General features: G+C 35.6%; 4 protein-coding genes across 4 annotated transcripts in view; 2 read left to right on the top strand and 2 right to left on the bottom strand.

The window, feature by feature from the left end:
• Positions 1-12,937, top strand: part of LOC121384061 (cilia- and flagella-associated protein 206-like) — a 21,433-nt gene extending 8,496 nt beyond the window's left edge. Inside the window, exons 9-17 of the mRNA XM_041514272.1 lie at positions 1,296-1,415; positions 2,100-2,204; positions 2,741-2,827; positions 3,645-3,755; positions 4,482-4,624; positions 6,148-6,247; positions 7,154-7,297; positions 11,400-11,488; positions 12,388-12,937. Of these exons, the coding sequence (XP_041370206.1) occupies positions 1,296-1,415; positions 2,100-2,204; positions 2,741-2,827; positions 3,645-3,755; positions 4,482-4,624; positions 6,148-6,247; positions 7,154-7,297; positions 11,400-11,488; positions 12,388-12,532 (1,044 nt within the window). The 3' untranslated portion in view covers positions 12,533-12,937. The remainder of the gene's footprint in view (positions 1-1,295; positions 1,416-2,099; positions 2,205-2,740; positions 2,828-3,644; positions 3,756-4,481; positions 4,625-6,147; positions 6,248-7,153; positions 7,298-11,399; positions 11,489-12,387) is intronic.
• A 4,219-nt stretch (positions 12,938-17,156) lies between these two features.
• LOC121383124 (solute carrier family 2, facilitated glucose transporter member 8-like) lies at positions 17,157-22,254 on the bottom strand. Its single transcript, XM_041512922.1, has 2 exons — positions 20,788-22,254; positions 17,157-19,210 (listed from the first exon to the last, which is right to left on the bottom strand). Exon 1 carries the CDS (start codon positions 22,196-22,198, stop codon positions 20,807-20,809), a length of 1,392 nt encoding a protein of 463 aa, XP_041368856.1. The 5' UTR covers positions 22,199-22,254; the 3' UTR covers positions 17,157-19,210; positions 20,788-20,806.
• Positions 22,255-27,277: 5,023 nt separating this feature from the next.
• Positions 27,278-30,941, top strand: LOC121383979. The gene is made up of 4 exons (XM_041514110.1): positions 27,278-27,382; positions 28,719-28,799; positions 29,551-30,012; positions 30,660-30,941. Exons 2-4 carry the CDS (start codon positions 28,781-28,783, stop codon positions 30,725-30,727), a joined length of 549 nt encoding a protein of 182 aa, XP_041370044.1. The 5' UTR covers positions 27,278-27,382; positions 28,719-28,780; the 3' UTR covers positions 30,728-30,941.
• Positions 30,942-38,482: 7,541 nt separating this feature from the next.
• On the bottom strand, positions 38,483-64,047 carry LOC121384820 (glycerol-3-phosphate acyltransferase 1, mitochondrial-like). Its single transcript, XM_041515410.1, has 20 exons — positions 63,854-64,047; positions 62,745-62,858; positions 59,511-59,689; positions 58,871-58,920; positions 57,380-57,482; positions 55,544-55,640; positions 54,652-54,788; positions 53,601-53,697; positions 52,411-52,540; positions 51,733-51,815; positions 51,214-51,327; positions 50,238-50,421; positions 49,185-49,255; positions 48,456-48,604; positions 46,916-47,028; positions 46,054-46,199; positions 43,244-43,450; positions 41,015-41,141; positions 40,181-40,240; positions 38,483-39,620 (listed from the first exon to the last, which is right to left on the bottom strand). The coding sequence occupies exons 1-20, from the start codon at positions 63,959-63,961 to the stop codon at positions 39,448-39,450; spliced, it is 2,442 nt and encodes an 813-aa protein (XP_041371344.1). The 5' UTR covers positions 63,962-64,047; the 3' UTR covers positions 38,483-39,447.
• Between the last annotated feature and the right edge of the window lie 8,042 nt (positions 64,048-72,089).

Raw genomic sequence — 72,089 nt, 5'->3', positions numbered from 1 at the left:
CAATAAACATTCTAATTTAGGTCCTTCTGTTGAAGTTTCAGTGTTGAATACCTTTGTGATCTAAGTGATAACAATAAACATTCTAATTTAGGTCCTTCTGTTGAAGTTTCAGTGTTGAATACCTTTGTGATCTAAGTGATAACAATAAACATTCTAATTTAGGTCCTTCTGTTGAAGTTTCAGTGTTGAATACCTTTGTGATCTAAGTGATAACAATAAACATTCTAATTTAGGTCCTTCTGTTGAAGTTTCAGTGTTGAATACCTTTGTGATCTAAGTGATAACAATAAACATTCTAATTTAGGTCCTTCTGTTGACGTTTCAGTGTTGTATACCTTTGTGATCTAAGTGATAACAATAAACATTCTAATTTAGGTCCTTCTGTTGAAGTTTCAGTGTTGAATACCTTTGTGATCTAAGTGATAACAATAAACATTCTAATTTAGGTCCTTCTGTTGAAGTTTCAGTGTTGTATACCTTTGTGATCTAAGTGATAACAATAAACATTCTAATTTAGGTCCTTCTGTTGAAGTTTCAGTGTTGAATACCTTTGTGATCTAAGTGATAACAATAAACATTCTAATTTAGGTCCTTCTGTTGAAGTTTCAGTGTTGAATACCTTTGTGATCTAAGTGATAACAATAAACATTCTAATTTAGGTCCTTCTGTTGAAGTTTCAGTGTTGTATACCTTTGTGATCTAAGTGATAACAATAAACATTCTAATTTAGGTCCTTCTGTTGAAGTTTCAGTGTTGAATACCTTTGTGATCTAAGTGATAACAATAAACATTCTAATTTAGGTCCTTCTGTTGAAGTTTCAGTGTTGAATACCTTTGTGATCTAAGTGATAACAATAAACATTCTAATTTAGGTCGTTCTGTTGAAGTTTCAGTGTTGAATACCTTTGTGATCTAAGTGATAACAATAAACATTCTAATTTAGGTCCTTCTGTTGAAGTTTCAGTGTTGAATACCTTTGTGATCTAAGTGATAACAATAAACATGTTCTAATTTACTGTTGACATTTAGCTAGCGTTGTGTAAGATTGTAACCTGTTATTTCCAGATCTTCAAGTGATTAAACATGTTCTAATTTACTGTTGACGTTTAGCTAGCGTTGTGTAAGATTGTAACCTGTTATTTCCAGATCTTCAAGTGATAACAATGCAGTTTGTTTTGTTTAACAACACCACTGGGGCGCATTGATTAATTAATCATCGGCCATTGGATGTCAAAATTTTTTGAAATCTGACAGTAGTTGATAACAATGAATAAACCAGTTTGTTGTGATTGCAGAATGATGTGATCAGCTGTGCTCAGAATGTGGAGTCCCTGGAGAACCAGTTGGCGACGAGGCTGGAGCAGCTACAGGCCACGGTCCAGTCAAAGACGGCAGTCCCCACGGCACAAGTCTATGTAGGTCATCATATACAGAGCCGGTTTATCCTAGTAGCACATGTAGCACATGCTATGGGCCCTGCACTTCAGGGGGCCCAGTGGTGATGTGTACATTTAGTTTCCCCAGGTCATTTTTCCCCTCTCCCCGAGGGGGTTGCAAAATATATATCCTGGGAAGTGGGCGCCACAGTTATTTATGCAATAGGCCCCGCAGATCCTTAAACCAACACTGTTCATATAACCATCAATTTTAATTCAGTTTTTAAAAAAAAGAAACAAAACATCCATGAGTATGAAGTGTGAATCATGTACTGGGTAGGGCCTACATATGGTGGTTCACATTCTAGGTAAATACACTGAGATCTGACAGACTTTCATTGGACACAGGTTTACATGTGAAGAGAAACAGAATGAAACAATTTATTAAGCAAACCAGCGACACTATATTCATGGTGACTTCTGCTAGTTTTCTTCTTTTTATAAAAAAAAAAGAAGTTATCCTCGGCTATTTTCATTACACATTATGAACATGTTGGAGGGTGGAGTGGAGGAAGTAATATAAAATCATGCATATTTTCATGTCATTATTCTTTTTCTTTAAATATCTGTCATAGATAATTGTTTTATTCTTATAGTTTTTATTATCACAGTATTATATGATGTTGCTTGATAATTCTAGAGTGGCTTGTTTTTCTGTTTCAGCCACAGTTTATCCATCTGTCACAGCTGTGGAGTGGCTTCCAAGATGAAATGGTACTTCTCAGTGTTCTCAGCAACATCCTGGCTAGTTTGGAACCATTTTCTCGGGTGGGTAACCATCAGGAGCCTAATTCATTAAACTCTCGCAACTTTGCGATCTCGCAGTGCAATGTTAAAAGACTTACAAAGAGGATGCTTTGTCGTCTAGCAGAGCGTTAAGAGACCTTTGTGAATTAGGCCCCAGACTAGCACAATTTTCACACATTTAAACAATTTAGAGCATCTAATAGCTACTCATTAAAACAATGTTTAAAAATGGAATACATTTATCTCTTCCATCTTCAATATAGTTAATTATACATCTTAATATCAAAATCATTAAACTGATACCATATATTTTTTGGTTTTGGCTTTTGGTTCCAACAAACATCTAGAACATATCAGTTTGTTTTTTAACCTAGTCATACAAGGATGTGCTGTTGTGGGTTTTTTTTTTATGGGGGTGAGCAAAGGGGTATTTATTTGGGTTGTTTGGGGGTGGGGGTGTGTTTGTTTTTGTTTTTTTTACTACATATGTACTTAAGTGGGTTTAACTAATGTACAAATTTGTGAACGTGAAGATTTATGAACTTTCGTCTTCTCAGGGTCATAAAGAAATGTTCACAGAAGATATCCTTTCTCCACATCTGGAAGGGGAAGTTACTAAAACAGATGAACAAAGAATAAATGAGGTAATTTATGTGCTTGATTTATATAAATGTGAACACAATAGCTGTGTATATACACAATTGCACCGAGTCTCCCCTGGGTTGTCATGCCACAATCAGAAGAGATCAGGCTCTTTCTAAGGGCCCCATGGGCAACCTAGGGAGACACCCCAGCATCAACGAGGTCTTAATAACGAACTACTCTCATCCTACTAAGTTCCAAACCTATATGTAGCTCCCTACCTTTTATATTTAGAACGACCATCAAAATTGTGCCAAACTTCATTCATCAAAATGCGCACCATTTCCCTTTGGCTTAATCCTATGGGACATTCCAAATTACACAGCACCATACCAGCCCCTGCCTGTTACCGACTACGGTTGGACTGCTGGTGCTCCCTTGAACCTGCCAGTGCAGGCGGTCCCTCCTTCACCCACCCCAACCCTTTTCCTGTCCTGGACGCAACAGTTTGAGGCCAGTACCTGTGCCCAGGACAGGCGTGCGCTACAACAACTTGCTCTGAACGTACACGTTAAACAATTTCCCAATTCCCCAATAAATGTGAACAGATGCTGTATGGCAACTACACAGGCTACATGTATAACTGTATTGATGGTTTATCACAAATATTTTAAGATGAGATCAGAAAAGATTTTACTAGTGTCTTATGTAAACGTTTTACAAAAATATGTTTTAAAAAAGTACTTAATGACATTTTTAGAAAATTTGCAAAGACATTGTTTATTAATTTGTTTTAAATCTATTGAATTAGGGCTACAATACTAAGGTTAACATATAATTTTTATATATATGTTGCTGTCTCTTGTTATGTTCTTTTAGACAAGTGGGGAAGAAAATCGCGTGAAACCTGAAATGCTCAGACTGGAACATCTTAGTTGGCTTTTTCCTGAAACCACAAAAAATTTCCATAAACTTCCTTTGCAATACAGAGTGAGTATCTTTACTTTAGCCTCCTTTAAAAAGAAGTTGGCTTGCCAATGGTTAGGTATTTTCTGGCAAAAAAGTCCTTTATTTACTGTAAAATGTTCAACCAATGCAATAATTTAAATTTATTTTATAATATACAGGTAGGTATATATTTATCCCACAATCACTGTATACATTGGCATGATATGATGACTAGATAAATCTCTATTAATATAGATCACGTGACATAAGCCCGACTCGACTTGAGCGTTTCAGACTAGATTTTTAATAAACATACTCTTTAAATCATTTGTTTAATGAAGTACAGTAAATACAAATAACTTTTATTTTTGCAATAATAATACAAAATTTGTATATTTATTATGAATTAGAGTTTAGAAACACTTTTTGAATGTGTCAGAATGTAGCTAGTGTCTTACAAAAAATAACGTTATGTACCTTGTATGACGTCATCTGGCAAAAAGCCTTGCTAGGTTGACGATACTCCATTTGCTTACACAAAAATGGAATAAATAATGATTTTCCAACTATTCCCGTAGGATTGCAGGATAAAAGAAATAACTGGTTACTGTCTTAAGATATCGGCTTTATCCTGCTCAGGTCGAATGGTCGCCAATTCTAACCTTCACAGGATAAAGCCGATATCGTAAAACAGTAATCAGTTATTCCCTATATATACTATTATATATATATTTGTGTTTCTATAATGTTTCCATGTTCAACCCATAGGGATACTGTGCTCTAACAGTAGGCAAATATGATCGACTGTTGCTCCCATCAAATCCTGAAATAGGTGTGTTGAGGTTTCGAGACAAACATTATGCATTTTCAAACAAAGACGCAGCAGTTGAGTTTGCTCAGAACCCTGAAATGTAAGTACGGGTAACATACCTGTTTGTATAATTAACCTAATCAGGGGCCATTCAACAAATATGTAACACTCTGGGAGGGGGGGGGGGGGGGGTGTGTGTATCATTGGATGTGTTATGAAACATTTATGAGGGAGGGGGGTGTATCATTGGATGTGTTATGAAACATTTATGAGGGAGGGGGTGTATCATTGGATGTGTTATGAAACATTTATGAGGGAGGGGTGTGTGTGTATCATTGGATGTGTTATGAAACATTTATGAGGGAGGGGGTGTATCATTGGATGTGTTATGAAACATTTATGAGGGAGGGGGTGTATCATTGGATGTGTTATGAAACATTTATGAGGGAGGGGGGTGTATCATTGGATGTGTTATGAAATATTTATAGGGGGTGTATCATTGGATGTGTTATGAAACATTTATGGGGGGGGGGTGTATCATTGGATGTGTTATGAAACATTTATGAGGGAGGGGGTGTATCATTGGATGTGTTATGAAACATTTATGAGGGAGGGGGGTGTATCATTGGATGTGTTATGAAACATTTATGAGGGGGGGTGTATCATTGGATGTGTTATGAAACATTTATGAGGGAGGGGGGTGTCATTCAAAACAATTGTCTTATTTTATTAACCCTTTGACGGGGAGAATGACATTTACGTCGTTCACCGCTTTAAGGGGAAAGTGACATCCGTGTCGTTTAGCAGTGTTGTGAATCATACATGGGTTTTTTTCACTATGCATTGCATGCGAGTGCAGGTTTTTTCTGTTATTAATTTAACAGGAAATATAATTTAATTAATAAGAAAGGTAACTCTTACTTACTGCAATAATTTGTTAACTTTACGACACTTAGTTAACGTTAATTGGCAATAACGTAAACAAAATGGTGGCACCCATGAAATTTGCATGTGATTTGTTGGCTGTTTTTATGTACAAAGCAACTGTTATAATAAACTGTACATAAATGCTTTTAAATTCTACATAGTTAAATAATATATCTATTTTTACTACTTTACAGTTATTCTTTTTGTTATTTTATGAATTAAAGTTGAATTTGATCGACTATTTTTTTATATTTCTATTTTGTACTTAACCAAAGATTTCCCCCAATAATTATTATGTCATAATGACAGGCAAAGTTGGGGGAGAATATTGATAAACATTATTTAATTTTAGAGGGTCGAGTGGTCTTAGCAATACAAAATGTTACAAGGGAGGAGGTATAAAAAGGCGAAATTGTTGAATAACACTGGTGCATTTTCATTTCATTTACATTTTTAAATAAATGTTCACATTTCAATTCAATATGCTACTAAATAAAGTCCAAGTTTTTATGTTTCATTTGACATAGATAACACATTAAATGAAGAAAAATATAGTTTTAACATTAACTAAAACTATTCCCACTTGTATTTGTTTTAAATTTTGGGGCGATTTTTTGTGTGTGGTTTTTGGTGTTTTTTCAAATAATAGTGTAATTGTATGTGCCTTGCATTAACTCCTATTACTGGTATTGGCAGGTATATACAGCTTGCAGCAGAAGGTGCCAAGAAAAGTCCTGAACTGATACAGCTGCTTGAATTACATACTCAGTTCTCAGCTATTACTCCATATTCACAGGTTTGTATATTTTAATAACAGAAAGCCCATATTTGCCTACACTTTTCTTTGCATTCAGTCATCTGTTAGAAGTAAGTAATCCATTTTGTATGGTAAACAATTTCTAATTTTGTTAATAATTTGTAAACAACTTCTGAACTGTGTTTTACAGTTATAATTATATAAATTGTTTTAAAACTTAAATGCATCTTTTAATATACTATTGCATTCATAGCACATTTTTCTACTAAAACATCTCCCCATCCCTTTGTTTGGTATTCTGTCTTGTTTTTTCTGTCAGTTTTAACAATATTTGAAATTCCCTATATAAATCTGTCATCATTTTGCTGTCCAAATCTACATGCAGGTCCCCGTCTGTTAAAACAATAGGTACCTGTCTTGTGGCCAGGAAATTATGGAAGGAAATAAAGATATATAGACACATATTTATGTGGAGAAATGTTTAGTTTTATTATGGTTTTGTTGAATACAATTAGCTCATTTAAGTAAGCTTGGATACTTCTTTTTAAGTCTGTTGATAACTCTCCTTGCCGTATTTACTTTTAAAAACACATATTATGTAAATTCATTGTGTGTACTATGAAAAAGTGCATATAAAAGATATCTTGATGATACCTGACTGTATATAATAAATATGAATATTAATTTTTTTAAATGTCTTAGCCGATTCTTTAGACCAAGAATCCTATTTGCCATATTTTAAACACCTTATTGCTATCGACTAGCAATGTTCAAGGGTATCTTTAAATAAACTTTTTGTCTTTTTTTTCTTCACACAAATTCTGATCATGTGGAATACTAGTATATAACAGACAGTTAATTAGTTATTTGTGATTCAGTCATTGCCGATAACATTAGTTGAATGATATTTTGGTATTTTATTTAGTATATTATGGTTTTATACAGGGACGTGACACGGGGAAGATGATAGAAAAGCCTATAACAAAGTGTGACACCGCTTCACAGACAGACACTCACATACTGGAGTCCAACATTGTCAAATCATATGAATGGAATGAATGGGAACTCAGGCGGAAAGCCATAAAACTGGTGAGACCATGCATTTTAAACAGACTTATAATTAGTATAAATGAAATTTTATATACATATATATATTTTTTGTTGTTGTTACAGTTATGATGTGATTCTAATTCAACACATTTGTAAGAACGAATCTGATTGGATCTCTGCTAAAAATTTCAGGTGGTAAAATCACCGATATACCGGTCGCAAAATTTCTGGCAGAAATACGTCACAGGTTAAGTGAAGAACAGGGTTGTTTTGTAATGACGTCATAAAGACAATTTCTGTAGCGTTCATGTTACGTACAGAAGTCGTTAAATACTGAGAAGTTTTTATGTCAAAAATGAACATAATTATTCTTTATTAGTCATTATCTAATCACGAGCGCTGATTAAATATGTCAAATTATACAACTATGTTCGAACCGCTAACTGTCCGACCACCCATCGTCTGTTAATGGGCTGCCTAATGACGTCACCAGCTGGTGACGTTTATAGGCTTATTCTTACTACAAATGTGACAATTTCCTATTCAAAATCAACCAGCAAACAGTTTAATTAGAATAGGGATAACCCTACTATGTTTTCCGATTTGCAGACGTATATCGGTGGTTTTACAGTCGCAAATTTACCATTTTATTTATAAAACCACCGATATACGTCCGCAAATCGTAAAAGACAGTAGGGTTATCCCCTAATTATGAGTATTGCTGCGATTGGCCACCTCAGATACCTGGATTAGGGCTAGCTCTAGATGAGTAAAACATTTTGCCAAATTATTTTATACAATGCTGAAATCACAGTTATTTTCCAACAAAATACCATTTATTACATGAAATTTGTTCACCAATTTAAAATAAAATTCGCCAATTATTCATCAGTTGGCAAATTTGGCAAGTGGCAGAGCTAGCCTTGCTGGATTGGTATCCAAAGTGTTAACCCATATGCCACACTGAGGCTAAGCAATTAGACTTTAGAAGGGGATAATCGTATATTAGAATGAATGAATGAATGAATGTTTAACGACACTCCAGCACGAAAAATACATCGGCTATTGGGTGTCAAACTATGGTAATGCAAACAAATAAGGTAATGATCAACATCAATATAAAAATTCAAGATTTAAACAAAAACAGTGTAAAGAACTGTGCAAAGATACAAATATCACAGATAGATACCGACTTTTACTAAAAATTTCAATTTGTGATGTATTGGCCATTCTCAAAGAGAATGTTACACCCCTGCACCACGGTGAGGTTACAGCACGTGCAGGGGTCGTATATTAGAATGCAGGAAAACCTACTGAAGTGAACATCAATTGTAAAAAACAAAAAGATATATATATTCTCAGGATGACAGCATATACCACGATTCTTTTGCAATAGCTTCAGCCTTCTGCAGCCAAGTGTGAGGGTTTTTGTTGTCATACATCCATTACACCTTGCATCCACTTGTCATAGCACAAATTATTTTGAGTGGAGTGGTTTAGCATGTAATTTATTTGGTTTAATCAATATTTATTAGCAAATCAAATTTGGGATTGGCCAACAGGCAAGTGCCTATATTAAGGCCTCTCCCTACATTTAACAAATATACATGTTATACATCAAGATGGCTAGAACAATATTACAAAAAAGATAACACGGATAGTTGGGGGAATAGAAGAGAGTAGTGTGTAGAAGAAACAAAGAATAAATAGCAAACAATTAGAATGGTTAAATGATCTCGAAATGCTTACTATTAATAAGAAAATTCTGAACAGATTTAAATATAGAGATATTTTCTTGGACACTTAAATTTGAATCTCCAAATAGCAAAGTATGACACTTGAGATTATAATAGTTCAGTAAATGGGTATTGCGAGCTGCAACATATATTGGGCAAAAACATAAAAAATGTTCTGCATCTTCAACTGGATGGCCACAAATACAAGATGGGGTATCTGTCACATGTCGTACAAATTTGTGACCATTCAAATCACTGGTACCCAAACGGAGTCGGCTATGTAGAATCTGTTGCCATCTATCACCTTCATAAAAATAAGATGGAACAGCAGGGTCGTGTTTGTTCATTTGTATTTTAAACAATTTTAATGAAGAAGAATTTCTAGTATCAGGCAACAGATTATTCCATAATTTTACTGCTGAAGGAAAGAAGGAGTTCGAAAACAATTTTGTTCGCCAAAAATATGTTTGTAGATTCTCCACATTACCCATATAGTATTCATTACGTTCTGCAGCAGTGAGGTAGTTGTAAGGTTAAAAAAGTTGGTAACATGTTGTTTGAAAGTTTATATATCATACAGAGTTTATGTCGCTTCCTCCTTTCTAGTAAAGGTATGAAACCGGTTTCTCTATATAACAACTGGTGAGATGTTCCTCTAACAGCACCACAAATTGTACGAAGAGCATCTAATTGGAGATTTTCAAGGGTGTTTGCCTGATATATAGTACAGTTGTCCCAAATTATATCTGCATAGTCAAATATGGGAAGAATAAACGATCTATATATTTTTTCTAATGCCTTTCTAGATAATCTGAATTTGAATGAACGAAGACAATTTATCATTTTACTGGCCTTATCCACAATATCTTTCATATGACAGTCCCATTCTCTAGATTTTTGAAACGTTAAACCCAAATGTTTATGAACCTCAACCTTAGATATCTGAACATTGTCTAGGTTATTTGTCTAAGAATAACCTAGGATTATCAGTGTTTACATTTTTACGACTAAAAGCCATTGTTTCAGTTTTATTAAGACTAAATTTTACTAACAATTTTTTTGCCCATCTATTAAGACACACTAAGTCTGTGTTTAAAATTTTATAACATGCATTAGGATTTTCAACAGTTATATATAGCAAAGTATCATCAGCAAACAGTCGTATATTTGAAGTGATATCACTTACAATATCATTTATATATATCAAAAACAGAATAGGACCAAGGACGGAACCTTGGGGGACACCTGCAGGGACAGTCTTGATATGAGAAAAATGGTTATGCAATACTACACGCTGTTAACGATGGAATAGATAACTTTCAAACCATGCTAATAATTTTCCTTTTATACCAACATTTTCCAATTTGTGAATTAAACCCTTGTGCCAAACTCTATCAAAAGCTTTACTTATATCACAAAATACTGCTCTAACTTCATGTAATGTAATGTAAATGTAATTTATTTGTTGTATTGTCAATTTACTACAGAGGCATAAACAGTCTCCATTGTTACCTGTGTCTTCGCTTATAAAAGTTTTCTCTGAACTTGAAGCTGCAGGCTTAAAATGTAAACTAAAAACACAGTACAGTTTGCAACTCCCAAGTTAGGTTAGTGTTGAGACATTAAAGATTTTCTAAGCACCATTCAGACTGATGTCAAATCAATTGAAAACTGATTCACAAACTATAGTAAAAACAAAATCTAGCTAAGCCAATATTTAAGCCATTTTACTCATCATGATAGCTGATTGATTAGTGTTCAATCTCTGAAAACTTAAGAATTTAGACATGTGACAAACTGCAGGATCAATCCCCAATGAAATGCAACTTAAAGTCCGAATCAAATTGTTAACAACTATGATAAATTGCTCTCCTACCTTTAATTATCGTTAAGATTTTCTCCACTTTTTGTTCAAACATAAATCTTGAAAAAACCTTTACAAATTTTTTATCCAAAATATTATTAGGTCTGTTTATTGGTTTAAACAATATTTATTTCTGTTTATGTTAACAGATGGGATTGATCAACAGGCATAGCCTATATAAAGACCTTTTCCTACATTATACAACTCAAATATTAACTGGTCAACAGAAAGTACAAAATATGCATTTAGTGTTGAAGAATATAAAACAAATATATATTTAACCTGTCAAAATATAAATATTCGTATATAGATTAGAACAGAGAGACAAGAATAAAGGAAGTGAAATTGTGAATTGCTTTGCAGATGAGACTGTTTTCTTGTAGTGTTAAGTTGGGATCGCCATATATTAATGTGTTGATATTTAAATTTAAATGATTTAGCCTGGATAAGTAGGACTGGAACTCTCTAGTATATAGAGGGCAAAATAACAGGAAATGTTAAACAACAGTCAGATGTCTGATGAAAACCATTTTCTTTTCAGACAAACTTAAGGACAAGGATAACACATTCAATGCAAACGAACTTGAGCAACCTACGAAGAGATAATGTTACACAAGTTTATTTACCAAAGTAAGTTAATAATAATAGGCAGGCATGTACATGTACTTGTTTGTTTCCCGGTTTAGAAACAAACACAATTATACTGAAAAAGGATAATGTCTTTTTTAAAGCAGATTTTCTTTTTCACATGCACATGTAATCAGTTGCATATTGGGTGGAGTACATGGGGAGGTATTTGCCCCATGGTGCTAAATTGAAACTTAGGGCAAATTAACAACCAGTTTTAAGATATTTGCCCCTGGGTGCTAAATTGATTTAAGATGGGTACAAATTAACAACCAGCTTACTTATTTGACCGTGCAGGACTCATCTTTCAGAGACCTGATTTTAGGATCAAGTATTATCGTAGAGTGGATTACCATGTAGGTTACAATTAAGTTATAGAATGTGCAACTTGAAGAGGGGGTGAAAATTGAATATTTGTGGGTGGCAAGTAAAATTTTGCCATTGTAATTATCTTTTCATACATATATAGCCCAATGGGCCCACTGACGGGGATCAATCCTAGATTGACTGTGCATCAAGCGAGTGCTTTACCACTGGACTACATCCCACCCATATACAATGAAACCTCTTAAAACCGGAACCTCTATAAACCAGAATTCCCACAAAACCAGATGTTTTTCATGGTCCCTTTTTAAATATCTGTGCAAGAGAGAACCTCTCTAAACCAGATAACTCTTAAAACTGGACTTTTTACTTGGTCCGGAGGGTGTCCGGTTTAGAGGAGTTTCACTGCATAATTATCTCTGCATATAGTACGCAGATGTAATTATTTCTGCATATAGTACGCAGATGTAATTATCTCTGCATATAGTACGCAGATGTAATTATATCTGCAAATATTACACAGTAGAACAAATTGTGTGGATTTCTTTCTTTTTCATAATCCATTATTTGTCTTGCAGAGAAAATGCCACCCAGACAAAAGAAGACTCCTACAGCAACGTGCCAAAACCACAAGTTTTCCTTGCGGGCCTGCGTGGTGGAGGAATGAGTGTACAAACCGACATGATTAAAGTTGACCTCACAATAGACGTAGATCAGACCTAAGTTTTGTTATGGAACCATTACACTCCAATCAATATGACTGGTCCTAATTATGTCTGTTTTCACAACCCCATATTGGATATATATTTGAAAGAAACGTTGTGGTTTTTTTTGTTAAACTTGTTTGAATGATAGATTGTGTTTTTCCATCCAGATATCATTGATAGACATTGTGGTGTGGATTCCATTAATGAAGACGGCTACTATCTAGTACATCAAACCTAGGACGTATTTATTTTAATTATGTGTACAAACACACCTTGCCAAATTAATGAAGTAATGCACTTTAACAGAAGGAAACTTGACAATATTGAGTATTTCACAAAATGTTTTTAGCCCAATTTTTCAACTCTTATCCATGTGTTATTGTTACAGTACATGTAATGTGCATTAAATTTTCAGAATGTTCAATTGTTTCGTTATTGAAGTATACAGCACAGTTACGTACAATGTATGTCCATGACATGTCGACTCTACAGATAAACCTACCCACCTTATGGATTTATCAATAAAACAATTTTCACATCCTTATGGGTTGGATTACTTCACATTAACTATTAATGGAATCATAGGAATTATTTCCAGCATTAAAATTCACTATAGGTTTCCTGGGTTTCTTAACAATACAATCACGTGAATGTGTTTATTATCCTGGTAAATTCATAATGAAGTTGTAACATATGGCAGCTGGAATTACACAGAAGAATTGATCCATTTATATTGATCAACAACAGCCAATGAAACTCCTATTATATCTCGATGAACATAATTCATTATGAAGTTGTAACATATGAGATATGGTAGCTGGAATTACACAGAAGAATTGATCCATTTATATTGATCAACAACAGCCAATCAAACTCCTATTATATCTCGATGAACATAATTCATTATAAAGTTGTAACATATGAGATATGGTAGCTGGAATTACACAGAAGAATTGATCCATTTATATTGATCAACAACAGCCAAACTCCTATTATATCTCAGTGAACATGACAACTGACTAGCTTGGAATTTTACTATTTAGGTTATTAGTAATGATACAGAATGAGACTACAGCACACAAGTGTTGCCAGTGTTAAAGGTGCAGACCCTAGTTTTAACCCGTGAAAATGAACACCAAGTTTAGTTAATCAACAAACCTGTAACACATCTGGATAAAGTTACAATAGAGTGAAACTAAAGTCTGTGAGGTCTAAATGGGGATATATAACGTCTAAAAATATATTAGAGTTTGGCTCGATAACTGTTACTTCTCAGACGAATGTGTATTTTTAGGATTATAAAAAAATTATTTAGGGGTATTACAAAATCTTGGATTACCAGAAATGCTAAAATGAATAATCTAAACAAAATATCATTAATTTCTAATTTTAATTATCAAAATGGCTCTTAGACTAATAGTGAAAAATACATCGTAGTGTTTAAAAACCAGGGTCTGCATGTCACTTTAGGGAGACTGGAATTCATTACCACAGTGATACAAGATTTTGCTACCTTTCCCAAAAGAAAGATACGTTTTGATGTCATTTCACTGTTGAAGTGCTGTCACCTCATGATATGCAAGAAAACCCCAAACTATTTTTTATTTAATATTGTTAAAAGTTTGTTTGGTTAACACTACTAGAGCATATTGATTAATTAATCATCAGCTATTGGCTGTCAAACATTTGTCAATTGTGACAGAGTCATCAGAGGAAACCTGTTACATTTTCTTATATGCACTTTCCCACAGCCTCTAACTAGTTGTGGTTCAATGGTTAGAACGAGAGAAAAAACCCAATCAGTTGAATGGATCCACTGAGGTGGTTTGATCCTGCGACACAAGCACCTCAAGCGAGCACTCAACTGACCGAGCTAAATCCCACCCCACATTCAGTATTGTGGGGATGGTGTTCGTATACTCATGTCATGTCAAATAATGCACCAGACATCATGCTAGCACATTCGCTGGCGTGGTAAATGTTGATCTATCTAAGGCTCAAAACAAGTTGTAGAAACAAAACATAGATGGAATTGAATTTGTAGGTGTGTGTTGGGGGTGAGGGGTGGGTGGGGGGCAGTTTCTTATGTCGTCAGCAGTGCATCATAACAATGGGGTTTCACTGTCTCTTGCTCTGTTTTGCAAACTTGAACATTTTAATATAATTGTTTTAAAAAAATGTTAATATGATATCAGAATGACAATGGGTAATAAGTAGAATACCCAACTCACTATAGGTCTATAGCAATACCTTTTCACTTATGAATTGATGTTATCAATGATGTTATCAATGATGTTATCATTCCCTTGCCACAGGCTCACTAAGGACATCATTTCACGTGTACAAGATATATATACAGTATTGCCTCAGATGTCATCCAGTATTCTCAAAATCATTATCTCCCTACTCAGTACATTTAATTACATATACATGCAGCTCTATTATATATATATATATAATATATATATATATATATATATATATATATATATATATATATATATCCTCTAACTTACGTATGATATCCATGTCATAAACTCATGTGATAATTTAGGGTATTATAACCTGGTTAATAATGGTATGCATTTTTGCAAGGTCTCTAGGTAATGTGTTGCTGTGTATGGGTCATTTGCTTACAAGCCAACAAGACCTGTGTACCCGAGCGTAACGTTTTCAAAGATTTAGTTAGAATGCGTGATGTCAAACTAATTTGTACTAATCATGATGATGTCACATTACCAATGGCAGTTACTTTAGTACTGTGAATTACTAAAAATTTAATTAAATGTTATTTTAGAAGTGTTATAGGATAAATAGAATTCGCTACTCATGTTTTTTAATATGTAAAATAGCAACCTCCCTGTCAACATTTGGTCTCAAATACCATGTGTTCCCTTATTTCTTTCCATTAGTATATAACATAAATTCTATATGTCATAACAGCTCACTGTTTGAAATGTGTTGCTCACAACTTCAAATTATGCTCCTAAAAACGTAGAAACATAATAGTAATTGTTCACAAAAACTATTGGCTAGCATATGCTGATGTATGTGTGTGTGTGTCTGTCTCTCTCTCTCTCTCTCTCTCTCTCTCTCTCGTCTCTCTCTCTCGCTATATATATATATATATATACACACGTATATATATATATACATGTATATATGATGATGATCAAGTGTCTCGAAATACCAAATGTTTGACATCCAATAGCCGATGAGTAATTAATCAATGTGCTTTAATGGTGGTGTTAAACAAAACAAACTTTAACTATATTATATATGTACTGCAAATGAATGTAATTATTTTGGTTATGTACATGTTTTTAAGGGTTTCCAACAGTAAAGTTAGTAATTGTAGGAATTGTTATAATGGGAAAAGCCCAATGGGTCATCTCTCAAGACAAAGTGAGCAATTCACAACCAAGTTAAATCTCATTCCTAAACTGTGAAAACCATTCAAATCACATACTTTCACTGGCCATGACTTTTATTACAATGCAGGATTTATTAGTAGGCAGTAGGTTATGATTTTTATGCGGCAACAGCTGCCACCAACATTTTACTACACTCGGTAGGTACAGCTGACTACTTAACTACCACTTTCCTACTACATGTATTCGAGATAACAAACATCTGTTCAATATTACAGTGGTCACAGCTGATACTGTCAAATAATATTTTCAGATTTCACTATTTTCCTCATTTATTTAAGTAACACAAATATATTCGGTATGACCTGAAAGTTCACCTGATATGGGAGTGGGGTACAGGGCAGAGAATGTTTAATGGCACCAAATGATGCAAATGCCACAAATCAAACAATTAATTAGTGCATCCAAACACACGTGCAAGGATGTGAAAAGTCAAATGACAGATCTACACTTTTTTCAAAAGGATGATCCTGAGTTTCTCACTATTGTAACAAGTTTTCGGTCAATTATATTTAGCCCTCAGCCATTATAAGATGTGTTCAATAACTAGCACCTTTTTAATGATTAAACTTACATATTAAATGCATTTTCTGGTTTACAATACCATTGTCTGTATTATCCAATGTGCTAAATATGTTTATTCCTTAAAAAAAGGTTCTAGTACTCAGGGGGAAATCTTTATTAAAATTATAATATATAGTCAAAATTTATCATCTCGATGTTGAAGGGATTGAATCAAATACATGTAGCTCAAATAAAATTTATAATAATTGGGTCAAAGGGAAGCTCAATGTATTTATCTAATGCAGGGTTCATACACTTTAAATGGTTTCAAAGTGACTTTATTTTGGTTAATATTTCAGGGCTTTTATCCTTTTCCCAGAGTCTGAATACATCATCTGAATAGGGATACAGTATTTATCACAAATACAGGAGCTACACCCAATCTAAATAGATCATTTGGATGCTAAAGTTGTACAATTCTACCAAAATCTCTCTATCTCTTCCCCCCCCCCCCCCTCTCTCTCTCTCTCTCTCTCTCTCTCTCTCTCTCTCTCTCTCTCTCTCTCTCTCTCTCTCTCTCTCTCTCTCTCTCTCTCTCTCTCTCTCTTATTATATATGAAAGGTTTTATTTAACCAGATGTATTACATCAATACATGTGGATATATTAATGCACTGTTTATTTTACTGTCTACAAACTCAGGAGACTCTTTTAATAGTTTATTTCCCAAACAAATAGCAACACCATAAAACAATAACAATTTGTAAACGCACATTAAAAAATATATATTGTGAAAACTAGTAATACCAATAGTAAATATGTTACAATAACATAGGTTCCCATTATTTCTGTACACAATTATATACATATAAAATGTCAAATAATTTCCCTCACAATATTAAAGTATTAGTATAAACTGGCATGAATGTTATATGTAGCCCTGTCCTGCATGGACATCTTTATGTCACAATTTGCTAAAGAAAATTACCATGTCAGATTTCAATATGCCACCAATGGCGTAGCCAGCATGAGGCAGACGACGTGCTTGCTTCGTCTGGAATTTCCCCAGATTTATTTTATTATTCCTTTCCTTTTCCTCTTGGCCATACCTATCACTGTTGACCAATAGCCCTTACATTTGCATACATGTAGTTGTTTAATAGTTCTAAGTGTTTCCCCTTTTTGCATATAAACATTACTGAAAACCCTTCAGTCATTTATCCCCATATGTACATGTAAAGACTCAGTTCTTAATTTACAAAAAACACCCATGCCACTGGTTTCATGGTATTACTATTATCGATCTAGTATACTAAACACACACAGTAATAATATTCACCTTTAATAAACCTATGTACATAAGGCCAGTATTTTTAAATTTTTAGGTTTACGAACAAGAACTTTTGTGCACAAAGGTAGGAGGAAGGGGGAAAAAAACCCAAAAAAACCTGTTTGGGGTGTATCAGTAGGGGTGAGCGAAATAGCGAATCGGACCGAAAGAGAGCGACCAAAGACGAATTAACAATTCGTATCTACAACGGTATATTTATTGACGAAATAAGTGTTATTTCTCATTGTTACCTTACGAAATGCACCACAATAGACTAGAATGGTAACTTTTTTTTTCTTTAGAGCTATTTGTGGAAGTCGGTGGCAATTTTTTTTTAAATAAAAGTGAAAAATACGACTTTTTAAAATTTTTATTCGAGCAAAATTTACGTCGGCGGGTTCGTAAACCGAATAATAAAAAAATACTGGCCTAAGGAACCATACACAAAGTATGTATATAATAATTAGCATATGGTTGAGTTGCATATAATAGGGGGAGACAGGGGTGCAAAAGTGAAGATTGTTTTGTGTACATACTTTGTGTATTACTCCCCAACTTGTATATACATACCAGTATATGTATCACTAAGTTTATTTACACTACTAACAACAATAATAAAACATAAACAGCTTGAAGATGTACCTGAACAAAAATAGCACAAACATCTTGGTTGTAAGGTGCTGACGCCATTTACAAACAACCTTCTAACTTGCCACCAATTTGGTTGTATTTTTCATTTAGCGACCAGAACATTTTATGCTATCTATAAAAAAAATTAAGTAGGCACCATTGGACTCCTAGACAGAAACGTTAACATAGAGGGCAGTTTTTGAGGCTGCACTGCTATCCAAGATGTCTACACAGACATGTCAGCTAGAAGCAGATGGAGTCAGTAGCTGGTTGCAATCACCAATGATATTTGGTAAACTAATTTACATATTTTGGCAAATTGTTATACTAACAGTAATACTGCACTGTTGAATTAATAGTAAAATATTACCAAAATGAGATTACCATTTCCCTTGAGTAATAACTGATTTACTTCCACTGCTTGCTTAGTGCATACTGATGTAAAGATTGTTTTAGGCCCCCTTTCCATTAATTAATGCGATTCTGCGTACGTTTTATTGTGCGTGTTTTCACTGGCGGATTAATTTACTATACAAAATTTTAAGTGGTCAAATTGTACTTTAAGCCAAAAGAAAATGCTTGAATACATTATAATGTCACCACACTGAAAAACTTGCATGCAGAAAAATTGCTCATTGATAAGACTTTTTTCAGGGCGCTAAATGCCCACAGATGAAATAACATCTATGGAAAAGGTACTTTGTAAATGCCCTGTATCAATTAACCTGAACATGGAAATCACCCCGAAAGCCAAACAGTATAATATAAGTAATAAAAACATTTATATACAAGAGGTAATTTAGTAATTACTTACTTTTATGCATGAGATATATAAGTAAATTATTTTTTTTTGTTAAAACAACTTACACTGCATAAATAGGGGGCGGGATGTAGCTCAGTGGTACAGCGCTTGCCTGATGCAGGATCAATCCCTGTCTGCGAGTCCATTGGGCTATTTCTCGTTCCAGCCAGTACTCCACAACTGGTGTAACAAAGGTTGTGGTATGTACTATCCTGTCTGTGGGATGGTGTAACATTTTGTTAACTTGGACTTCAACACAAATATATTTGTAGGTATATTCAATTCAGGGATGGGGCATAGATTACTGGTGACCATATATTCATTAGTGAACTGTGAAAGGAAATCAAAAGTATTGACTTTTAGATCCTTTTTTCTTTTTTACATATGATCGATGTTGGTTGAATTTTTTCGTTTGATCATCATGATGATGGTTTATTTGTTTTCCCCTCACTGGCCATCGGGCTTTAACAATATACATATTTGGGGAATACTAGTATATTTATGACTACTACTAGTCTAGCATTTGGCATTTTTTTTAAAATATATAATATCGGTAAATTAATCACGAAGATGAGTCCCTTTTTTTTAATGGTTACAATTTTTACGCTCCTAGAAAAGAAGGAAGGAAATGTTTTATTTAACAACGCACTCAACACATTTTATTTACAGTTATATGGCGTCGGACCTATGGTTAAGGACCACATAGATAATGAGAGAGGAAACCTGCTTTCCCTACTTCATGGGCTACTCTTTTCAATTAGCAGCAAGGGATCTTTTATATGCACCATCCTATAGACAGGATAGCACATACCATGGCCTTTGATGTACCAGTCGTGGAGCACTGGATGGAGAGCAAAACAGCCTAATGGGCATACTGACGGGCAGGGCTAGGTCTGGGTGTATAGACATTTTCGCCAAATTATCTAATGAACGCCAAAAATTGCAGAAACCCACCATTATTTTCAACAAACAATCAATTATTACATGAAATTCTTTCACCAAATTAAAATAAAATTCGCCAGTTGTGTTTAAAATTTAAAACATTTGGTGAGTGAATGAGCTAGCCCTGGACGGGGATTGATCCCAAACCGACCGCACATCAAGAGAACGCTTTACCACTTCAGTAAAGAAATTCACAGGGTCGGTGCAAGGTCATTCCGGTCCCTAGGGAAAACACTGGTATATAAAAGGTCCCGGCCTTGCTGCTAATGGAAAAGAAATAAAAAACCAATAAATAAATTTTAAAAATTACATTGTAAATGGATTTCATCTCTTTTATCATCAGTATTTGTTCTTTAGTTTTTCATTTAATTTAACAAGCGACCACTACAGCGGAGTCAAGACAATGATTTAACCAGGGTTATCAGAGCTAAAGTTTACCCAGGTCAAAACAGTCTGACCCTGGTAAAACTGCAGAGTTTTATGTATTATAACCTGGGTTAAATATTAATTCTGCACTTTAACTCCACTTTCTTCCACCATACATATATAACATATATATATAATAACCAGTTTAAAATCTGGTTTAAAAAAACCTTGATGTAGATGGGCCTTTTTTTTACTGTCATAAAAAACTTCATGCACATAAATACATTTAAACTTTAATTATGCTTTTGCCAAGGAAATAGAGTTCTATATCCTCCAATGATTTGCCTTTAGTTTCGGGAACGTAACGCCACACAAATATTACAGAAAGCAAACAGCTAAAACCAAACATATTGAAAGTGCCCGATGCACCAAACATATTTTGCATTGTCATAAACTCATTTGTAACAAAAAAGGACGTAAGCCAACTTACAAACATTGCAATGGCACTCGCAGCACCCCTGGCACGGGATGGAAAAATTTCTGACATTAAAAGCATTGGAATCGGTCCCCAACCCAAAGAAAAACCAATCATGTAAAATGTAAGACAGATCACTGGGAACCATGTTTTCAGGGAACTAGTGAGAGATTCAGAAGCAAGAAGTCTATAATACTGTCCAAACAACAGAAGTGTTATTGTCATAACAATTCCTGCCCCAATCAACAGCTTTCGCCTGCCAGCTCTGTCCATCAAGAAACAGGCAACTACTGTCGCTACAACTTGAACACCACCTATAATAACAGTTGCAATGTGAGCGTGGTTAGGAATTGCAGTTTGAAAGATGGACACCGTATAAAACATGACTGCATTAATGCCACTGAACTGTTGAAATGCCAGAACTGCAGAGCAAATAATAAGAGGTTGCATCAATTCAGATTTGCGAAATTCGCTCCATGAGAATTCTTCATTATGATCAAAGCCTTCATCAATGTCTCTGCATTCTTCTTGTACGTCCTGGTGTGGATCGCGTATTGCTTTCAGTGCTTTAAGAGCATCAGCTTTTCTACCTTTTGATAGCAGCCACTGTGGAGTTTCTGGTAAGAAGTATACTGCAACAAACTGAAGAACTGCAGGAATAATGGCTACGGATGCCATACTTTGCCATTCCAATTTAAGGCCTGCTGTATAAACCCAAAATATTCCAACAGTAATACACAGCTGCATACATGAGCCTAAAACTCCACGCATTGACTTTGTCGAGATTTCTGCCAGATAAATTGGAATGCAGACAGTTACCATGCCACTAGCAAACCCAGTAGCAAAGCGGCCTTGAAACAGCAACTTGGAGTCTGTAGCATACACAATAGCTAACCAACCAAAAATAAATGGCAGTGACGACAGTAGGATGGATTTCCTCCTTCCGAACTTTTCAATACACCATCCTCCAAAGGGACCCCCTGCCAATGCACCGATTGTCATCAAAGATCCAAACCAACCAACGTCCTTTTCTTCCAAAACTCGTGCCTTCAGCATGCTTGGTATTGCAGGCGAGCTGTATCCGATGGTATATCCAAAGGACAAAGCACCGATACATGCAAAAAATGTTGCACAAACCATTCGTTTAGAAGAACCCTCATATTTTGATTGTATTAGTCGAACTCCCTCTGTCAGAGTCGCCATTATTTTTGGGTTTGTTGTAGTATCGGTAACTAGAATCGTTTATTGAGTGTCAATGTGTACAATCGAGGCAACATACTACCAGTATTATACTGGCCTAAGTTCAGCCAACCGTTTTTCCCTAAACGTTTGCAAAACAATTTGACTGGTTCCCGCAGTGGTCATTCGGTTTAACATGTAGCGTAAAGACCAAGCTCGCAAGCGTTGGTGACAAAACGGCTGGCTGAACATACACTTAAAAGTACAACGTGGCGTACGCAGCTATTAAGGGGAGATAATTTGTATGATAAATTTGAGTGAATGCTCGAGGTCCAATGCGTCAAATCCTATACTATTGCCGACATTGTTAACGTTTATTAATATAACTGATTTAACAACAGCGTATCAACACACACATGCAGTACACCACTAAAATGTGTGGCACCACACATGACAGTAATCTACCTGCAACAAAATGGGGAGGGTGAGGCAGGTGGGGTCACATACCATTTAAAGTTACATTCTCTGGTTACCATATTATAACATCATGTACAAATGTGAAATACAAGCTCAAATGCACTTTTTAAAAAGTCGTGTGTGTTCGCTATGAACGGATATCGTCAAACGTATACGCTTGATTCGTCACCTGTGCCGCCATAGCTCGGCAAAGCACAAACGACAGCCTGTTGTCAGTTTCAGTTAACACGTGCGTTTGCCGATTTCAAATTGTAGGGTTCGTCTCAAAAAATTAAAAGAGAAATCTTGCGCTGTACGAAGAACGTTCGATTGAGGATACGGTACTAGAGTCTTTAGTTAAAACCGGTTTTATCTTGACAACGTATTATCGACAGTCGTACCTTCCTATTTCAGCATTGATATTTTATAAAATGTTAGTAGAACTTTCAAAGTTTAGTTTGTATACTAGTAACACATTAATCATGTATATATTTTTAAAATAAAATATACTAAAGTAGACAATGAACGTTTTCACTTCTTAATTTTACGTGTTAAAATCGACAAATTCAAATAAATATTATTTCGTTTGGAAAGGGTAAAGTTGGGGGGTGGAGGGTGGGGGGTTGTTTAACGACATCAAAGATAAAACATATTGATTTAATAATCATCCGACCCCATACAACCGTGAATAAAATGTGTTGAGTGCGTCGTTAAATAAAACATATCCTATTCTTCCTTCCATCTGCTGTTGGACGTCTAACATTTGGTAATTTTGACATATAATCTTAGAGAGGAATCGGATGCATGTGTAGGGGGAGGGTATTGGAGGTCGAAACCCTTACTTGCCCAAGCTTAAAAAAAATTGAAATGTATTTTTGGGGGAGCATGGCCCCATATAAACTTCGCTTAACACAGTCTATAACCCCAACCCCGCTGAACTCCCTGCACACGCGCCTTGGAAACCCGCTAAAAAATTTTTTAGCAAGGGATTGTTTATATGTACCATCCCACAGACAGGATATCACATACCATGGTCTTTTTGTATACCCGCCGATGGGGATCGATCCTAGACTGACCGCACATTTCCAAAAAACACCTTTTTAGGTCTAAGTAATGAATAAAAATAACATATAGTCTTGAAAAATGTTACGTAAATCGAACACAGTACCCTCTTCCTCTACCCCTAGAGCGTTACGTAATTAGTAACACCTCCTTACATGTAACGCGTATGCCAACAGCTGGCCACTGTCAAAATTTCAAGGCAAATCCCCCACTCACCGACCCCTGGAAAGGCGTTGTACCATACCTCTATGGATATAAATATGTTTTGGAGATATGAGACGACCCCTCAATCAAGACAGTTAAATTTGTTCAAAAATTGCCAAATCTCACGTGATCTCTTGTTGGGGAATTCTATACTTGTGATAAGCCAATGAAAACTGAGATCGGTACGAGCCCGTCAAAAGTGTTCCACTTTCAAAATCATGGCTTTGTCTTTGACCTGGATAAGCCAGCGTAGTGAAAGCAATGTGGAGTGCGGCGTCATATATGCACCAAACGTAATTGGATTTTCTGTTCTATATGCTTAAATAATAAAAATACTCCAGGGAATGTAGTTTTAAGGGATTTGATGGATGTTTTTATAAGAAAATTACAGTTCCATTTTGGTGGTATCCTGCATTGGTTTAAACCTGTTTATACTGCATAATAACTGTATAACAAAGAAAACTGTATTAATGTATTGGCAATGGGCTGTACGTAGGTAACGTATATGTTACAAGCAATGTGTGAAATCGGGCAATCGTGTAGAATGCCTGAATATTTTAGAATATCTGTAAAGTGCCTGATTCACTCAGACAATCTGTATATTGCTTAAATATTTCAGGAAATCTACACATTGTCTGATTTTTCGAGGTAATTTCTCGACACATTGCCTGAAATTAAAGTTCCATCATTTAGTGAGCAATGTGTCGAGAAATTACCTCGAAAAGTCAGACAAATGTGTAGATTTCCTGAAATATTTAGGCAATATACAGATTGTCCGAGTGAATCAGGCACTTTACAGATTGCCTGAATATTTCAGGCATTCTACAGAATGCCTGCTTTTACACATTGAATGTAACATATATACAGGTTACGGAGAAATGAAATTTGCCCTTCAGGCCTATAGGCCTACATTGGCTTACTTTGAAATTACTGTTAAGTGTAATTTTTATTTAGTGTAATAAAATATGTATTTATTCGAATCATATATACATGCGTTAAAAGATGTCAGCAACTGAAAGGGTGTGTGTGTGTGTATATATTTTAAAGCTGGAGTAATAGAGTAACGCATATTGTGACCATATTTTCTACTTCAGAGTTGAGATGCAATGCTACCTCCCCCTCCCCCCAACCCCCGCTTCCGACATCGTGGTAATATAGGCCTAGCATTATTTTTTTTTAAATCGTTTATATGTTCATCGAAATGAAAGTCTTTTTCTGAAAACAAAATTGACAATATGAATGAATCTATAGGCCTACTCACCCGCAAAATCCCTAGGCAATATAATGAAATCCCAGGTCTGGATCCAGGGAGGTGGGGGGTGGGTCACAGGGGGTGTCGTGACCCCTACTTTGGAGAAAGTTATGGGTCACTTGTAAGCCTGTTATGAACCCTAAATATGTTTCATTCATGTTGCACAGTAGCTACATACTATATTATATCGTTATTCAAAGCTCAACACACTGAGCAGACACCTACATTAGTAATACCCTTAAAAGTATGATAAATCTACTTTTGTTTTCTTGTATATTAAACAAATAATAGACTCTCCCCGATATAGGCGAAAATCATGGTATATCATAAATGGTTAAATAATACACACAGACCCCGAGATTGCAGCTTTACGATACATTCACTTCGAGTTGCATAATGACCACAATATTAATTTTTCTTGTGAAATGTAACGACTTTACCTTGAATTGAATGACCCTATTCCACCCACACAATAAAATACATACTACAATATGTTCCAGTAAGAATGACCGACAGGTTAAGACGTGACATTACATTTTGAATTTGTCAAAGAACTGACTGCTAGTTTAGTCCACGAATATTTTTATGTAGGCGTACTTATTATTTTTGCAACATCAATCCTGCCGGTGTCAGACAATGGATTATTACTGTATATAGTTCTACGCTACTATTATTCCCTATCAGGCGCGGATCCAGTGGGTGAGTGCTGGAGTGCTGAGAGAGAGAGAGAGAGAGACGAGAGAGAGAGAAGAGAGAGAGAGAGGAGAGAGAGAGAGAGAGAGAGAGAGGGAGAGAGAGAGAGAGAGAGAGAGAGAGAGAGAGAGGAGAGGAGAGAGAGAGAGGCGCGGAGGAGAGTGGAGTGAGTGCTGGAGAGAGAGAGGAGAGAGAGAGAGAGAGAGAGAGAGAGAGAGAAGAACACAGAGATAGGCGCGGATGAGAGCAGGAGAGACAGAGAGAGAGAGAGAGGAGAGGAGAGAGAGAGAGAGAGACAGATAGAGAGATAGAGAGAGGAGAGAGACACACAGGCGGCGGAAGTGGGTGAGTGCAGAGACAGGATAAGATAGAGACGCAGAGAGAGAGAGAAAAGGAGAAAAAAGAGAGAGACAGAGACAGAGAGAGAGACACACACACAGAGAAGCAGAGAGAGAGAGAGAGAGACAGACAGAGAGAGACAGACAAACAGACAGACAGACATACATACAGAGATAGACAGACAGAGACACAGAGAGAGTGTGTATTTAGAAATATAAAACATATAAGTGCATGGATCTGCCTAATGATAACATCTAACTACTGTGCTGTTCTGTTCCAATATTTCCTGCAAATGATGGATAGATATATCAATAGAGGTAAATTATTGATTTGCTATTCGTTCGTTCGTCCGTTCATTAGGTTAATTGTTTCTTTATAAGGACCAAGTGAAGATGGAGGTAGTGCTGGAGAAAATCATCAAATTCGGGCAAAAAGAGCTGGGTTGAACCCTTACCATATTTTTTTTACATCATTCTACCCACAATATTGATTAAAATCCATGTAAAATTGCATACTGATTCGTTTGCAAACTTATTTAGTCGAGCATTTTCATCGAATTCGGGTAAAAATCGGCCGGAGAAAACAAAAATGGGAGCCCGTACGTCTATGGACGGACGTACGGATGAATGGATGAATTGACATGACATCAACTAATGAAAAATACTATTCATAGTACTCAATAAAATACTCCACGTACCAACGCTTTTGTTATTTAAACAAAGCTGTCATATGTGAATAAACGTCATTTGATGTGTTTATATTTCACCCGCGCGCAATCTAAGTTCCATACTTGTGCTTTGTACACAGCACTGTGCAGAGAATAGTCCACTGGACACTTGAAACGATCTCCCACTGGCGTGCTTTGTATACCAACTCTGTTTGTATTGTCCCGCAAATATTCTGGCTGTCATAACAAACATAATATTAGGGACCGAACCATTGCTATGAATGATCGATCATATGGAGTAGAGTAGGCCTACAGCAAAACGCTTTCTGCAATCTGTAAACGAATTGAAATGCTTTTTAGTGCGTGAATAATTTGTTTGACAATTAATTGTAGTAGTGTTCGTGGTTTTTCCAATGTGAAACCTTTACTGGTACAGTACAAGGCCATACATTTCTCAAAAGACGCTCGATCTACTTTTAACCTTTATTTACTTTTTAACGTAGGCTACACTGGCTCTTCCAGTCTGAAAATATTCGTAAGTAATTTAACACATTTTTATGAACTGATCTTTATGTATGTCAGTCAATTCTTGGATATAATACCGTACATGGATACTTAAAAAACCTAACAACTTGTGCAAGTTTAAAGAGAATTTAAATGCCAGCTATATTACACTTGGTACAAAACTGAGTTATGTTCAATGTAAATATAACTTCTTCTAGCTTGTGATATATATTAATGATTATTAAAAAAACCCACCTACTACACGTAATTATTGCAAATTTCACAGAGGATCCCGGTTCGCAGGAACGACATCTGTGGCGGTGGGGTTGGGTGGGTGGAAACAATGTCAAGTTAAGGGGCACAGTCTACTATTGTATGAGGTGTGTGTGTGTGGGGGGGGGGGGGGGAGTCAGATTTTTTATCTTTATTTATACAGAGTAGGACCAAAAAAAAGTATATTTTCGTCAGTAGTGTGTGTAGGGGAGCGGGCTGAGCTATCTTTTAGGTACATGTGTGTGTATATATATATATATATATATATATATATATATATATATATACTCAGATGTATGCTGTTTTACGTCTGTTATTGTTATGATAATTATGTAGCCACTTAGTATAACTAATAGTATATGATATATATATATATATGTCTCATTCGTGTAAGTAGACATAATAACTAAGTGCAAATAAGGACATATATGCTATTGCTGTAAGCTAGTTCAGCCCTATTTAATACACTGATAAACTCAAGGTAAATACATTGATAATTATGTAGCCACTTAGTATAACTAGTAGTATACGTCTCATTCGTGAAAGTAGACATAATAACTAAGTGTAAATAAGGACAAATATGCTATTGCTGTAAAGCTAATTCAACGCCATTTAATACACTGATAAACTCAAAGTAAATACATTTATAATAAGTAGATATACTCACTACATAGACCTACTAATATAATATATATGTTGGTGCAGTGCGTGCAGTTGGCCATCGTCTAGTACATTTAGCTGTTTTACATGTGTTTGTAAAATAAAAGTGAACAGTTGTAAAGTGTGTACATTTAAGATTTTAAAAATGCTTGGAAATGTTGAAAGTCTTACAAAAGGCATACGAGGCGAACATTTAAGGATAGTTAACAATAATGTAATTATGTACAATAAATTAACAACAACAAAGAAAAAACAACAACAACAAAAACGAAATGAATAAATTGTAAATAATGTATTTATTGATTAAAATTAACTTTCACGAATTATTAAGAAAATGAACCGTTAGTCTTAATCATTCAAGCAAAAAGTGAAACATGGTTAAAAACTATTATTACCATAGACCGAGATTGTTTAATCATGTCATATTTTTGTAGAGAGAGTAGCCTTACATTTGCTGACAAGAACACCGCATACATGCGTATACATAGAAGTCACCATGGGATCAGCCTTTTCAAGTAAGTTAAAATTACATTGAAACAAGTGACTGACGAGGCAAAGACAACCTTGCATTTTTAACTAAAACTTTAAATCCAGCGAAAAAGTGTCCTTTTTGGTTGCCATTCTTACCATTCCGCCAATTCGTCTGATACGACCAAGAGGCAACTAATGCCACTCCAGATGCAATGCAGTCTCTAAGACAGCCAGAACATCCACTAGAAGGAAGGCCTTTCTATGGATAAATCAAACAAAAGTTGCATTTTTATTAAAGGGTAAATCAGTGTCCTTTATGATTTGTGGGTGTGCTTACTTAATTTGTCTGCGACTATAAGTATATCTTATTGATGTAAAATGAGTCACGTGCACTTTCGAACCAAATGTATCATCTTGTATTACTGTAATTTAAGTTGCACGTACACCTATGTTTTACACTGAAGCAGGTCAATTGATATTGGACGCAAATGCACCTTTCAACTGCATTTATATTGATTTAATTTGACACGTATGTACTCTTTTGAACCCCTTGTATTACTCAGTAGATGTTGACGCATTTTGATACAAATGTGAGGTTTTTTTATTCTGAACTACTACGTTGGAATAAATTAATTCATTATCACTGGCGTAGGAAGCGGGGTGAGGGCAAGGGGAGCATATGTCCCCCTCCCATCTGTGTGTGTGTGTGTGTGTGTGTGTCCCCCTCCACTTTTTGGCACCTTCCTACGCCCGTGCATTATGTACTGAACTGATCTCTACTGTTTGTGTCCATAGGCAAAAAGAAATGGGTTGGTCGAATAGGAGGCGCTTTAGAATTTGGTGCGTGTGACAACCAGATTGTGATTAGTAACAAAAAAAAGACGGCTTCTTGGCATATTGACCAGTCTCACATCCACGGACGATGTTATTCAAGTCGGACTGTCAAAATAAACGAAACTGTCACCCTCACGGCTCACGGTTCCGGTTTCTTAGACATAGGACTCACAGACATACATCCACTGCAGATGATGAAAAACAAAAACATGTTCTTCAAGCACGTAACAGCTAGGGTTTTGTACTTCGAACCATACACTGTGACATTCAGGATCAATCCAAATGGAGAAGTTATAACAATGGAAGCCCACGGGAGTAAAGAAAAGCAGGTGATGGATTTAGGACCAAAACCAAAGTCTCACTGGCTGGTGGTGAAGATGGGATGTGGTGACCTTTCGGTAACTACAGAAACGCCTTCAACAGGTTGGCAACTTATTCAGTATTTTCACTATTTCTAAAGACATTCGAAGTAGTTTTCTCTGAAAAAGACAAGTGTCCAAAAGATGTTTTCGACAATTTTGCAACGGTATGCTACGAGTCACGGCCAGGTGCCTTTGTCTGGTATATGGAGTTAACCTATTGGCATTTTGATTATCTGTCAATATATAGATAGGCGTAATGAAACAATTTCTATGTTCGCCTTTGATGTCTACCTTCTGAAACCCATTGCTGGTGTCATCCAAATAACATCTCTCCTTGTCCGACAATTTGTGGCTGTTGGTCATTGGTGTTAACAAGAACTTGGCGTGTATGTGCATCTATCTGCACTACCCTACCTAAATAGTTATGTTATTACAACTTACTTTTATTATAGATATAGAGCTTTCTTACCATTCTGACATGGGTTTAAAATGTTCTCTCCACATTTACCAATAGTTTTCAACACTTTATATATTTGTCTTTGTCGACTTTGTGATCCATCCGATTGATGTTACATATTAAAACACCTCATATCTTTGTTATATTTTTATAATGTCCAATATTGTATACATGTTGGTTTAAATATCATAACATATGCATTAGCAAAATGCATGAGAAATAAACAATATTAATATTTTTAAATTTTGCAGAATCGACACCAGCTAAGAACAACCAGAAATCGATGGCAACTGTTGCAAAAAAAGTAACAAAGAAGTGAAAACGTCAAAGATGGATGTATAATTCAAAAATGTGCAAGGGAAAAATCCTATAAAGTGTGCTTATGTGGATGTTTTCAATGATATTTCCATTGTATATGACCTAAATATTCAAAATGGCTCCCACCCAAGACTTATCCAAATATTTTAAGTGTGCTTATATGGATGTTTTCAACGATTATTTGTGAACATTAAATGTGACCTAAATATTTAAAATGGCCTTTCCCATCATTTATCCAAATTTCTGTGGTTAAAACATATTCACTTTTGTATCAAAGCTTATGGACTCTACAGCAGGTGCCATCTTTATGCTTAAGGAGTATTAGCCTATTGCTAGGCTTTATGACCCCTCTCCCTGTTTTGACCGTTTTAAAGCTGTAGTCCATGGAATCGAAAGCAGTTAAGTCTCCACAGCTTTTAAAAAATATCCTTTGGACCACCCTTTAAAATGTTATCTAAAACATGATACTTTAAAAATCAACTCGATAAACAAAAATAATTAATTCTAGCAGTAATTGCTGATCAGTGTAATACATGTATATGGTTACCAATTATAAAATTACTATAATAGTGGGTCTTGTTGCTGGCCCGTAGGAACCTGGGGTGGGGAGAAAGGAGAGGTGTCACTCGAGAACGAAAATTTATATTTTAATGTACTACTCTTTATAACGTAACTGTGGAGGCTGTGGACCTCCTCGGGCCTGTTTTGTTACAGCTAACCAGACCTTTCCCAAGGATGGCCTTGGGTTGTTTAGATAATTATACTAAACTATATATAATTCTTCCAAAACAAACCAAAAGCACAAAATCCTAATTCTAATTGCCAATGACCACCACTTGTATTAACAAAAAAGCAACAACTCCAGATCATATTATAAACATTTTTTTCAATTTAATACGGAGCAATAGATACAATCAATGAAAAGCACACATACACATCTCACAAAGCACACATACACATCTCACAAAATTAAATATATCACAAAACAATAACTTAACTTTCAAACCAAACATGCTATGCATAATTAAGACGATTTTCTCTAAAAATGGCACTTCCAGGAATTAACTACAGAGTTCACAGCATTGAAACAAGACACTGTACTAAAAGAATCACATATGCAACAAACCACTACTTTGTTATATGAACAAGTAATCATTTTCAAAGATATTAATTTAAAACAAGAATTCAGCAGAATTATATGTCTGTCTTACCACATACGTATTCAATGTTGAATCCAGAGATTTAGGTATTCATTTCAATGCATGTTAAAAACAATCAAAAGAATAATTAAATTATATTTAAAAACAAAACAAAAAAACCTTTCAATTAATTTTTATTATTACTTTTTTTTTCCACATGCACTGTGATAAACATCCATAGAATCAACTATAAACCAAGTTTCACTGATCTAGGAGTTATAGTTTGTGAGCAATGGAGTTAAACACAAAACTTTAAGGTTGAGCTAAAGACAGAAGTAGGTGTTATTGCCGTAAGAAAAGTAAAACCTATATACTAGTATCTTGCTTGTTTAGTTTGTAAATGCGAGACCTAGTACTATGGATTAAAAGGTTTGTTTTTTGAATAATATTAGATTATAAAATTCAACTTTGTTTTGTCTAACAACACCACTAGAGCACATTGATTTATTAATCATCAGCTACTGGATGTCAAATATTTGGTAATTTTGACATATAATCTTAGAGAGGCAGCAAAGGATTTTTTTATATGCACAATACCACAGACAGAACAGCACACACCACGGCCTTTGATATACCAGTCGTGGTGCACTGGCTGGAACTGGAAATAGCCCAAAGGGCCCACCGATTGGGATCAATCCCAAAGCGACTGCACATCAAGTGAGTGCTTTACCACTGGGCTACATCCCGCCCCTACTGGATTATAAAGAAAGAAAGAAATGTTTTATTTAACGATGCACTCAACACATTTTATTTACGGTTATATGGCGTCAGACATATGGTTAAGGACCACACAGATTTTGAGAGGAAACCTGCTGTCGCCACTTCATGGGCTACTCTTTCTGATTAGCAGAAAGGGATCTTTTATTTGCGCTTCCCATAGGCAGGATAGCACAAACCATGGCCTTTGTTGAACCAGTTATGGATCACTGGTCAGTGCAAGTGGTTTACACCTACCCATTGAGCCTTGCGGAGCACTCACTCAGGGTTTGGAGTCGGCATCTGGATTAAAAATCCCATGCCCCGACTGGGATCCGAACTCAGTACCTACCAGCCTGTTGACTGATGGCCTAACCACAATGCCATCGAGGCTGGTACTACTGGATTATAAATGAAAATTATGTTTACTTAAAGCTGAGATGCTAGACACCACTACTTGTTTCTTGATCTACATATATAGGTTGGACTATACCAAATAAAATCCCATAGGCGACCATGTTAACGTTCGTGTTTAAAAACACTATATGCAATATATCAACCAAACTATGACCTATAAAATATCAGTACTACAACCCCTACCTCAAAATATTAACTGCAGAAAATGATACCTTTCATGACTCATTTTCGGTATAACCAGATGTTTCTATAACACCCCTAGTTTCGCACACAATTTGAGTACTTTTTTTTTTTACAGGTACCCCATACATGTTCCAAGCACAAGGCTACTTGACACAGTGGTACTAGATCAAATAAAATTGCACAAATTCTTAGCCCAGATGAAACTTTTTTTTTTTTACAACTAACACGCTCACATTTATAACCAATCACAGGCCTTGTGGTGTTAAATTCTCTATCAAAAGTTCGGTGGACCTCGAACTTTGACCCAGCCGGAAATTACTTGGTTTAGTGCTACCTATAGTACCGAAAATTCTACATCGACACCCTCTGTGATTGACTTGAAGTATACAGGATGTATGTTTATCCAGCTAATTTCAGCACAGAAACATTTTAAACCAATGAATTTGAACTAAAAATTAACAAATAATTTTTTTCTTTAATTTATGTCTACCTAGCTGTAATTAAATTTTATATCAATACACCGGTAATATGTGGAGTATAACAAACACTGAATATAGTAATTTTGGGACAAATTAAATTTTACATATTATTTAGGTAATACACCTATATTCATGTAATACATGTACATCAATGTTTTTTTCATGGGTGTCCAGAACATGATTAGTTGGAAATGTCGAGAGTATTTAAATACATTCAGGAATAAATGCTTCAAAGTGACATTGGAAAAAAATCACTATCAATGTTTATTTATGTAATACACAAATTGACTTTTTTTCTTTCTTTCTTTTTTGACTTAATAAATGTTTCTGAATGCTGTATATGTTGCTTTCAAATACACATAATCTGATAATATAAATGTACAACGTGTAAACAATAAACAAAGAAAAACTGATGTAACCGACTTCATCATATTTTTAATAATTAAAAAACAGCTTCAAAAAGTGGGTACATATTTTTTAAATCATCAAATACAAATAGAAATTAAATTTGCCAAACGATTATACTGAGAATTAGTAGGAATTAATGAGCCTTTATGCTGTTCATTTTATTTAGTAAATTTATTTAAACATCCGCAAACAACATTTGACCAACTGCCAAAACATTTGGTCCCAAGATGAATGGACGTTTGTTCCCCATAAGTTACTTGCATCATCATATAGACAATGTATCAGCATAAAAATGTATGCACAATACTATTTTTGCAATAAATCTCATGATCGATCAAATCAAGACTGTTTACATGTACGTGTCCTGTATACTGAAGGTTCAAAAATGTTTGCTTCTGTCCATGTTGTATCCTTTGATTACATATTTAATTTCAGTGGCCGGATGGTTACTCAATATGAATTCATGCATGATAAACAAAGCACACAATATTTTAGTAAGAAAATAGCTATTATATCAACGCTCTATAAAGTCACTAGCCCAACTTCCAATGCTAATGCTTTTTCAAGTTGGGCAAGTGATAAATGTTAACCTACTAGCCCAATGGACTAGTGCTTAAAAAATTAAATAAAACAAAAACAAAGGTTTGAGAGCTTGACTATTGAATATTTATTCAACAGAAATTTGTGATTAATTTTTAAAATTAATCTACCTACCACAATACATTTATTTAAGATTAAGTTAAACACTTAATAAAAATATTATTTTCACCAAACCATGTGCTTCCACTTAACTGGTATCCCATACATTCTTTATTTTAAACAATGTAAGCATAATGCAACTGGTCACCGGTCTATTAAGGTTTCACAACACTGATTTGTTTTCTTTAAACTACAAAGTATGGTACTTTAAAAATATGTGTAATCTGTTTTGGTATTTAAAAAGTATTACAGATGCAGATAAAAATAATATATATATTTTTAAAATCTTCAGGGGCTGAAAAAAGCTCCCCTGAATTATTTTTGCGAGAGTCACTGCTCTCCTCAGAAATTAGCATACCTTAATTGTTAAAATGTAAATGTCACCAAACTGATAATAATATTCAACAATAAAATTAACATCTGTTAATGTTTCAATGTCATTTACAATTATACTAACCATCCTTACTTTTCATTTTAGTCCTATTAACAAGTTTACCACTAATAATCATCAAACAAATATTAATTTAATCACTGTCATTTTGAAGTTTTAACTGCTCATTAATAATTAATTACTAACCATTCTCACTGATTAACTTTATGACTATCACTACATAACCACTACTGTCAAATAGTTAATTATTAATCACTGTTCTTTTGAAGTTTTCACCGACATCAAAAACTTTTCAAGGGTGCAGAAATGGAAAATATTTCACTAGCTCGCCGGACCAGAACCAACTAAAATGTACTAGCCCGCCAGAATTTCTACTAGTCCGCCAGCCTAGAAAATATACTTTTGTTTAGCAATATTTTAATATATATTTATATATTTAATGACAAAAACATTAAGGACAGTTGGTAAGTTATCAACATCATGTGGCAAAAGAACAAAATCAAACGCCAAACCTTGATTGACAAATCAATACATGTTGAAATATTCTGATCAAGACTACGTTATTCACATTTCTTTCATATAGATTTAAAACATTCACATATCGCTAACATACTTTCAACGTAAACAAATCAACATCACGTAGCAAAAGAACAAAATCAAACTCCAAACCTTGATAGACAAATCAATACATGCCGAAATATTCTGATCAAGATTACGTTATTCACATTTCTTTCATATAGATTTAAAACATTCACATATCGCCAACATACTTTCAACGTAAACAAATCATTTTTAGGAACTATTGACCTTTGACAAGCCCAGTTTCCTGGGAATTGGGCTAAATTGGAACCACTATCAAAACGGAACCATTTTTGTAGGCGAAAACAAAACCGATTTGGCTACAACAGCACCTCAATGTAATAGTGAGAATGATACCTTTTTTTTTTACTATTTTTTTTTTTTTTTTTTTAGCTGTAACAGCATTTCAATGTATTGGTGAAATTGATTACATTTCACAGATATCTAGCTAACTGCTAATACTTCTATCTCCGCTATATAGACAAAATAAAATGATTAATATACCTGTTGTTTTATTGAAGATATTATCATTTGTATAATAATAGTTTTGGGGGGTTTTCCGTTTTAGCCATAGATTGTGGTGCCATAGTTAGGTTCCGTTTTGTCCAATTTGGTTCCATTTTCGTTTGGGCATGGTTCCGTTTTCACTATAACCCATTCCCAAAGTCGTCTATTGGCAATGAGGTGCATATATGACATCCTTCTGAACCGTTTGTTTCAATGATTTGGAACTCTTGCATGGCTGATGTGAAGACGCGGATTCAATGCAAAATAAATAAACCTATAAATAAAATTATAATACAATCAATCAGAAAAAGACAGATCGCCCATCGAACTGGAAGTTGCATTTTTTAACTCATCTGTCTGAATACTCACATTTGGAGAGCGGGCAAGCTAGTACTTTCTGCACCCCTGTAAAACCGATAATTAAATATAACAGGGAGTTACTAGTAAGTAAACAAGTAAATAAACATAGCAATATCGTTTTATTTTGACATTGGTTACAATTAATTTGCCAGATTGCTACAAAAGCAACACACCTCGCCTGCCTGTTCTGCACATTCGTGATAATTCGGAACACCTCAGCTGATTATGAATAGGAATAGGCCGAAGTGTTCCGAATGATTGAAATATTCCGATACACAGTACGACTTCCGCTTACATACATCCAATTAGAGCAGTTGACACATGTTATATTATTATATTAAGGAAGACACCACTGTTTTCTTTTTCTGAACGTAAACTTTTGGTTTCAGTTTCAATTAAATTTTTTTTTACATAAGTTAACAGTATAAAATTTTCTCCTTGCAAATTTTTTAAGGGAAGCGTTTTTGTTTTGCGTGTCGAGATATGATTTATGGGCGCTAAACAGGCGCGTGTGCAACTGCACCTGTCAAACGGCAGTCAATGCTGTGAGTTAGTTTTGAGCATATATTTGTTTCAATGTATATTTGGTCAAGATTATGGGCTGGTGGCATATAAATTCATATCTAGTAACTTTGTAACCATTCTAGAGCTTCTGTTCAGGATGAAGAACTTCTTCTAACATGCAGTAATCCAGCAACAAGATAGGTACATGACTTCAAGCATGTTACCCCTCAAACAAAACCCCCAAAACAATAACATGATGCATCTCATCTTCTAAATGTTCACAACTTGTAATCTCTTAAAAGCTAAAAATGCCCAGAATAGATGTCTATAATTGGTATTATACAACAGTTCATAATGTCTGATACTTGGTATTGTATGGTTCATAAATGTCTAATACTTGGTATTACATAATGGTTCATAATGTCAAATACTTGGTATTACATAATGGTTCATGTCAAATACTTGGTATTACATACTGGTTCATAAATGTCTAATACTTGGTATTATATAATGTTTTCAACACATTGTGTCATGCTAACTTCTCTAAAAGGTCTGTCCTTGACAGATATCTTCTGCAAATTGAATCTCCAATAACAAGATGGCAACATGATTCCACGTGAGGCAATGCTGACATTTTTACCACATCTTGCCACACATCCGGTCTAGGATACGTCTTCACGGTACTCCAGGAACAAGATGCAGAGGACATTTTGTTCTGTTTGCTAGGCAAGTTTCAGAAATTGCTACACAATTCTAAAATGTTAAATAGTAGTTACTAAAAGTGACCTCTGTGGTCTAGTGGATAAGCTGCTGGACACTCAAGCTGACGACAGTGGTTCAAATCCCATCAAAGCTGGCTCACACATTCATTAGTCTTTCTCATCTATCACCCTCTGCCCATCATTCTCATTATCAAAATGGTACGACTTTACAGCATTTTAAAGTGTATTCATTGCAGCACTTTCCAATTTCTCCCATGATTTCAATCTGTTTCAGCCTTTCTGTCAGTTTCCTCCGACTCTGTCTTCTGAGTTGTCCACACCATCACCTACCTGTCTCAATTTCCTCCACTGGTGCAGTCTCTGTGTATTTCCCTGCACCCACCTGGCATCCTTGTCCTCTGCCACTAATAAAGCTGGTCTAACCCATAGCACTAACGAACGACCACCGGTAATAGGGGTGCATAGTAGGTGGTTACAAGTGCCTCTTAACAATGCCAGAAGTAACTAATAAACACTCCCCGAAGTGTTCAGACTAAGCCCACAGCTAAAAGCTGATAGGGAATGGCAAGTGTGTGGCACAGATATCCACAAGAGACAAGCACCTGTCGCGGTTGGAGAGACAAGGACTGGGATGTGGAGGTGGACAGCGAAAGAAGTTAAAAGATAGGAGTGGCCAGATCGGGAAGAAATGAGAAAGGATATAAAAAAACAAAACAACTTGGTATTACACATTTTGTCATGCTAACTTCTCTAAAAGGTCTGTTTATGACAGATATTTTCTGGAAATTGAATCTCCAATAGCAAGAAGGCAACATGATTCCATGTGAGGCAATGCTGACGTTTTCACCACATCTTGCCACACATCCAATCTACAGGACATTTTGTTCAGTTTGCTATGCAAGTTCCCGAGATTGCTACACAATTCTAAAATGTTAAATAGTAGTTACTAATCACATTTTATCACACATCTGTTTCCTCCTCCTGTCTTCAGTCATAAGTCTTCACAGTACTCCAGTAAGATGATAACACGAAATAAATAAGTCTGTTTTGTTTAACGACACCACTAGCACATTGATTAATTAAACGACAACATGAATTCACATGTTGCAATAAATGTAAATGTTTTACCACTTTTTATTACAAGCACACATTTTGTCCTCTGTCTAGGGTACAGGTCTTCTACTAAAGTTTAAAGTTTGTTTTGTTTTAATGACACCACTATAGCACATTGATTTATTAATCATCGGCTACCGAGTGTCAAATATTTGGTAATTTTGGACGCACAATCTTAGAGGAAACTCTCTATATTTTTTGCATATGCAGCAAGGGATCTTTTATAAGCACCTTCCCATAGATGGGACAGCACATACCATGGCCTTTGGTGGTGGGTCACTGGTAATGCACAGTGATACATACAGCAACAGGATGCTACATTAATTCATATGTGGTAATACTATTACACATTTCAACCACCTGTCTAGGACATGCATGTCTCCTGTTAAATGCACAATAATCTCATAACAAAACGGCTGCATGAATTCCTCCATGGTAAACACAACACTGACTATGTTTTCCGCTCACTCCTTCAGAACCTCTAGAATATCAATGTAGTTGTCCAAGTCCTCCTTGGCCCGCGAGTCATCTCCAGGTCCAACCATACGCAGATTGCCAGCGGAATAGCACTCGATGATGCCCATGTCATGGTACGACTTTACAGCATTTTTAAGTGTATTCATTGCAGCACTTTCAGCTAATAAACAAAAACATATATGTAGATATTCAGACACTAAGAAGGTAAGTTGAAAAACATACAGTGGGCCAAATAAAAATCATATCAAAATTAGTGTTTACGATTAGGTTTCTAAGTAAACCTGGATCAATGCATATCTTATTATTTCACACAACATGAATACTGTTAATGACCCCCCCCCCCCCCCAACAACCAAAACAAAATGTCAGCTGTTTTGTCTCAAACAAAAGCAAATGGATGAAACCTGGATTGTCAACTTAATACAAAAATTCTAAAATTATTAATTAATATGGAGTCATTTCCTGCCATTTAGAATTTTAATTCCTAAACTGACATACAAAAGTGATCATAAATTTATTTTGTGGGTCATATATTGCTAGAAAAATGATCTGTAAAAAGGTTATTAACTTGACAAATGTTACCATATTATACAGATGTAAAGGTGGACAGCAAAAGAGGATGAAAAATAGCAATGGGGAATGAGAAATGGGGACAAAAATAAATGAACCGAAAAGGAAAGAATATGACGAGGACATTATACTGCAAAATCTTTTTATTACCATATATAACTTGATCCTTTCCCCTTGCAAGGCTTCCCAGCTGCTTTACAAAATCAGCCTCTGTAACAAAATGGAACAATTTACTAATTGGACATCACAGTAATCAATTAACCGGCCTCAGTGGTGTCATGGTTAAGCCATCGGACATAAGGCTGGTAGGTACAGGGTTCGCAGCCCGGTACCGGCTCCCACCCAGAGCCTGTTTTAAAGACTCAATGGGTAGGTGTAAGACCACTACACCCTCTTCTCTCTCACTAATAACTAACAGCTAACCCACTGTCATAGACAGACAGCCCAGACAGCCGAGGTATGTGCCCAGGACATTGTGCTTGAACCGTAATTGGATATAAGCACGAAAGTAAGTTAAAACGAATGAAATGAATGAGTAATCAATCATACATTTCTTAGGTACCCATAGTGCTCCTGTGAGACACAAGTTGATGTCCGACTATTTCATAAGTTTGCATGTTACATCTTTTTATTATTATACTACTAATAATTAAAAACAAAAACAGACTATGTTAGATACAGGAAATTTAAGACAGATTAACTAGACTAAGTGATTTAAATATGTTGGAAAATTCTTATAATCAATTAGGACTGTCAAGAGATTGATAACAGTTTTTATTTCCCTATCCAACTGAAGCAAAGGATCATTTATATGTACTTTCCCATGGACGCATGGCACATACTTTTAATATACCAGTTACTGGACAAGGGTCAGGACAGGAGGAAAACAGGACAATTGATCCTACAACCCACTGCTCTTCAAGCAATGAACTACCGAGTTGCATCCTACGCACACTCCTAAAGTTCTAGTGGCAAATCACTAACCTGGAACCTCTGTATGGAGATTGTGAGAAATGTGATATGCTGTAATAAGATAGGATTCCATGATGGGGGCTAGCACCTGATGAAAGAATTGTAGTTGTGACTTTGTCTCGGCTTCATAAATATTAACCTGTAAGAAAAAACATCATAGTTATTAATGTCATAATTTGCCCGCTGCAAATCAACAATGGCTTGTAAGTTTTCAAAAACATACAAAACATGGCAGAGAGTATGCTCCCACACAATAAAGGAATGAAATGGTTGCTGACACTATTTAATTTTAAAAAAGGCACTGGATGTTTTCTTTTTTTCATTAATACTTAACCTGCTTCTAACCTAATTACATTTCCCCTCATCCCTATGGACTAGTCCAGATACAATTGCGACAAGTGGTCTAAAGTTATGAGGATGGAAATCTGTATTAGGTTTTGTAGAGTAAAGCCGTTTAAGATATTACAATATTGAGCATTAATATTTAATCGTTTTATACTATAGTACTATTTAACCTTCTGACTACTGCCGGCGTAATACTGTACACTGTATACAGTGCATTCCCCAATTCATATTTCACGCCGTTTTGCACACAGCACTCACCGGAAATATATATTTAACAGGAAACAGTTTTAGTGATTTCCTTAGAAATTCCCAAACACTTTTGGGGCATTTTCACCATTTTCGAGGCACTTGTTTTTCATTAAAAATACACAACAATTAATTGAGATAAACTTTAATGTAATTTATGTGCTTGCTTTACTAAATGAATGGCAAAAGATATAAAAGGCATATTTTATTAATTAATAATACCTTTTTTGGTGTTTTATAAAGGCAATTTTAGAATTAATTACTGAAAAAGTCTTGTTTAATCTCAGGGCAGCATGGTGTTGATTATGGCAAGATGGTGCTAGACTATTGAGGCATGATGCTGCACCATGCTAAAACAAGCTAGGGAAAACACTTAGTTTAGTTAGACTATGGCTACTTTAGTTTTTACATTTTTCAATGGAAAATACCTTGAAATTTTGAGTTCAAAAAGAGGTTTTCGGCAAGTATTTTCGCTTGATAACAATGGTGTCACGTCACGGTCATTGTCAGGGAGTGACAGCCAATTGTGACAGCTAATAGGATAATAAATTTGATCGTTTACTAACAACGAAAATCACCAAATATTGGGATACGACTCATAGTTCATTTGTTTAAAGACAAATTCTGGTCAGAAAACCAATTAAAATTATTGGAAATAATAGACATAAATACTGGACAGCTTGCCACAAATGCCCGTAAGTAAATGAGACTTTTTCAATTTTTTGCCTAATTGTAATCAACATTAACTGATCCAAAATATCAAAAAAAATTGAAAAACCCACAAAAATAATACTTTCCGATATAAATTTATTTTATATATTTATAAAACATTTAAGAGAATATATGCGAGTAAAAATTATAAACTTGTACCCACTCAAAGTGGTTTTTGTTACAAATTAATCCAGTAGTCTAAAGGTTAAAGAAAAAGAAATTGACATTCTAAGAATGACTCTCTTTGAACTAGTCTCAGGGGAGTGATGGGGTCTAATGATCAGTTTTTGTAAAAAAAAAAAAATATTTTGGGACATACCCTAGTTTTTAAACACTAAGGCATATTTTTTACTATTAGAGCCCTTTTTTGACAACTGAAATCATACTTTACTTAGATTTTATTGTTTACATTATCTATTTCCGTACATTCGAAGTGTTTTTGGTCATCTTGGTGTTTTTAATATCACAAAATACATTTCTCATATTTTTAAAAACGCACGTGCATCTGAGAAGTAAGTTATGGAGTCGAGTTTTGGTCTATATTTAGAGGGTATTTCACCATTTCAAAGTCACAGACTCATGTTTCACTCAATTGTAACTTTATTCAAATGTGTTACAGGTTTGTACACTAACTAAACTTAGTGTTAATTTTCATAGGTTGAAACTAGGATATGTCCTTTTAAAAAAACTGAGCAAATTTAGAAATATGTCAAACTAAAAAACCTTAAGAAGTTTCTCTGAATATGTCAAACTAAAAAACCTTGAGAGGTTTCTCTGACTATGTCAAACTAAAGAACCATGAGAGGTTTCACTCTGTCAAACTAAAGAACCGTGAGAGGTTTCTCTGAATATGTCAAACTAAAGAACCGTGAGAGGTTTCTGAATATGTCAAACTAAAGAACCATGAGAGGTTTCTCTGAATATGTCAAACTAAAGAACCTTGAGAGGTTTCTCTGCGACGTAGCTGTCTTCTTCAGCATCATCGTCCTCATCGGCCCAGGACACGGCCGCGGAGAGCCGACTTGCCCACTGTCGATCAAACGTGCTGTACTCTATGTCGCACTCACTCTCCTCCAGGCTGAGGATCTGTATAGACACCAGGTGGTCCAGGGTTTCCATCAGCGTGTCCACCAGCTTGGTACACGACTGAAAAAACCCAGCCAAATCTTATTAATAGTCAATTATAAGCTTGAAAGAGCCAAACACCAAAAATATGAGACCAATAAAATTATCAATATTTTCACATACACCAGCTTGGTGCATGACTGAAAACCCCCAGCCAAATCTGTTTTATTCAGTTATAAGCTTGAAAGAGTTTAACACAAAAAACATAAGATGTCATTAACAGGGCTAAAATCTCGCCAAAAAATATCTGGGCCATTAAAATTTAATTTTCAGAGGTCCAAACATGCTTTATGTAGTCCAAACACAAAATATTAATATTTCATGTTTTAAGCAAAGATTAAGCTAATGAAATGTCCTTCAATAAAATAATATTGATTGGAAGAACCACTTCTAGATAGCAAAGATACCAACATACATGATATTGACATGAAAAAATTGACATGAAAAATTAAAAGAAAACACTGATGTTGTACAATTATTGATTGCGATACAATTATTTTCGATGAACCCTCTGTGTCATTTTAGGAACGCAGACTGGAAAGAGCAGCTAGCGAGGCAACAAATCACATGATCACATTTACAGCAGCGACCAATCAGTAACCGGACCTCACTTGGGGTGGGTGGGGTATTCAGTGTCGCTAACGAAATGTTAAAAATTATAATGGCACGGAAAAAAACTTACATATTTTTTTTATCTCAGGTTGGCCTTTTTTTTTTTTTTTTACCGAAAATTATGTTTTTGAACATTTATATTTTGTGAACCACGAGCAGATTTTAATGTGGAATTAATATATGCAATACAATTATTAATAGTGGCTCATGTGTTATAGTAAGAAGATCACCCAGATAATATTATTTAGGCGATTAACACCATTATTTTTTAATATTTAAGCTAACCTGGTCACAGGCTTGTTTTGAGCCCTGATTAACAATTATCAACATCTTCTAATACACTAGATTGGTGCACGATTGAAAAACCCAGCCGAAGTTATAAGTTTGAAAGAGCCAAACATGAAAACCTTGAGGCCATTAACAATTATCAGCGATATTACTGAATGTTTGAAAAAGAGAAGAAGCCAATATATGTGTTTTAGGTGTAACTCCTTTTTCAAGTGGCCAAAGTTTGAAGATGTCAAACTAAAGACATGAGGATCTCTACAGACACCAGGTGTTCCAGGGTGTCCACCAGTTTGGTGCATGGCTGAACAAACAGCCATTCAGTTACAAGCTTGAAAGAGCCAAACACAAAAAAATATGATGCCGTTAACAACTATCAATATCTTTACATCCACTAGCTGTAACAGGAATTAAACACGACAAAAATTGTTAGTGATATTACTGAAGAATGTTTTTAAAAAACAGAAGCCAAATCTGTTTTAGAAAAACAAAATGCAACAAAATAAGATCATTAACATCATTTATTTAAAATCTTTAGACAGATTTTAGTTAAATATTTTATGAAATATATCTAACTAAATTCTACTAAAATTCATCTTTTGAATCTTGAAAGATCATTTGGAATAAACTGCTGATATATCAAATGAATGGTGAATTATCAAGTATTTTAATAATAATTTTTACAGATGAGTCCAGTAATAATGATAAGCAACTAAATCAATGAACAAAGTTAAAAAGTTTGTTTTGTTTAACACAAAGCACATTGATTAATTATTAATCAATGCTGTTGGATGTCAAACATGGTAAATCTGACATATAGTCTTAGTGGAAACCTGCTACATTTCTCCATTAGCAGCAAGGGCTTTTTATATGCAGTTTCCCAATCATAACAGCACACACAGCCTTTGATACACCAGTCGTGGGGCACTGGTTGGAACGGGTGAAAACCCAATCACGGAGTGGTTTGATCATGCGAGGCAACCACTCAGGGCAAGAGCTCTACCGACTGAGCTAGATCTGCTCTAAATCAATAACAAATGTCTAATGACACCGCAGCATGAACAATACATCAAATAAGTGCAATGTAGCAAAACATTATGGCTCAACTGACTCACTATTTGTAATGAAAAACACTGTCAATGTTCATAAATTAATTTTTTATAATTGTTAACACCTTCTAAAACTAATAAAACAGACTGCAAAGAGCCATAACTGTATTAATAATATATTGCTTATATAGAGAATACTACAAGATTGGTCGTTAGATACCATTTATCTTACAACAAGTTATTTTAAAAAGTATCTAACGAGCAAAAGCGAGTTGGATACGTTTTTAAACAATGAATTGTAAGATAAATAGTATCTAACAGACACAAATGTTGTATTCTATTTCGTACATATTGTAAAAAAACCGCAAGTTTTAACAAATTGAATTGCCTTTTCCGATGAAAACCTATTGACGGCCCAGCACTTAGTTAATATAGTTAACATGTGCGTCACAGATAAGTTAATTTCAGGTTAACTTGTACGTCACAGTGATCAATTTGACCTTTATTGTTTTTCATTGGATGGTATGGCATTGGTGACTTGGTCATCACCTGGGAGCAGCCAGTCATATGTCTTTAAAATGTTAATGCATGTATATGTGTTAACAAGTATGTTACCAAAAATAACGAATGATGTTCTCACCAAAGGGATGTGTTCAGAAAAATTATAAAACTACGTACCGGAACAAAAATAAATTCATGCTGGAGAAGTCGACACAGCTGCTCTGCGATCTTCAAAATGTTCTCTCGTGAAACGAAAACATCCTCACTCCCATACTCGTCTGTGGTCTGCAGGTTGATATTTCCAACATAGAGGACAGCATTCACTGTATAACAAAACAAAAAATATATTAAATATATTTTCCTGTTTAAAATATCAGTGTCTGTATAAACAGTGTTTCCTGTCCTAATGTTTATAGTTGACAAATCCAGATTTTACCTCTCAATCATTTCATTCATACAAAAAACAGAAGAAAAAAAAGAAGAAGAAAAACTATTTAAAAAAAAAGACTGCTAAAACATTAACACACGGCCACAAACACATTGGATATACAGACACTGGTACTCTGAACAAGAAAATGTATTTAATACATAATTTCAATCTTTAAAAAGACTCTAGTCGGAACCAACTTAAAATGGCTGCAAACTCGGAAACTTCTCCAATTTACAAATAATATAGGAAGTAGGAAGACAGACTTGTATCAAGATAATTCTGCCTGACATCTGCCCTAACACAATGATATAATTGTGATCAGCTGCTATCATGATCCATGAACATAGATGCTACCGAATGATGATTTGATTTGTTACATGTATAAAACTTAACAAAATTTCAAGTTCAAAAATATTTGCAATGGGTACTATTATTTTTGTTTCTTTTTTGTTTTTAAAATTAGAGATGTCTTTGCATAAGTACATGAATATCATTGGACAATACTTAAGAATTTAAATTTTTTTTCTTACAATCAGAAAAGAAGCATTTCATGGAGGAAGTACTGCAAATATGATTTCTTTAAATGGCTACATATAAGCAAAAACCTACCTAAAATGCTGTCCAGAAGAAAAGCAGATATGACGCTGTTGCCATAGTAACTAAGCTCAAAAACATATGGCAATGAAATGTTTGGGAAAATCTTGACTTCCGTATCATCACAACTGGAATGTTAAGGCATACAAGTAACAGTATGTATAAATAGAGATTATTATACAAGTGTGTGTGTCGCACTGATTTTACGAAACGAGTGTCAGGATTATTGTAATATGTGAATCCTGACACGAGTTTCGTAAGACCAGTGTAATAATTGCTTTATTATCCACATTATCCACAATATTATCTTCATGAATAACAGGCTGGGACCATGTCAAAACGTTTTAAACATAACTAAAAGAGATGACGAAATGACGTCATTTTTAAAAGTGTTTACACTGGGGAAGCCGCATTAAGTTATGATGTCGCTTCACAAAATTATGTCATTGGATGTGCATGTGAAATCATTATGACACATGTGGGTCACACTGGTTATATTTCCTTGAATATCTTGAACTATGTGGATAATAATTAGAGAATAACTAACGAGCTACGAGGAATTACGGATTATCTGTCCCGAGTGAATTAATGTTGTAAACCCGAGCCTCTGGCGAGGGTTTTACAGCATTAATTCACGAGGGACAGATAATCCGTAATTCCTCGTAGTGAGTTGGTTATTCTCTTTATTACCCATTGTCAATCTTTAACCATTTTAAAAGTATATTTACGTTCTCGCTGCTGTAACAAGGTCTACCAGCCATAACAATATATTCATACGCACCGTTACCGGTGCACACACAACAGTATCCACCAAAGAATAGTTCCAAAAAAACCCAGTCAAAATAATAAAATAAAAACATTTTTAAACATTTGTACATATATTTTGTTTATTAATTTTTGAAATGGTCTTTTTAATTCCGTAAATGTTCGTATTGTAAAAAAATATTTGAAGTTCGTAGTAATAGTTTGACCGATGAATGGAATCATGAATGAACAAAAAGTAGTCCCGACAGTATGTAATTGCCAATCAAATCTAGTCTTTTTAAAGCCAGCCAATCAGTGACTGTAGAAGCAATCTGCACACTGTGCAGAGATCGAAAAAATATTACCCCATATATTTGAGCCCATATGGGTAATAATTATATATATGCAATGTTTCACACTGGCCTAAATTTTACAAGAAATATTATCATAACAATTAGAATGTTTTATTTTAACAGGTGATACTAACATGTTGCCGTACTTAAATAAAGATGGACTTAAATCACTGAAGGAAAAGGATGTTGACTTTAACGATGTTTAAGCAGCAGCTGTTATAAAGTAAAATTTGCAACACTTGGTCAACAGAGTGCCAAAAATTATATTGTTGACTTGCAAGGTGCAACACTGCTTCTTCATTCCCCTAATGCAAATTAAAAACTAATTACATGATTGCAGCCTTAATAAAGAGAATGATGCTGCCAATGGTGTCAATACCTGACAATAATAACAATCTGAAATTTTATGAATGTGGAAGAAAAACAAAGAAAGGTTTTCAAATTGAAACAACACTCACCTTACTAGGACAAGATTTTCCCCAAGAATATCACAGGCATAGTCGACAACATGTTCGTTCCTTCCACAAAAGCCAACATCCCTGTTTCGCATTTTCAATTCTTCTCGCAGCCATGTAAAACTGGCAACAACTTCAGAAAGAGCAGCGCCCTTTCAAATTGAACATTACAAATAAATGGTATGGTGATGCGTTTTTTTAATGAGTTCATTTTTTTAAAAAACTTTTACTGAATACAAATAAAAACAAAAATTAAAAAAATTCGCTTAAAGAACAGGACATTAAACTATAACCAAAGATAGCAAGAAAGTATAAATATCAATTTAGATATTAATTGCCATTATTTTTTAAAAGGAAGACTGATACAACATAATAAGTTAACACATCGAATTCTATGAAGAACACATTGATAGCTAAACTGACGAGCATGTAATTGTAATGTTATTTCCACGCACACATACTTGTATTACGTTATGTAATATGGGTAGGGTAATGTAACATAATACTTGATGAAATCACTTTTGACAGCAAAGTAATTTTTATATTAAACAGCAGTTAAAAGAGACAATGGGTAATAAAGAGAATAACAAACTCGCAATGAGGAGTTATGAATTATCCCTCATGAATAATTGTGTAAAACCCTCGACAAAGGTTCAGGTTTATAACATTCACCAACTTGGGACAGATAATCCGTAATTCCTTGAATCTTTCTCGCTATTCTCAAATTCTCACCTGTCTGTGTTTGGTCAGCAGGAGAAAAGCTAGCATATTTGTACACATCAGAGCTGTTGCATGGTCTGCATCTGTGACAAGCACAAAAATATGTAAAGATACTTCGTCCTTTTACAACACTGGTTAACACTTGTGTTTTATATTTGAAATATTTATTGTTTGATGTCTAGTCAGGTGAAATTTGTTTCAAATATATAATTACAAACAAATTGTTCTTGCACTCCAGAACCATAAGAGTTCTGAATTGTCACTCTTCCTAAGGATTTAATGAATGTATTTTTAAAAGGTAGTTACAAAAAGCTCACTACAATTTAAAAAAATTGGCATGTAGCAAAAGGTGACATCAGATCGCAGTCTTTAGATTTTTTTAAAAGGACCGTGCAACTTTATAGGTTGTAGCATTTTTATTAAATAAAACAATAATAATAACTAAAGAGTAGAGGAACATTACTTAATATTAAAGTCATTTTGAAAATATAAATAACAAGAGGTGGAGGAAGTAAGGTGAAAAGGTGTGTGTAAAAATGTATTTTACTTTTATACCTAAAAAGTCTTTTCAACAATTATAACAAGAGATGGGGGTGGCAGGATGTGTGCACAAATGTCATTTATGTACATTACAAGCAATTTCAAGAATGATAACAAGAGGTGGTGGTAGCAAGATGTCAGCTGTTGAGCTGAGTCACATCATATGTGATCTAGGCTTAAGCAGGCAGGCTTTACATAGTTAAGCCGAATATGTGGATTAAAGGGACTCTCTAATAGTGTATGTAAGGGAAGGAAGGAAATGTTTTATTTAATGACGCACTCAACACATTTTATTGACGGTTATATGGTGTCAGACATATGGTTAAGGACCACGCAGATATTGAAAGAGGAAACCCGCTGTCGCCACTTCATGGGCTACTCTTTTCGATTAGCAGCAAGAGATCTTTTATATGCACCATCCCACAGACAGGATAGCACCATCCCACAGACAGGATAGAATGTGCCCTTTGTTGCAGATACCATTATAAGTTATACCGTTAGCAGTACACACACAGTGTTACTTACTGTATACTACATGAAATGCCAGTCCCTTCACGAGGCGACGACAGTGTTCGGTACTGTCAAACTGTAGACTGATCCGGGAAGACGAAGACTGTAACTCGCCATTCATTGATGGGGAGAAGTCCTCTGTAGATGACGTTGGTGAGAGTGGTTTCCCCATTAGTGCTGGATTGTTCTGGATATATTCCTGCAAATAATGGCATAACTGCTGATAGTCTGTGGGTAGCTAAAAATAATTGGCACTGTAAATTACAGTACAGCTTTGACATAAATGTTCTATAAAACATTGTTGTTTTTTTGGTTAAAATTGCAAAACTTAGTGTGTTAGGAGTGCCTGATGGATTTTGTAGCTATTAAATAAAAAATAGTCTCTGCTTTTATGTATTTATTGAGACTTTAATACAACTTTTGCCTGTTTGCCACAACAGCTCATTATTACTGGTAATGCAATATATGACTAAACATTAATTATCCCTAGACATTCCAGTTTTGAGGTTAATATCAAACACTGTCAAATGCCATTCAATTTGGAATATGGGTTCAAATCCTGCCAACAGAAACCATTTTTCTTTTATACATGTGATATTTTGGTAATATAATAAAAAATAAGGAACACTCCCTTGGTTCATAAGCTATAATTAGCTTCTCCCTTTCCTTATAAAATGGAAATGATACTTGGTAAAGGTCACTTGTTAACTGTTTTTGTCGACATGTGTTTGTCTCGTTTGTGTACAAATATATCTGTGAACCAGTTCTGTGTGTTCTTCTTCTTGTTTATTTATTGGAAGATGCTACAGTACATGTTGTAAATTTATAAATATCATTGGATAATTTAAAATGCTAATGATATCTCTGCTTTATACAAATAGGACCAGCCAGTGGTGAATCTTGAACTAAGTGATGTTGGGCAGTAGTAACGTATTGAAAACACTTATAAATGGCTTTTTCAATTCACAGTATTACACAGGAGTGCAATTACCTTGATAGAAAATGGCTGACAGAAATCAATTCGCACACTGCCGAAGTTCCCGCAGATCACCTGGAGGATGCCTTGTACTGCTCCAAAAAATGATTCAGACACTTTTGGTTCACCCTGTAAATGGAATAAAACAATGTTATGCAACTCCCCTCCAACATTTGTCCATAATTTTTAGAATTCACAGCTTCAAATGAACATGTTTTACCATGTAAACTACAGTGTTACAAATAAATGTATATGCACAACAGCAGGGGTTAAATGCTCCAAACTACAAAACTGATGCACACAAATTATAAAATTAATGCAAAATGTCATACATAAATAATAAATGAATATTTCCTCCATTATCAACATGTCTATTTATCTTCCTTGCCATGAACAAGCCTTTACAACCTGAAACTCACAGCTCTAGCTCAGGCAATACAAAAGTCCTGACACCCATTTTGTAAAATCTGTACGACACACAAGCTCGTATAGTAATCTCTATAAATATCTTTGCAAATTTCACATCATACATACCATTTGCTCTCTACAAAAGTTTCCATCCACTAGTCGCTCATAGCTGATGCTCAAAGGAACAACATAAGCATCAGGGACAAAACCTGAAAAACAACCCCAGCATCCATATTTAAATGGGAAAACAATGAGCATGCATTACAAGTCATTTATGCGTCATCGCAAACCATATAAGTGAAACAAGATGACTAGGCGATAAAAATAGGTGTTTATATGGCCATTGTGCTATGGGAAAAAAACCCATTAAAAAACCCACCCAAAACACATAAGTTTGTTGTGAGGAAAACATGTAGTAATATCAAACCATAATCTTTGACAGGCTGCGACTTGATTCACTGCCAGCTCACTAGGTTAAAGGCTAAAACAATGGCTGTGTCTACTAAATAGCAAATAGTGTTAAATATATATCAGTGAAAGTCCACTGTGGCCCAAAAAACTAAATTTATCATTCCTTTAAGAAATCGCTTTTCAGGATTTATAAGAAATGGAATACACTGATGCCTGTTGGAAATGAATTATCTTACAACTCATGGTTTCCAACTGTCTTTAAAACTCACTTGCACTCATTAGATAAATCAGGCAACCACTTGTTATAAAATAAACTATCTCCAACAGATTCTTATGTATTATTCTTCCATCACTATCACATTACATGCAGATAAACCAAACCAAGAAACTCACCATCAATACAAGCATCCACCACAACAGATAAGAGACCGGCCTTTGGTGTCATAGTTTTTCCGGACCGTGTGCGACCTCCTTCGATAAAGAACTCAAACGATTCACCTCTCTTCAGCAGTTCCCGCATATACTGTTACAAGGACAATTTGTACACTTTTTTTCCCATGAAATGTAAGTTTAAATGAGTTTTACCTAAGCTAAATTATCAGAAAGCACAAACTTTGATTTGTTTTTTCAAAGGTGACATGTATACGTGTGAATTTAAACATACAGGTAGTTACTGTTCATCATGAAATTAATGCAAGCAAGATATTAATGTGAAAAATGTTCCCTAAATTCAGTGCAATAATTACTTGACACATTATATTTTAACGATTAATTCACCAAGAACAAAATACAAAAAAAAAGAGGCAACAAAACAAACGCCAACACACGTGATAAGTATCTTTTAAAATAAAAGTATTATTTAATGTCTGTAGAAAGTAGTCACATAATACAAGAAAGAAATAGAAACTTTTTTTAAAATGCGTTTTGGACAAGTGAAATGAATACAAGTTGTTGTTGTTGACACTAACTAGATTTACTATGTTTGAGCCATACCTTCTTAATAAAGTTAAAGTTTGTTTTGTTCAACAATACCACTAGAGCACATTGACTTATTAATCATTGGCTATTGGAGGTCAAACATTTAGTAATTTTGACATAGTCTACGAAAGGAAACCTGTTACGTTTTTCAATTAGTACCAAGGGATCTTTTATATGCACTATCCCATAGACAGGATAGTACATACCACGGCCTTTGATATACCAATCGTGGTGCACTGGCTGGAGCGAGAAATAGCCCAATGGGTCCACTGATGGTGATCGATCTTAAACGGACTGCATATCAAACGAGTGCTTTGCCACTGGACTGGGTCCTGCCTCCTGTGTTCTGTATAAGACTTGGAGGAAATTACTACCAACTAACAAAATGTGGATAGCTTGTCTGAATGTCAAAACAAAAGATAATTTCTTTTGTGCTAAGTTTTAAAGTTGCATTTACCAGACACATTAATAAAAAATATGCATTTGAGTGGATATACTAGTCCCAATGCAATAATATCATGATGCACTATTTTCAAAATTTACATTAGTAAATTAAAAAAATTTAAAATCTATATTCATGAAAACTACAAATCCTTAAACCACACCACTTGAAGCAATTTTCTATAAATAACATCTTTCTTGTCAGATTCTCGGTCCAACTTTCTTCGAATAAAGAATCCTCCCAAACCTTTCATCAAAGCACTGAAATACAAAACCCCAACTAATTAATCTTAATCAACATTAATTTTAATATCAGGAATAAATGAAAACAAAATCATCTAAATTTAAAAACCAATCAATTTTAACAAAGTAAATAAACATATAAGTAATATATATCAGAGCTAATAAATGAAACAGTTTCAATGACATTAATGGTTTGATCAGCTTTTCTAGCAACTGCAATATAATTTAATATACTAATTTATCATATATTAGCTAGCATATCCAGTGTAATCAAAGTATGTGATATTTTTCAGTTCACATACTTTCAGAATTTGGTAACTTTGCAAATTAATCGAGGTCACGGCACTACGTTTATTGACATTTAAGCAAACATACTGCGGCGACTCTCCATAATTGACGTATGCATTCATAGTCATCATTTAAAAACATTTCAATAGCAACCTTACACTGAAAGCTGTCCAGCGTTCAGAAAACAAAAAATGTTAAGTACTAGTTTATTTTTATGTAAGGATATTCAAAATGACATCATCCAAGTTTGATGTTATTTCCATTAAAAAAGACACAGCATCATTTAAGTTTCTAATAATGGCGGACTGAAATGAGATTATATTAGAGACATTATTACCCTTGTGTGTTTCAGTATTATCAATATCATATATTAGGAATAAAAATAATGTTTTATTCCTAATATATGATACTGACGATACCGATAAACACTCTGGTAATAACCTCTGTAATATATTACAACACAACAGCCATCGAAAAAGTAATATCTATATCTTGCCTTTTGACTTCATCAAGACGAAACTAAAATAAAATAAAACAATAAAAATAAAAAGGATGATAAAATAAACTTATGGCCTATTGGAAATTTTCATGGTTTTTTATTTTCCAAACCATTAATATGAATAAACTGAAAACTGAAATATAAATGCAAGATTTGGAACTAATGTAATTAAAGTCTTGCTTTACCCAAAGAATGGAATATCCAAGTTGTCCCCAGCTGCAACATACGGAGCCCTGACGTTGATGTTCCAAAGTAAGAAAGTCACAAGAATATAGTCTAAGTGACTCTTGTGAAGTGGGAGATATATAACCGGTACTCCTTTCTGTAAGAAATCAAGAGGTCTTTAAAATAAAAAATTACACATAAATGTTAATTCTACATATGATTTTCTTAATGTTATACTAGAACATATCACATAGTTTGGCAATGGCTTACCAGACCCACAAAACCTGTGTATATGATGCAATGAAAATATAGAAATACTGTATTACTGGAACGCATAAAAGACTGTACATTTTCTGCATCTGGAGAGCAACTGAGTGAGTGGAATCATTATAAAATTTTACCAAAAACAATAATTTTTATTCATGGATCAAAGGTCGAAGTGCACCTAATTATGACAGAGCAGTTAATAAGTACTGTCATTGGTGACAAATTTGAGTTTTTTTTTTTTTTTTAAATTAAGTTTCATCTGGGCAAAAAATGTACACAATTTTATTTCATCTAGTACTTTGCTTGAAACGTGTGGGGTACCTGTAAAAAAATGTGTGGAACTAGGGTAGTTATAGACACTACCTGTTATGTCTGAAACGAGCAGCCCGACCCTTAATTTTTTTCTGATTTTCTTTAAGGGCGAGGGGTGGTAGTATTTATATCTGTGGTGTACATATGTTGATTGATACACTGCAGGTAGGAGCTTTAGCCACATGTTTTTACTGTAGTCTATGGGATTTAATTTGGTGGTATACACCCAGATCTATGTTTTTTTCCAATGTTTTGTTTGATAAATGATTTCAAATAATATTTTGTTATGAGTAGTGTAAGAAATTCATCTTTAATATGCAAAATATAACTTGCCTTGGCAGTGTTCTGAAGCATCTTGATTTGGTTTTTGTGAACCTGAATAGTTCGCAGGAATATACTGAGAAACTTGAGCAAAAACCAACCCGTAAACCTGAAAACAAATTAAAAATTAAAAATGAGAATCTTGAGCAAAAAACAACCTGTATATAATAATAATTAAAAAACCCCAAAAAACCCTTTAACAAAACTAAAACATTTCAGCCAAAACCAAGAGGTCTGTAAACTGGCAAAACAGGGCTTGAACTTAACAATGGCACCAACAGCAATTGCCATCACTGAGATATAAATTGCCATTTGTCTGGAGCATCACCAACGGCACTTTTATGCCTTTGATAAAGCTCCTTAATGAAGACACAATTCATACACCTGGTGTACATTATCTGCCAGTATTTAACATTTGTATGTTTGAACTATGTCTACATACAGCAAAATAACCTTTCTGTCAAGTTCATTTGATGCAAAAGTAACTTTTTAAAACATAGCCATAATCAGGCTTAAAATTGTTATTTGTGAGTTTCACCCATAGCACTTCTTTTTTTTTAAAATTGCCATGGGAGACAAATTCTTAAGTTCAAGCACAGCACTGTAATTTAATAATAACAAGCATTTTGACAGTACTGCTAAAACAATACATATCCCTCACAGAACCCAACAAATTCTCAAATCTCCATAAAATTAAAACTTGGTTTGCACCTCTACATGATAAAGCTGGAAAACTATTTCTTGCATACCAGACATGTGAATCCATCTACTACCGGTGTGGCGGACAGATCTGTCTTTCCCTAAGGACAGACAGCTAACATGTGCAGAATGACGACATTTAGTCAAAAACTATGTCAATAAGGTTTTTTTTCTGTCGTCTTGACCAGATAATTTCATTAACATTTTGTCTATAACATTAATTGTTACTGTATATACTTAATACATGCATTTGCAGTAGCTGGTGAAAAATGTATTGCGATAAGTGTGAATACAGATGCCATTTTCAATCAAGAATTACAGAACAAACCGTAAGCGACAGCGGGGAAATACAGAGTAATTAATGACAGCACCGCAGTGTAGTTGAAGTTACGTCACCAGAGTTTCCAGTTAAAATATTATTTGGGGTCTTTATTATTTATATACTCATTATTCACAAATAGCATTCGTTTGAGGCTACTTGTATTACAAAATAATTATTTATAACTATTTATGTTCAATATTAATTAAATATTTACAACAGTTTTCAATTATATCTTTATTATTCAGTTAAGACGGTTGTTGTTTTTTGTAACATACAGATGTATTGATCCTTTGTTCCAATTGATCCTTTGTTCCAAAACTAGTTAGGTATGCAAAAAAAAAAAATTAAAACAATCGTGGCTGTTGAAGACAGGGAAATCCTAATCCTCAAGTTACAACTTTTTTGTCTGAAACTCGCCAAGGCTCGTTTTAGACAAACACTATGTATCTCTCGGCGGTCTGGGATCGATCCCCGTCGGTGGACCCATTGGGCTATCTCTTGTTCAAGCATGGTGCATATAAAATAAAAGATCCCTTGCTGCTAATCGAAAAGAGTAGCCCATGAAGTGGTGACAGTGGGTTTCCTCTCTATATCTGTGTGGTCCTTGACCACATGTCTGACGCCATATAACCGTAAATAAAATATGTTGAGTGCGTCGTTAAATAAAACATTTCCTTCCTTTGGATCTCTCGGGTTGGGATTTCCCTGTCTTCAACAGCCACTCATGATCAGATTCTTTTTATGTAGGACAGACCTGTGCAATTTGCCAAATCTGTTTATACAGTTAGTGTTACCAAAACAGAACTGCAGTTTAAACATATACATACCCTATTAATGTTCTTGATACAGATGCTTTCATTTTCTTTAAATATTTTCTTGCTCTTTTCTGACAGCGAGCTAAGCTTTTAGAGTATTGTATTGTAGATGCACCTGAAAAATTATAATTATTTCATGCAGCAATCACAGCCCATTTAAGTCATTTAAGGAGTTTCATTATTAAATTTTGGGACCCAAAGGGTATTACTATAAATCATATTTACACAAATACTAGCAGTATACATGTTCCAATGACTGTACAATATAATTATAAATAACAAAAAGTGGTTATATAAAAATTATGATAATGTAAACCAGTTGACTATAAATCAACTTTCGATATGTCGCCTTCTTCAGAAATAACTGGAATGTATTAATTTAACTGTTCTTAACAAGTTTGTTTCTTTTTCTATTTAATTAATTAATCTCTACTGTATTGTTAGAGTAAGTGAATCTACAACTGTCAAGCTTAGCCTTGAGCAAGTAGATGCATTCCAGAGTCATACTTTCTTAATTGATACACAGCAGATGTCGAAACTGAATGGTTACTAGTATTCCTGAAGGTGTGAAGATTGGTTATTTGCTGCACCGTATCGATGTTGGTAAAAACTTCCCTTAAATATAATAGTAAACATTTACTGTGACAGCTTAATACAGATATTTAGTGATTTGGGATACGATACAGGTGACCGCTTATTACAAGTGCATTTACATAAAAATTGTTTGGGAGGGGGAAAAAGTAGCCGTTTACGACAGGTGACTGCCTATTACAGGTGGCCGTTAACACAGGTTTGACAGTAATTAGTGCTGGAATGATACATACTTTTCTAAAATTGATTGTTTCCAAACGGTTTTGGTTTCTACAATTTGTAGTTGTGGTAGTTGTTCTTTGCTGATTTAGCTCAGTTTGTCGAGAACTTGCATGAGATGCCTGGGTACTAGGATCAAACATCCTCAATGGGTTTCTAAAGGCTGTGGTTGGTTCTGTCCTGTCTGTGAGATGCCTGGGTACTAGGATCAAACATCCTCAATGTGTTTCTAAAGGCTGTGGTTGGTTCTGTCCCGTCTGTGACATGCCTGGGTACTAGGATCAAACATCCTCAACGTGTTTCTAAAGGCTGTGGTTGGTTCTGTCCTGTCTGTGAGATGTCTGGGTACTAGGATCAAACATCCTCAATGCATTTCTAAAGGCTGTGGTTGGTTCTGTCCTGTCTGTGAGATGCCTGGGTACTAGGATCAAACATCCTCAATGTGTTTCTAAAGGCTGTGGTTGGTTCTGTCCTGTCTATGGTAAAGTGCAAATAAAAAAAACCTGGCTGCTAATGGAACACATAGCAGGTTTTTTAAAAAGACTGTGTGTCAGAATTAACAAATGTTGGACATCCAACAGCTGACAAGTAATGAATCAATATGTCATAAAAACTAAATAAATTTTTGCCAATAAAGGTTGCTTTGTTTTAACCCTCTCTAGTGGTATCTGACCAGAAATATCTCTGACTTACTGGAACCTGACACCTCCTCTGATGAAGCTTGCTTTATAGCTTCAACAACTCTGAAAGAAGAATGATATAAACAAAACTATTAAAACCACCTAGGCAGAGGTAAAAAAAAAACCAAGTCTATGAAATAAAAGAACAAATACAAAAACAAGGTTCATACACCTTTTCCAAAACATATTAAACCATTTTCCAGTCGGACGCCATATAACTGTAAATAAAATGTGTTGAGTGCGTCGTTAAATAAAACATTTCCTTCCATTTTCCAGACCGAATGCACACCGCGCAAATGCATAAAATCACAAACTCTTGATTAGCTTTCGAATGTTAACGATTGCATGTAAAACTACATGTAGATCTGTAACAGTACATGATAAAATTATCACAAAATTTCAGGTATTATGGAGAAAAAAAGTGTCTGAGAAACAATACACAATGTATGTAGAACAGAAGTACAGACAAACAGAAAGACAGAGATGAAACCTATAGTCCCCTTCAGTTGGACCAGTAAGAGACTATTAACCAGAAAATCGAGATATTTAAATTTCAGCACATAACATTACTTTCTTTACTTTTTTCCAGTTACTGGAACAAAATAACCTATAAAAAAGAATGATTAGTGTGCCAAAGCTAATTCAACAAATACCTTTCATTTCTTAAAACAGCTAAGGAAACATCAGGGTATTTCTTCTGCTTAGATCTCCGCATGGCAAAGACGAAACATGCAAATGACTTGATGAGCAATCTCCGTGAGCGAAGTTCGGTCGTCACATCAAATATATTCCTCATACCAGCATCACTCGTATTGTCAGTGACAAGTTCTCGCTGAAAATAAATCAAAGTTAGAAGTTTGTTTTTCTTGAGCAACACCACTAGAGCACATTGATGTTTGTTATATACCAAATATTATTAAACACTCTCACCCTCTCAATATAAAGCACTCCAAAATCATTTAAATGCCTTGTAGCCTGACCAAGAAACTTGGCTGTTTACCGATTCGGTTGCCAGCTAGACTGAACTCTGTACACACATATGCTTCTCCTTACATACACATTTTGCAGCCTGATTTTGCTAATGAAAATTCATGACCACTCTTGAAGGAGTACGAACCCAACAAACATATTTTTCCTGCTTTACTGCATACCGAAGGAAAATGCTGTTTGACTGTTTGTTATATACTAAATATTATTAAACACTCTCAAAATAAAACAATACTCAAAACTGCCTTGTAAGTTGTAGCCTGACTGATGATAAACCACATGCAACCGGCGTTTATTTCTACATCATAAATAAACATAAATCTACATTCCACTCCTAATAAACTAGGTTTAAAAAATAAATAACACATTTAGTGAGCAAAAGACTGGAAAACTAAATGAATCAATCATAAAAACTTGGCTGTTTACTGGTTCGGTTGCGAGCTAGAATGAACTCTGTATACACATGCTTTTTCTTGACATGAACATTTTGCATGTGCAACCTTTTAAAAGAGTACTAACCTAACAAAGATTTTTTCCTGCTTTACCGAGTACCGCAGGAAAATGTAATTTTTATTGTCAGTTATTGGATGTCAAACATTTGGTGATTCTTACAAGACTTAAAGGAAACCTGCTACATTTTCCATTAGAAGCAAGGGATGAGTTTGATTCATCAAACTGTTCAACCACTGCTTGACTTCTGATCAGACTCGTTTCGATTCAAACCTCTACATTTCAAACACTACACAGCTACTACAAATGTATGTTTTAAAGCTTTTCAAGCCAGTTTTGAATGAAGCACGAGAATCAAAATTTAAATGGTTTAAATATTTCATTACATATTTTCAGAAATATTTCACATGAATTCCTTTTGATTTGGATGTTTAATGCGAATCAGATTTGGAGATAAGCATAATAAGAAAACTATGAAAGATATTTCTACCTTTCATATATATAGATTCAGCGAGCCTGTTACACCATTATCGAAACAAGCCAAATAACCATGATATCAAAACGCAGTAACGTGATGATATTTTTTTTATCATGCAACCCCTTTCAAGTTATATTTTTGTAATATGTTTCAGTCAAAAGCGGTATAGAAACTCTTGATTTGATCATGGTGCCCAAAAGCATCTTGGGATAGGCATAGTTAGCCTAAAAGTAATGTGTTTCCAAATTTTAAATAAAATACTTTGATTATTGTCTGTTGTGTCACATTACAATTTTTTTTATCTTTTTCTGTGAAAATAAACTCAGGTGTGTGACCTGAAGAAGATCTATGCAAATCACTGATTGTGATGTCAGACGCTGTTCCCAATGTAAACATTTTTTGCAGGCAGCTACTTGCTTTTTTGTTTAATTAAAAACACTGGCTAGTTCCGAATGGGAGCGAATAATGGAGAATTGAAAAATAGAAAGTAAAATTTGTTTTATTTAACGACGCCACTAGAGCACATTGATTTTTTATCTTATCATCGGCTATTGGATGTCAAACATATGGTCATTCTGACACAGTTTTTTAGAGGAAACCCGCTGTCGCCACATAGGTTACTCTTTTATAACAGGAAGCAAAGAATCTTTTATTTGCGTTTCCCCACAGGCAGGATAGCACAAACCATGGCCTTTGTTGAACCAGTTATGGATCACTGGTCGGTGCAAGTGGTTTAAACCTACCCATTGAGCCTTGCGGAGCACTCACTCAGGGTTTGGAGTCGGTATCTGGATTAAAAATCCCATGTCTCGACTGGGATCCAAACCCAGTACCTACCAGCTTGTAGACTGATGGCCTAACCACGACACCACTGAGGCCGATCAGAAGGTAATTTGATGTTACAGGAAGTGTAAATGTTATATTTATTTATGCAGTTCAACAATTATTGCTGAAAATGGACATTTTAAAAAAATTAGCAACCAAAGCATTGTCATGAGCAGAATTCATTTCCTAGTAACATGATAAACACCAAAATTATCATGCTAGTAAGGTAAGTGTTATCAGACAGTGATGTAATAACACTTCGAATTATCAGGTAGAGGTTATCAGGTCAATATGAAGCATGGTTGCATGATAAATATATATATATATATATATATATATATATATATATATATATATATACTATGACACCATTGTGTTTAACATGGAAATTATTAGGTCATTGATAATGTATGAAATCACACCAAAACATGTTGGTGATTCGAGGTTACATTATTGAACACATGACAAAACTATGGCAATATAATAATGTAGTTTATTTATGATTAAATGGTTAAATAAAGAAGTTACTTTTTTCAACCATCTTTGTCCATTCGTGTAAAATAATAGTTTATTTACCAAATGGATGAAAGAAAAAGACTCCATCATATGCGGTCATGTGGGACAGAAAAAGTACACCCTTACTGGATAAAAAATGTGATCCTGGGACCCGGATGTCAAAATTTCCACCACTGAGGGTGTACTTTTTCTATCACACATGACCACATATGATGAAGCAGGGCTTGCTCTGGGGATAAAAAAATTTCACCAAATAATCTAAAAAAAATTAAAAACTATAGCTATTTTTCAACAAAACATCAATTGTTACACAATATTTTTTTGCCAAATTAAAATAAAATTTGCCAGCTGTTGTTAAAATTAACAACTGTCAAATTTGGCGAATGGCAGAGCTATTCCTGTGGAGTCTTATACTCAGTATGGTCCTACCACTCACCAAATTCGCCAACTGCAAATTTTAAAAACAAGTGGCAAATTTTATTTCAATTTGGCGCAAAAAACATTAATGTAATTATTGTTATTTTGTTGGAAAATAAAGTGTGTTTGTGAGATTTTTGAAGTTTAATAGATAATTTGGAGAAATTTTCTGCTCACCCTGACACTCCATGCTATTGTTACATCAAATACATACCTGACTGATTGGAAGACACCGACAACACTGACCCATATCAGGGCGTAACACTGTGAAATTATCTGCATTGTATGATGGGTTGATCTTGAAAGATGCAATGACATTGGTGTTAATCTTAAAAAAAAAAAAAAAAATTAATAAAAGATTTTATATAATTTATTCAAATAAAACAAATATTGCAGTAAATTTGCCAGTTTAAAATGATCCAAATAAATTCAAATTTAATACATGTATATAGATTAACAAAAGACATATTTTGTTACTGAGAACATTTAATGTTTTTCTTCCCATGAAACAAGTGTTTTACATCCTTTAGTTGTCAATCTAAGTTACATAGTAATATAATTTATTTACTGCCATTTGTGCAATGCTTTCTCTACTGTTCTGTATAAAGGTGCATTGCAAAAACAATATAGTATATTCTTAATCAAGGCACCTGTGAAAATGTGTATTTATTAAAACAAGAGAATAAAGAGTTGTGCTTTTTTTTAAATTTACTTTTACAAAAAATATTACAGCCAACCCATAACTAGTTCAACCGATTATTATACAGTGATAGATTCAATGCTCAAATGAAAAACAAGTTGTTCAAAACTATACTAGATATATGTATGCACACACGTAAGAAATACCATCACATGCACACCTGTTCAAAATATGTTGGCATTAGAGATGGGCGGTATTGAAATTTGAGGTTCGGCATCAGTATTTATCTTAATATTGGTACATTATTGACACAATACCAACACCAATAGGTATTTTCAGTATAGTCGGCTTTAAATGTATGCCTGATTTAAGGCTCACCCACTAATTTCATCTAAATAAAATTAAATTCCATACACACGGCTCTCGTCTGATTTATACCCAACTCATTTTGCGTTCATCAAGATATATTGCTAGTGCTTTACTAAATGGCATGAAACATTTGTCAATACCGAAATTTCGGTATTTTGAAATTTGCTTGGTGTGGTAAATCGGTATTAACATGATACCAATATGGATCCCGAATGGTATATACGGTATACCAAACGGTATATACGGTATGCCGCCCAGCTCTAGTTGGCTTAGCTCTCTGCATACACATGTAAGAAATACCATCACATGCACACCTGTTCAAGATATGTTGGTTTAGCTCTCTGTTTTCTCCTCAAGGTACGTCTTCCAGGCAGTGGTGCCATGCCTGGCACCACATCACCACGGACAGATCCATCTCCCATGATGTATCAAATGAGCTGCAGTTAAACTACAAAGAGGTTCTGTGGTCCATCAAGTAGCCCAGTTGATCTAGTTTCCATCTGTTATAGGTACCTGAATAATGATCATAACTTATGTGAAGTACATCATGTATTGTACATGAACAAATAGGAACTTTTAAAACAGAAATTAAATGGGTTAGGTTTAGGGTTTGGGTTAAGAAAATCATACTGTAATAGTAAGTCATTAATTTTGTCAAAAGGTTAACTTAAAAAAATAATATCTGCAAAAACATTTGGGTATGGCGCCAGACCCGTTATCCCCTCTGGCAGAAAGCCTGCAATGACAATTCGGTTAAATTCCTATTCTGGAAGAAGATTTTTTTTTTTGAACTGGCAGAGTTATCTGTGATGATGTTTTTCTTTCATTCAATCACACTTAATTTTAATTTTGCGTAACCTTTTTGGTTCACACAGAATTTGAGCACCATTTACTTGTATATATACTCTTCAAAAGAAGAAACGCAAAACCACATTGTCGTAACATTTGGAGAATTGATTTAATTATTGAATGGTGAGTCCGATAATTACCAAATGTTGCAGGATTGTTCACAATTCACTCTAGTCCATTGTGAGTAAGTGATAGGACACACCAACAAGGTCAAGGTCATCTGGAGTCAATACCGGGTGTGGCCTCCGCGTGTGTTGACAACTGCCTGGCACCGCCTGCCCATTGAAGCAACCAGAGTACGGATGACGTCCCGGGGGATGGTGGCCCACTCGGCCTGCAAGGCTGCTGCCAGCTCGGGCAGGGTCTGGGGCTGTGGTTGTCGCTGTCGGAGGCGTCGGTCCAACTCGTCCCATAGATGCTCAATTGGGTTCAAATCCGGTGATATTGATGGCCAAGGAAGGACATTAATGTTGTTGTTCTGTAGGAAAGCCGTTGTGAGACGTGCTGTGTGAGGCCTGGCGTTGTCATGTTGGAACACTGCGTTGGCGTTGGCCATAACTGGAACGATGTGTGGCCGGAGGATCTGGTCAATGTAGCCCTGTGCATTCAGGTTGCCCTGCACGTGGACCAGGTCAGTTCTGCCAGTGTGTGAGATGGCTGCCCACACCATGACACTACCCCCGCCGAATCTGTCCACTTCCTGCACGCAGTTTGCCGCATAACGTTCACCACAACGCCTATACACGCGACATCTTCCATCATGACGTCGGAGCAGAAATCGAGACTCGTCACTGAACCACACCTGTCTCCATCGCAGTTGAGGCCATTGTCGATGAATCTGGCACCACTGCAGTCGGAGTCGACGGTGTTGTGGTGTTAAGATGACACCTCGAACTGGACGTCTGGCACGAATTCCTACCTCACGTAGGCGGTTCCGTACGGTCTGGTCGGATATCCTGCGCAAACCTGGTATTGCTGCGGCTGTGGAGGTGGCAGTAGTCAATCGTTCCCGAAGGTGGCGTACCCAGATGTAGCGGTCCTGCCCGGGGGTAGTGACCCGTGGTCGACCGGATCTAGGGAGGTCACGTGTTGATCCATGTTGCTGGTAACGGTCCCACAGTCTGGAGATGGTGCTTGGGGACACATGGAATGCCCTGGCAACGGCCGTTCTGGATTCGCCTGCGTCTAGTCGGCCGATGGCATTGTTTCTCTGCGGTTCACTGAGACGTGGCATGTCCTGGATTGTCAACTGTCGGCCAGATACAGAGGCCAGGCAAGCGAACACCCTGCACTTTTATACTGTCGGTGTTCATGTTGCATGTGCAGACAACGCACGTGCAGTGGTGACATGGTTTGCACGTGGCTGCGTTTTTGCGAATATTCACCTTTTGGAACTTTATTGTACAGTAGCTGCGTTTTATCGAATGTAACCGTGGGAATGTGTTTGGGACATGCAATGACCTTATATTCACAAAGCATGAACCGGTAGGAAACATAAAATCGGAGTTATAACCCATTTGTACCCTTTTGCATTTCTTTTTTTGAAGAGTATATATATAGAATGGGCTATGCAAAAAGGAAATGGGTTAATTCAGGCTTGTTTTCTCAATTTTAATATAATATTCACATATATTTTATACTTGCAGAAAGAACCATGCTTTACTGTTAAGTAAACTGTCCCACATTTCAGTTCTTAATCTCAGGCTACAAACCAGTGGGTTGTAGCAAACCAATGTATCTGTCTATTTACTTATTTAGATAGGGCAGCAAACACAATGCAGCGTAATTTACTTCTGAATCAAAATTTATATGAAAGAAAACCCTTGAAAAAAAAAACCTTAAACATTTGAAATAGAAACTATGATTTTGCCGTTTTACAATTATGAATAAATTCTGAACACCTCTGGAAAGTCTGTCTGTATATGGGTTTTTAATGAGTGCACTTTATACGTGCAAATACTAGTAATTTATTGTTAATTCCACAAGTATTCAGTCTTGAGTGTTTGACATAATCACGTCTGTAGGAACCGCGAAGGGGGTGGGAGGGGGTAGGGTGGAGGGGCGAGATGGGGCATGAGACCCCCATTGAAAGAAAGAAAGAAATGTTTTATTTAACGACGCACTCAACACATTTTATTTACGGTTATATGTCGTCAGTAATATGGTTAAGGACCATACAGATTTTGAGAGGAAACCCGCTGTCGCCACATGGGCTACTCTTTCCGATTAGCAGCAAGGGATCTTTTATTTGCACTTCCCACAGGCAGAATAGCACAAACAATGGCCTTTGTTGAACCAGTTATGGATCACTGGTCGGTGCAAGTGGTTTACACCTACCCAATGAGCCTTGCGGAGAACTCACTCAGGGTTTGGGTCGGTATCTGGATTAAAAATCCCATGCCTCGACTGGGATCCGAACCCAGTACCTACCAGCCTGTAAACTGATGGCCTAACCACAACACCACTGAGGCCGGTGAGCCCCCATTGAAGACGAAAATATACATTTGTTTTGTCCCACCAACATATAAATAATATAAAAATCTGGCTCATATCGTTCCTACGCCATACAGGCCCTGGCAATCACAATTACTTTTGCTGCTTTGTCAGCTTTTAATGCATGTGATGTTTGTTTGTTTTGTTTTATTCCATATTAGTATTACACTGTTTTGCTCCAGTCCTATGTATTCTGCATTGTACATTACTTTGCACCCCCACTGTGGTAATACTAGTAACTTGTCGTTTACAACTTCTCACTTGTTAGTTTTAGATTGTTATTTGTACGCATGCATGCTCACCAATATAACAGAACATTGAATGTTGGTAGACTTACAAAAGACATTTCGTCCTTTGAGAATAGTGTAAATTAAATTATTCATACCATCACCCATACCACCCCTCGTCACCAACCGTAACCAATTTGTTTTGTTTTTTTAATATAGCAATGGTTAAGACATAAGCGAATAAGACGAGGTGTTGGGGGTCAACTGCCTCTCCCACTAGCTCTTCACGTCTGGGTAAAAATTCATATTAATTTTGCATTTTGTTTAATTCGTGAAAAAATTGGCACGCCACCCTACAAACATTGGAACCCATACGCCTAGGGTGCTAATGGTTCATTATAACATAACTGATATACAATAATAAAAAAATTGGGGGGGTGGGGGGGGGGGCTAATAAAAAGCATCCGACAGATCACAGGAAGCGGAGGGCGGGGAGAGGGCTCTCGTCAAATTAATATACAGGTCCCCACTGTAAATGAAAATATGTTATACAAAACGAAGACAGAAATTTAGCAAATTTTCACTGAAATTTTTCTTGAATATTTTCCAAATGGAGTTACTTCCCCTAAATGGAATATTGTCACTTCAGGGTTTAGGAGCTTGTTTTTTTTTTAACATGCTTTTTTATAGGTGTTCCATATGTACAGCCGAAAAAACAAAAAATCGCCAACCTTATCGTTATTAAAAAAACATTCTGAGTCCCTGTCAATTATTTCATCATGCTAAAGATTTCGTTGTTTCCATTAACCGATTCATCGCCGATATCAAATGGTTGCGTTTACACAGAAGAGGCATCAATTACTTTCTTAATTAAGATAAGTAACACTAATTGTTACTGTTAAATATATTATTCTGTTCTGCTTACAAGTACAAACACAAAGAAAATTAATTCTAACCAAGACGTCCCAAGCATCGCTGGTAGCACGTGAAAAATATGATGTCGTATGTTATCGTGTCCTTGATTGGATACTACAGATGTTGAGCCTTTCATTGGACTAATGAAAATGAAGTTTACACATTCGAGTCTTTAGCTTACCAATAGACTGAACCTCATCAATATTAAAATAAACAAACGAAAGTAGGCTACTGTGAAATTTACTACTATAGTCCGTCCCACAGGGAACGCGCTTTTTTATACTATGAAATTTACTACAAATTATTTATTTCTGAACCGATTGATTTTGTAAATTGCACACACACACTTTTTTTTTTTTTTTTTTCCAAAGCACGTTTACTTTTCTTCTTACGTCAAACCAAACTCAAATTATTGTAGAAGGAAAAAAAAGAAAGAAGTGTTTTTATTTAACGACGCACTCAACACATTTTATTTACGGTTATATGACGTCAGACATATGGTTCAGGACCACACAGGTTTTGAGAGGAAACCCGCTGTCGCCACTACATGGGCTACTCTTCCGATAGGCAGCAAGGGATCTTTTATTTGCGCTTCCCACAGGCAGGATAGCACAAACCATGGCCTTTGTTGAACCAGTTATGGATCACTGGTCGGTGCAAGTGGTTTACACCTACCCATTGAGCCTTGCGGAGCACTCACTCAGGGTTTGGAGTCGGTATCTGGATTTAAAATCCCATGCCTCGACTGGGATCCGAACCCAGTACCTACCAGCCTGTAGACCGATGGCCTGCCACGACGCCACCGAGGCCGGTTGTAGAAGGATGTGACGGACTATAGCTCCATTGTTCTTCAGCGGAGCTTTTCTAATATCGATTGTCAGCTGTTCCTTTGAAGTCCATCTTGAAGATCTACAGTTTGACCCGAAACCTGGTACAATGATGCCCTGGGTCAGGTCAGGTCATAGGGTTTTACGTGCACATCCAGAACAAGCTGTTGTAGCGCACGCCTGTCGTGGGCACAAAAGCCGGCCTTGGGGCACCCTCCACATACTTATAGAGAGATGTGAACATTTAGAATTTTTATTAAAGGTCTACATTTATCAAAAACGTAATTCACTATTGTTTGGCATCTACGTATACCTTTTACAATATATATGAAGTATCAATAAAATAAATATTAAAAAATGTACCCGTTTTTAATATATTCACAATAAAAAGTCGCGTTTTCCTCATAGCTTGCCAAAAAGCCTCTGAACTCCTAGAGTTCAGTCACGTGACCCGTGACGCGACAACAGGCATAACATGAAAAGCGATTCGCAGTCTTTCAGACATTTTACATGGTAGTGGAACACGTGTATTTATAAAACGCGAAAATGTAATTCTATTTAATTGAATTGTATGTTGGGAATATTATTTTGAAGATATCTTTCAAATGTGAAACATGGTGAACCATTGTTCGGTGTATGGATATACAAAAGCTGCAGTTAAAGGCAAAAGAAGTTTGCATATTTTTCCGAAAGACAAACCGACATTGTTTGCACGGAAGCAGTTCTTAAACCGAACACGTGCGTATTGGAAAGGACCGTCAAGATGGGATTCGATTTGCAGTGACCACTTCACACCTGTGATTACGACAATTATCTAAGATAGTCGATGGGAATGGCACCAAAACTTTTGTTAAAGAACTTGTCTGTTCCAACGGAATTCACACCTTCCGACACCGACAGAGCAAATTAGGAACAAACGTGCATCCGACGTCTGAAAACACCTCTTTACAACATTACATAATCACGGATTATCACAAATATTGGCAGTACACACACAACCACTTAGATCCCTTGATCTCGTAGTGAGCCGACTGTGTCACATGCTGTCCAAGCTACCGATGTCTGCGAAATCTGTATTGCTTTTGTAAATAAGCCTGTAGTTAACCAATTAAATGATTAACTTCGAACAATAAAATCTTCTATTTTCATATTTTGTAAACGAAACACGTACCAATCGTAGATGTCTGTAACCAAGTAATGATTAGACTGACGATGAATGCGCCTTGTTTAATATATTTAATTATGTTTTTTTTAAACATATTTAATGTATGTACGTGTTTTTGTTGTTATTATAATAATTGCAATACATTAATTATTTAAATGCTATCCAGTCATCAGTTAATATTAATTAGTATTTTTTTAACATATATAAATGCATCGTGTTGAGGTGTATCTTTGTGCCAAATATGAACAATGTACACCTCGGCATTAACATTCGGGCTTTGTTTTTGTCTCAGGGTGACGTCCGGGCTCCGTGCTGCAAATAAGCTGACCGCATTTGGCTCGACGTACTACGGTTCAAACTGATAAGGAAGTACCCCTAACGGATTTTCTCCTTCTTCCTCACCAATCGAGGTAGCATTAATAGAATAAATAAACAAGTCCGAAATGTCCAAACTAACGTCCGATAAGAATGAGCTATTTTCCGAAGAATCATTACATGCTGTCGCCATGCTAACCTACTAATCAATGAGTGGAATTCACCTGATGCTACGTCACAGGTCAGATGCGGGTCAAATCGACTGAATCAGTGTTTTTGCCCTGAGCGTTTTACAAAAAGTCGCTTTATTAATAATTGAGGTGGTATTTTTGTTTTTTATGGTTAATTTTGTAATATTTATGTATTTTATAAATATATATATATATATATATACTCTTCAAAAAAAGAAACGCAAAAGGGTACAAATGGGTTATAACTCCGATTTTATGTTTCCTACCGGTTCATGCTTTGTGAATATAAGGTCATTGCATGTCCCAAACACATTCCCACGGTTACATTCGATAAAACGCAGCTACTATACAATAAAGTTCCAAAATGTGAATATTCGCAAAAACGCAGCCACGTGCAAACCATGTCACCACTGCACGTGCGTTGTCTGCACGTGCAACATGAACACCGACAGTATAAAAGTGCAGGGTGTTCGCTTGCCTGGCCGACAGTTGACAATCCAGGACATGCCACGTCTCAGTGAACCGCAGAGAAACAATGCCATCGGCCGACTAGACGCAGGCGAATCCAGAACGGCCGTTGCCAGGGCATTCCATGTGTCCCCAAGCACCATCTCCAGACTGTGGGACCGTTACCAGCAACATGGATCAACACGTGACCTCCCTAGATCCGGTCGACCACGGGTCACTACCCCCGGGCAGGACCGCTACATCCGGGTACGCCACCTTCGGGAACGATTGACTACTGCCACCTCCACAGCCGCAGCAATACCAGGTTTGCGCAGGATATCCGACAAGACCGTACGGAACCGCCTACGTGAGGTAGGAATTCGTGCCAGACGTCCAGTTCGAGGTGTCATCTTAACACCACAACACCGTCGACTCCGACTGCAGTGGTGCCAGATTCATCGACAATGGCCTCAACTGCGATGGAGACAGGTGTGGTTCAGTGACGAGTCCCGATTTCTGCTCCGACGTCATGATGGAAGATGTCGCGTGTATAGGCGTCGTGGTGAACGTTATGCGGCAAACTGCGTGCAGGAAGTGGACAGATTCGACGGGGGTAGTGTCATGGTGTGGGCAGCCATCTCACACACTGGCAGAACTGACCTGGTCCACGTGCAGGCCAACCTGAATGCACAGGGCTACATTGACCAGATCCTCCGGCCACACATCGTTCCAGTTATGGCCAACGCCAACGCAGTGTTCCAACATGACAACGCCAGGCCTCACACAGCACGTCTCACAACGGCTTTCCTACAGAACAACAACATTAATGTCCTTCCTTGGCCATCGATATCACCGGATTTGAACCCAATTGAGCATCTATGGGACGAGTTGGACCGACGCCTCCGACAGCGACAACCACAGCCCCAGACCCTGCCCGAGCTGGCAGCAGCCTTGCAGGCCGAGTGGGCCACCATCCCCCGGGACGTCATCCGTACTCTGGTTGCTTCAATGGGCAGGCGGTGCCAGGCAGTTGTCAACACACGCGGAGGCCACACCCGGTATTGACTCCAGATGACCTTGACCTTGGTGGTGTGTCCTATCACTTACTCACAATAGACTAG

Source organism: Gigantopelta aegis, chromosome 10 (genome assembly GCF_016097555.1).
Source record: "Gigantopelta aegis isolate Gae_Host chromosome 10, Gae_host_genome, whole genome shotgun sequence".
Classification (NCBI taxonomy): domain Eukaryota; kingdom Metazoa; phylum Mollusca; class Gastropoda; order Neomphalida; family Peltospiridae; genus Gigantopelta; species Gigantopelta aegis.
Note: the sequence above shows the minus strand (reverse complement) of the source record. Positions and strands in the feature narration are given on the sequence as shown.

What these genes read in the sequence shown, in the direction of transcription:
- LOC121383124 (XM_041512922.1), bottom strand. Translation starts at nt 22,198, where the DNA reads ATGGCGACTCTGACAGAGGGAGTTCGACTAATACAATCAAAATATGAG.
- LOC121384820 (XM_041515410.1), bottom strand. Translation starts at nt 63,961, where the DNA reads ATGGGAGATGGATCTGTCCGTGGTGATGTGGTGCCAGGCATGGCACCA. An exon ending in ACTTTTGTAGAGAGCAAATG is followed by an intron (nt 51,328 to 51,732) that starts GTATGTATGATG and finishes TTCCATTTACAG; the next exon opens with GGTGAACCAAAAGTGTCTGA. An exon ending in GGCATTTCATGTAGTATACA is followed by an intron (nt 49,256 to 50,237) that starts GTAAGTAACACT and finishes TGCTTGTCACAG; the next exon opens with ATGCAGACCATGCAACAGCT.
- LOC121383979 (XM_041514110.1), top strand. An exon ending in TACAGAAACGCCTTCAACAG is followed by an intron (nt 30,013 to 30,659) that starts GTTGGCAACTTA and finishes TAAATTTTGCAG; the next exon opens with AATCGACACCAGCTAAGAAC.